General features: G+C 36.4%; 5 protein-coding genes across 6 annotated transcripts; all 5 read left to right on the top strand.

The window, feature by feature from the left end:
* Positions 1 to 33,630: 33,630 nt before the first annotated feature.
* LOC113336708 (histone H2AX-like) lies at positions 33,631 to 34,532 on the top strand. Its single transcript, XM_026582358.1, has 2 exons — positions 33,631 to 33,894; positions 34,068 to 34,532. Exons 1-2 carry the CDS (start codon positions 33,703 to 33,705, stop codon positions 34,287 to 34,289), a joined length of 414 nt encoding a protein of 137 aa, XP_026438143.1. The 5' UTR covers positions 33,631 to 33,702; the 3' UTR covers positions 34,290 to 34,532.
* Positions 34,533 to 34,710: 178 nt separating this feature from the next.
* On the top strand, positions 34,711 to 37,821 carry LOC113336918. 2 transcript variants are annotated; one of them, XM_026582623.1, is made up of 8 exons: positions 34,711 to 35,031; positions 35,505 to 35,723; positions 35,821 to 35,907; positions 36,020 to 36,166; positions 36,415 to 36,441; positions 36,541 to 36,636; positions 36,840 to 36,893; positions 37,631 to 37,821. In XM_026582623.1, the coding sequence occupies exons 1-8, from the start codon at positions 34,807 to 34,809 to the stop codon at positions 37,634 to 37,636; spliced, it is 861 nt and encodes a 286-aa protein (XP_026438408.1). In that variant the 5' UTR covers positions 34,711 to 34,806; the 3' UTR covers positions 37,637 to 37,821. The 2 variants fall into 2 exon arrangements, with proteins under 2 accessions (XP_026438408.1, XP_026438407.1); XM_026582622.1 differs by lacking the exon at positions 37,631 to 37,821 and having other exon boundaries at positions 36,840 to 37,276.
* A 3,609-nt stretch (positions 37,822 to 41,430) lies between these two features.
* LOC113336930 (amino acid permease 6-like) lies at positions 41,431 to 43,276 on the top strand. Its single transcript, XM_026582644.1, has one exon. The coding sequence runs from the start codon at positions 41,811 to 41,813 to the stop codon at positions 43,212 to 43,214; it is 1,404 nt and encodes a 467-aa protein (XP_026438429.1). The 5' UTR covers positions 41,431 to 41,810; the 3' UTR covers positions 43,215 to 43,276.
* Positions 43,277 to 45,171: 1,895 nt separating this feature from the next.
* On the top strand, positions 45,172 to 47,169 carry LOC113336890 (DUF724 domain-containing protein 3-like). Its single transcript, XM_026582585.1, has 2 exons — positions 45,172 to 46,163; positions 46,476 to 47,169. Exon 1 carries the CDS (start codon positions 45,267 to 45,269, stop codon positions 46,101 to 46,103), a length of 837 nt encoding a protein of 278 aa, XP_026438370.1. The 5' UTR covers positions 45,172 to 45,266; the 3' UTR covers positions 46,104 to 46,163; positions 46,476 to 47,169.
* A 1,581-nt stretch (positions 47,170 to 48,750) lies between these two features.
* On the top strand, positions 48,751 to 52,768 carry LOC113336704. Its single transcript, XM_026582351.1, has 4 exons — positions 48,751 to 48,901; positions 49,014 to 49,119; positions 49,811 to 50,925; positions 51,495 to 52,768. Exons 3-4 carry the CDS (start codon positions 50,505 to 50,507, stop codon positions 51,725 to 51,727), a joined length of 654 nt encoding a protein of 217 aa, XP_026438136.1. The 5' UTR covers positions 48,751 to 48,901; positions 49,014 to 49,119; positions 49,811 to 50,504; the 3' UTR covers positions 51,728 to 52,768.
* Positions 52,769 to 72,089: the final 19,321 nt, after the last annotated feature.

Here is a 72,089-nt window from a genome sequence, read left to right as displayed (position 1 = left end):
CATAAATTCAAGCAATAGTTAGAGGTTTGTCCGACAATACTGACCACCCTAAGTTTTGGGGTAGTGATGGTCAAGTATCCCGATTAAAAGTCCCTAACTTGGGACTCGATCCTAGTGTTCCTGAGGTATTACTTGATTCTCTTCCGACTCCAAAACCTGATCCTCCTGATATTGTCCAGGAAGAAATCCATCTATTAGAGACTTGTTGTTCGAATGAGTCTATTTATCAAGACACTCATACGAAGCCCAAGTGGGCACCGCAGATAAACCCAGTTGTCTTGCAAGAAGTGTTGGATCAAGTTTTGCTATATTTTTTTATTTATCTAATTCGGTGCAGTTGTCTCATAGTTGCGGCAGCTTTATTTAGTATTGTTGATCCACAATTATTTCGACTATTGATATATGATTTGAAAGGTAATTAGCCATTTTGTGGTATTTGACGTCTGACTGAAGACTTTAAATTTAGCACTTCTTGGGAGGTAACCCATGCTCATGCAACACGGTAATATCTTTCCTTAACTCTTTTCCTTCAAGTTGTAACAGTTTCTCCTTGTTCATGCTTTTAATTTCATCTTTAGAACATTGAGGACAATGTTAGATTTAAGTTTGGTGGTATGGGAGAAACTTTTTAGTTGCATTATTAAACTCCAAAGCCTAGAAATTTATGCCTCTTAAGGATGGTACTAACCAATCTAAGTGGATGGAAGCATCTTGGTTGTAGGAGTTGAGGAAACCAACAGCATAGTATATTCAAAGCACAGAGTTCAGGTGTTAGAAATAATATGGTGGTTGTCACCGTATCTCGGAGTCGTCACCATATCACTTTTTGTTTTATTTTTGCAAGCTTATATGCTTCTCTAAGTGATTTGGTGGTGCCCACACGTCGAATTGTTACCACCGCTGGGATGAAGTAGAGTGGTTGAGTTACTAAAAATAAAATAAAGAGACCATACCAATAAGACCAAATGGAATAATTCTCAAAAAAATAAATAAATTAACACTTGGATATAGCAACATGTGTGTGTTCTCCCTGTCTCCGTCACCTAAACAAGTGTGGAACGCAGGATCCACGGAATTACCATGTAATTTGCTGACAAAAAGCATGCACTTGGATCCGTAAGATCTAATCATGTTGTTAAAAAAACAATGTTTATTATTGATGTTCAGTGGATAAATCGAGTTCCCTTATATATGCCAGACGAGTTGATATAGAATTAGGATTGTCGACCACTGGTTCCCTTGTAATATGCCAGTTGTGTTGATATTAGTTCAGACCAATATCTCATTCCATCAGGATAGGTTCATCTTGGAAGTGGCCTTCAGACAGATATGGGAAACACCGCTGATCTTAGTCAACATCATTGCAACCATCTATTATCTTTATATCCATATTCTTAATCTTTTCACATGTCATTGTAGTTTGTTGACTCCAGATATTGATGTCCATAGTGCAACTACCCAAGTAGAGCTCTATCACTCGAATCAGGGTACTTCCTCCTGTAGCCAATGAGAGTATGCCAACCAAGGAGGTTCTTTAGTGCAATTCCAAGGTGCTGCCTAGATAGCTAGGATCTGAAGTAAAGGTTTTGTGGGTATATCTGTGGTAAACCCTCCCGAGACTATAACTCGGTCACTAGGGCCACTTAGGGGTTTAAAGGCTTGTTGCACACGCTAAGTGCAATCGCGACGCCTGCGACAGTGAGTTAGGATTTTATTTTGTGGATTTGATTTACTCGAGGACGAGCAAATAATAAGTTTGGGGATATTTGATAGACGCATTTATGTGTCTATTTTGGTCTCAATTATCTATTTTTTTAGTGCTCATTTTATATTTATTTTGGCTTTTTATGTTTTTGTAGGTGTTTTTGGAGAAATAAACTTTTGCGGAAAATTGGCTCGAAAAGTAGTATTTGGACTCTCTGAAGAAAATTATTGAAGTCACCCCTCAAATGGATAAGGGGTACACACTTGATAAGGGGTAACCCACCGTTATTTGCACCCCACATCTACTAATTGCACCCACGGCTATGGGCACCTCCCAAATTGCTACGGGGAACCCATCTTCACCGTTTGAACTTTAGATTTTGGCGGGAAGAATATTCCTCGCATGTGAGTTACTGCCAGATCGAATTTGGACTAAACTTTTGGTGAACTTTGTCTTGGATATGGATTGTACGGGCTTAGTACGTTACAACAGGCTCATATTGGGCTATGATTCGGAGAAGAACGGCTTTGTCACGGAGATTTCCTTAAACAGAGAATTGTATCTCGAATATTTGATTTCAAAATATGGAAGTTTCGTGGGGCTGAGAAGAGATATTGTAGGAAAACATGGGCTGAACTTTTCTCGGGTATATGGGAGAATGTTGGACGAGATTATAGCTGAAGTTTTCCACGGGAATGAGTTGGGTTCACCCTGTTGCAACAAGACAGGAAAGGTATATCTTTTAAAATCACAGAAAGGGAAAGATTTGCATTGATTCTCGGTAAACATGGAGGTAGAGAAAGTCCGGTATTTGGATTTATTTTTGGAAGTTCGTGGTGAAGTAAGGAGAGAATATCTTCTCACAGGATTTTTCTGTCAAATAGAAAAGAATTTCAGTTAAAAAGAAGAAATACGCGTGAAGAAAAGAGAAGAAAATTCTGTGACTTGGCCGAGAAGAAAGAAGAAGATATTTTTGGACATTACTTGCCTTAAAGGGTGCTGATGTGTATAAAAGGAGTAGTTCGGTTCCAAAACAGATCAGTCGAGAGTTTTGGGTCGATTGGGAGGCTGCAGGAGAGAAAATAAGAAGTGCAGGATAAGCTTCCTGCTGCTAAAGTGAAGAACAAGGTGAGGAGTCAGAGCCCGTCGCAGAAGCAGTCTTACATCAACAACAGAAAATACTTATTGTTTATCATCTTTACTTGCAAAAGACTTCCAGTGACTCCAGTGTCTGCCTGTCTACCTTTAGTAACTTTTTTCAGCGACTGTTTGTTGTTTTTCTCCCTTTCACCTTTGTAAACACCTTTTTGAGCGATGAAAATTCTTTTGAGCGTGTTTCTGCTATAGTGATCTAAACCCTGAGACAAAGGAGGAAGTTGGATTTCATCTATGTCGTAACTTGAATTAATCCTTATTTACTTTTTTTTTGTGTTTATTAATTGTTTTATGATTTTTATTGAATGATTGTTATTTCAATTGATGGGTCATGCTTAGCTTAAATGATTTGATGTCCTATGCTTTAGATTTACAGTCATTGCTTTCAAAAATCTATCTTGGAAAATATTAATAGTTAATAAATTTTATTATTTGAGCCATAATCATCCTAGGATTAATTTCTGAATTACATGAATATGAGAAACAGTGAAATCCTGAGTCTCAGTAACTCTTACTCTTGTTTCCTTCTTTTACATATTTTGCTAGTTTTAGTATTTTCTTTAATTATGTCTAAAATCAACAACTTCATAACTCCGAGAATCAAACCCTTTTCTTACCATCGTAAAAACTACATCAGTTTTTGGCGCTGTCGACGCGGACTTGCCTTTAAGTTAGGTTTTAGATTTTTTTTTTTATTTATTTTATATTATTTATTTTGTTAGATTTCACTTTGGGTATTTTTTTTTTTGGTGTGCAGGTTTGCTGGAAGCTAAAAGTGGAAAGTTGGACTTGCCTAAAAAAAGTACAGAAAATCCAAGATTTTTACTTATTTTTGTTAGTTTTTATTATTTTTGGACTTGTATACATTGTTTGTTTATTTTATTTTTTTAGTATTTTATTTATATATATAAAAAAACATGTTGCACACACCAATTGCATCGTCAGAATTACCGAATTTAGGGAACATGTGGAAAAGTACGCTGAACCCGTGCCTTGGGCCTTATGGGAGTTACCAGCCGAAATTCTACAAACCTCAGCCTCGTACCAGTAGGTATATTTTGCCGAGGTAGCCCAAGCTTACCTAATTTAGTAAACCCTGCATTTGCATGTGCACGATTTTCTTGCTGAACACTAGTAATCTTGCTTGTGTGTGCGCCGTTGGAAACGGGTAGGAGATACACTTGAGGATAACAACCTTTTAATTTGAGTCCAACTCGTTACAAGGATTTAGGTGGTACTTCTATTTTCATCGAAATGGTTAAAGAAATCGATGATGAGGTCCCAGTAAAAACCCTTAGGGATCGTTTGAACCCGTCTAAAGTAATGCGTGACCCAGGTGTAGTTCTACCAGCTTCTACTGTCCAATTTGATATTAGACCTGAGACTATTGGCATGATTCGTACCTTTACGGTTAGAGAATGAGAACCCGTATACCCACATAAGAGACTTTGAAATGATTTTTGATACAATGAACTATCCGAATGTCTCCAAAGATGTGCTTAGGTTACGTTTATTTCACTTCTCTCTTTATGGGAAAGCCAAATAGTGGTATCATTTTATTCCTTCTCAAACAATTACCACTTGGGATGGTCTTGTAGATATATTTGTAAAGAAATTCTACCCACACCATAAGACTGCTGCTGTTCAGCAATCTATCCAAACCTTTAAGCAGAAATTAGGTGAAAAACTTCATGATTATGATTCGGAGAAGAACGGCTTTGTCACGGAGATTTCCTTAAACAGAGAATTGTATCTCGAATATTTGATTTCAAAATATGGAAGTTACATGGGGTTGAGAAGAGATATTGTAGGAAAACAGGGGCTGAACTTTTCTCGGATTTATGGGAGAATGTTGGACGAGATTATAGCTGAAGTTTTCCACGGGAATGAGTTGGGTTCACCCTGTTGCAACAAGACAGGAAAGGTATATCTTTTAAAATCACATAAAGGGAAAGATTTGCATTGATTCTCGGTAAACATGGAGGTGGAGAAAGTCCGGTATTTGGATTTATTTTTGGAAGTTCGTGGTGAAGTAAGGAGAGAATATCTTCTCAAAATATTTTTCTATCAAATAGAGAAGCATTTCAGTTAAAAAGAAGAAATACGCGTGAAGAAAAGAGAAGAAAATTATGTGACTTGGCCGAGAAAAAAGAAGAAGATATTTTTGGACATTACTTGCCCTAAAGGGTGCTGCTGTATATAAAAGGAGTAGTTCGAGTTCAAAACAGATCAGTCGAGAGTTTGGGGTCGATTGGGAGGCTGCAGGAAAGAAAAGAAGAAGTGCAGGAAAAGCTTCCTGCTGCTGCTGTGAAGAACAAAATCCTGTCAGAGCCCGTCGCAGAAGCAATCTTAATTTAAAAGAAGAAAACACTTATTGTTTATCATTTCACTTGCAAAAGACTTCCAGTGACTCCAGTGTTTGCCTGTCTACCTTTAGTAACTTTTTTCAGCGACTGTTTGCTATTTTTCTCCATTTCACCTTTGTAAACACCTTTTTGAACAATGAAAAATTCTTTTGAGCGTGTTTCCGCCATGATGAGCTAAACCCTATCATTGGGACAAATGAGGAAGCTGATTTCATCTATGTGGTAACTTGAATTAGTTCTTACTTACTTTTTGCATTGTTTATTAATTAGTTTCTGAAATCAATGGAGCATTACTAGAGGTTGCTGTGAAGACATGGCATTCGAATAACATTTTTCCCTTAATCACTATCACTCGATCGCAATGGAGCCAAAATCAAGTTTCTGAAGCTTGGCGTAAATCCTTACATTCAAATTTACATATATAACTAGAGAAAATTGAAATAAAGCGTCATATATTCACAATCCATTTCATATTCTGACCAAGTTATAAAGGAAAATGTGAAGTACTAAATGAAATTGAATGGTTGTTATTTCAATTGATGAGTCATGCTTAGCTTAAATGATTTGATGTCCTATGCTTTAGATTTACAGTCATTGCTTTCAAAAATCTATCTTGGCAAATATTAAGAGTTAATAAATTTTATTATTTGATCCATAATCATCCTAGAATTAACTTCTGAACCACATGAATATGAAAAACAGTGAAATCCTGAGTCCCAGTAACTCTTACTCTTGTTACCTTCTTTTACATATTTTTCCTAGTTTTAGTACTTTCTTTAATTAAGTGTAAAATCAACAACTTCACAAGTCCGAGAATCAAACCCTTTTCTTACCACTGTAAAAACTACATCAGCGACTTTAGATGAATTTTGACACACTAAAATATGACAATCAAAGTAGACAATCCAAGAAGAAATCGAAGTGAAACATTTACCATTGCCGAAGATGAATACATCTGCCGGAATTATATTTTTTTACTCGAGATTCTATCGATAGTGCACAACAGCAAGACTTATAGGAAAGCATATATATTCCATAGTTTCCATGAAGAAACAATGAAGCTCATCAATCATGATCCAAATATGTTGACTGGTGGATTCGTTCAAATCAATCACCAAGTAAGTTTGTATGTTAAATGCAAGAGCTAAAGGAGTGTCGGAAAGGATATTGAGATGGTAAAAAATGATACAAATTCCAAATTTATTTGTAACCTTTAATGTTTTTGCTTTCATAAATCACATGAACAAATTAGGATTGGTTACGCAAAAACAGAAATTGTTTCTAATATGAAAGATTTTATGAAATTATAAAATTGTTCCCAGATTTTATAAGGTTTTTATTGTTGTTTTAACTAAATATTTTAATTGTTTAATTCTGAACTTCAGTCTAAATATAAGTCCTAATTTTTCTTAATGTAAGTCTAAATAGCGATGAATTAAAAATATAAGTATAATTTTCAATGATACATCTTGTTTTAGGTCAAAATTTCGAATTAAATAAATAATTGCACCCTTTTATGAGATCTACCCTTTGAATTAGTTAATAATACTACACTATTTTACAAGATATATAATCTTCTTGTGACTAGTATGGTTAGCTCTCAAAATTTCATTGTCTCTGCCTTGATTTTTCTTGTATTGAACTCTTCTTTGCCTTTTAGCTATAAGCTTTACTTGATTAATATCTGAAACTTGAAGACTTCTTCGCCTTTTACTATCATAAATCCTGTTAACAACAACTTCAAGTGTTACTTCAAACTTCTTTTTTACCCATTTTTATAGGCGATAGAGAAAGGTCAGTTGATGATAGAGCCGCTATCGAACGATTTACTCTATATCGTTAACGATATCGGCTATAATGTTGGATGTATACGCTCGATTAAAAGTCTGTTGCCACACACTTTCCCCATAGTGGCGTGGGAAGTTTGGCATTCTACTTTTGATAGTTCACATAAAAACCGACATAAGATAACCTTTTTGCGGATAATATACAATAAGGGCGTGAGAAGCTATAAGAAAAAAATCGACGTTGCGGTATTCAAAATTGCCTTATCGCTTTAGTAATAGATTTTGTACTCGTAACAGACAAAAATACGATTTTTTCTACTAGAGGAAAGAAAGTTCCTATGCGGGGAAAACTTTTTAAATTAATTGGTTTAATTTCTGATAAATATAGATTTATACATATTTATACCAAACTTAACTAATCCAGCTTCTAACCACATCTTTATATGATGGATCGAAATCCATAAATTATCAATATTCGTGCTTGTTACTGATTAATATATTTGATTGGGTTGTAGTAATGAAGGTTCAAACTCTCGGATTTGTGAAGGATAATTTTTTAGACTTAATAAAAAAGATAAATATATACAATAAAATATTAACAATGGTGAGAGGTACCGGGACTAATGATTCGGCCAATCTTCATAAAATAGGGCTCAATGAATTATTCTCGACAATAATCGCTCAAAACATAAGTTATATGGACTCTTATTTTGCCAAAGTAGATTCTCAAAAAATTGATTGTAAATGTTAAGCATGGAACATCAAATCACCTAAGCTAAGCATGACCCATCTAATCAAATAACACCCAATTTAATCAAATCATATTTCAATTAATTTTTAATGGAAAAGTCTTAAAAAGAATTAATTAAATTACCCATGTATGAAGCTCGGCCTCCTCCGTCGTCCCAGTGTTGGTTTTTAGCTCATCATGATGAAAACACGCTCAAAATATATTTTTATAGCTCAAATGGTGTTTACAATGGAGAGAAAAGGAGAAAATGGTGTAAAACTGTAATCTGCGACGCACAAAAAGCGTCACAGAATGAACGATAAAACAACAATGATGCTGATGTTTAGACCGCACTACGAACCACGGCTGTGCGTCTTAGGCACTGTTGATAAACCACTGTCCTTGCGAGTCTGTTCTTCGTGTTCTTGGTGTTCTTCATCAGCAGCAGCAGCAGAAACAGAGTTTCATCAACTCTTGATTTCTGCTTCTCTGGACCTTCTCTCGGCCCCAAACTCTCGACACCCTATCTAGTAGACCCAAAGAGCCTATTTATACCCAACAACAGCTCCAAATCTCGCCAATAACTCCAATATAATTCTTCATTATGCGGGCAGTGAATAACAATATTTTCCGAATATTTTCGTACCAAACTTGGAATTTCTTACGTAAAATTCCTCCCTCCACGCTCCAAATCGATTCTTCACGACCCAAAGTGATGCTCGAGCCATTCCACATCATCAGAACACGTCCATAACTCTCCATGACGCGTGATTATCATCCTCCAGTGCATGCTTGCCCTGTTTTGAACTCGAGAATAAAAACACGTATTCCAGCCAAATTTGATCGAAACCACCACCCAAACTTTGTTCCTTATGCCAAATCACATCTTTCTGCCAATTTTCAGCGATTGAATCGCACTCTAACCCATTCATTTTGACAATCAAAATTCTGCCAGTTGAAAACTTCATTTCCCGCCAAAAACACAAATTCAAATTGTTGAAGAAGGTGCCCCTTATCCAGAGTGCTGGGGTGCGAATATCAATTGGGGTGGAAATAGTAATTTTTCTGGGTTCCTCCGGGACATTTCTGGGACGCTTCCGGTGCATTTCTTGGGTGCCTACGGTACATTTCTCCGGGGTGTAAAACATTGCTTTTTGAGCCCATTTCGCCGCAAGGGCTTATTTCTCTAAAATTTCCTACAAGAACACAAAATAACACAATAAGTACTTAATCGAGTCTAACAATACAGAAAATTGAGAACAAAATAGACACATAAATGCGTCTATCAAATACCCCCAAACTTATTATTTGCTAGTCCTCGAGCAAATTTATTCTAGAAAGGAAAATCATTTGAACCCCTAGGTGGCCCTAGTGGCGGAGTGTTGTCTCCGGAGGGTTTACCAGATGTGTACACACAAAACCTTTACTCCAGACCCTAGCTATCTACGCAGAACCTTGGAAGGCACTAAAGAATATCCTTGGTTGGCTTACAATCACTGACTACAGGAGGAAGTACCCTGATGCGAAATTCCAATTGTTGTACACGAGTTTACACTCAAGCATACTAAAATTCATATAAAGTGACAGAGCTCTACTCAGATAGTTGCACTATGGACATCATATTCGGAGTCAAACTAATCATATGGATAGAAAAAGGAGATGGAAATAGAAAAATGTAGATGGTTTTGATGTTAACCAAATGATCGATGTTTCACATATCTGTCTGAAGGCCACTGCCAAAATGAACCTATCCTAATGGACTGAGATACCGGTCTGACTAATATCAACATAACTGGCATATACAAGGGAACCAGTGGTCAATAACTTAAATCTAGATCAACAAACTGGCAAATACAAGGGAACCAGCAGTTGACTACACAGAACAATAACCATTTTTTTTTTATTTTTTTATTTTTTTATTTTTTATTTTTTTTTAACTTAACGGCATGAATAGATCTTTTTGATCCAAGTGCATGCTTCTTGTCAGCAGATTACATGATAGTTCCCACGGGTCCTGCATTCCACGCTTGCTTAGGCGACGGAAACAGGGAGAACACACGCATATTGCTATCCAAGTGTTAATACTTATTTCGATTGGTCTAACTGGTCCGGTCTTTTTTTTTTTTTTTAGTAACTCAGTCACTCTAATTCACCCTAGCAGTGGTAACAACTTGAATCGTGTGCCCCACCTAATCACTTAGATAAACATAGTTTAAAATGAAAAAATAAAACAGAAATGAAAAGGACTCAACGAGATATGGTGCAACTATCATGTTATTTCTAACACCTGAGCTCTGTGCTTTTATGAATAGACTTTTTCGATGTTTCCATCTAATCAGATTGGTTCCTCAACTCCTATAACCAAGATGTTCCCATCCACTTAGATTGGTTAGTGAAAACCTTAATAGGCATAGATTTCTAGGCTCTGGAGTTTAATAATTGCAACTAAAAAGTTTCTCCCATACCCCCAAACTTAAATCTAACATTGTCCTCAATGTTCTAAAGATGAAACTAAAAGCATGAACAAGGAGAAACTGTTACCATTTGAAGCGAAAGAGTTAAGGAAAGATATTACCGTGTTGCATGAGCATGGGATACCTCCCAAGAAGTGCTAAGTTTAAAGTCTTCAGCCAGACTTAGAAAAGGATTGGTCAACTCGAACCATAAAGTAACAATCGAAATAACTGTGGGTCTTCAAAACCAAATAGAGCTGGCCATAGGAAACTGCAGTGAACCAAGAAAATGGACAAGAATACCATGCCCTTACCTAGTTTCCTGAAAACTATCGCTAATTGCGTTTCAGGTTCAGGTTATATGAAAGGGTCTAAATAGAATATTTTCATTGGCTGTGTTTCTTCATAGACGGGATCCGAATCACTAGGTCTTAGAGTCTGTAAAAACTCAAATACGAACTTAGAATCACGAAGTAATAACCTAAATAATTGTGGATCCTCTAAGTCAATCAGATATGACTTACATAGTTGACCACAGTGAGAGTAGTGGTCATTCTTAGGAAAATGTGTCGATTCTATTAACCTAAAGTACTTAGGATTAGTCTCAGAACTTAATATTCGACTCATTTGAAACGTTCCCACAGTTGGAAGAAAACTATTTGGTGGGAAAACAAAGTCGATCTGGGTATCATAGCCTGGGCAAACCACATCAACCAGAGGATGGGTTTCTAATAACTGAATTCCTTCATGGACATCATTAGGCTCGGGAAAACGAGTATGAAGGTAATCTTGTAAAATGGTCGAGGCACATATATCAAGTCCTAAGTGTGGGGACTTTCTGAGAGTTAAAGGTAAGGCATTAGGGAAGTGATAATCACCCCCAAACTTAGAGTTTCCAGTGTCTCTAGATAGACCTCTAATTATTTCTTGAATTTCCGTATCTTCAGAGTCCTTAAAATATTCAAGAGATTCTTCTAAATTATTATCAGGTAGTGCATCTTTACTCATCTCTAGGGGTCTATCTTCTTCTTCCAAGACTATTGTTTCTAAGTCGCTAGACTCTAAAACATTATTCTCAGAATAAACTCGTTCCTCTAAATCATTATCGGCTTTGTAAACAGGAAATACTACATCGTCTAAAACGAGGGTATCTCTAGTCAAATCCTCGTCCTTTTGAATAGGTGAATAATTATTAAAATTATTTGGATTTGAACTAGAAATAATATTATCATTGTAAAGCTCAATTGGAGTAACCATTTCCTGATCACTATGCCTACATATTTCATGTTCTTCATCGATACTATCCCCATCATAATCATCATTATAATAACATGAAAAATATCGAACCTCATCAAAACAAGTAGTGCTACCAATTCTAACCTTGTCATCTTGATTATGAAAATAACTATCCTCATTTTTAAGGGTATTATTGGAAACAATATATTGGAAAGTAAGATTATTTCGAGCAAGTCTTTCGTTCGTCTCAGCCATCAGCTTGAGGTATTCCTCTATAGAAAGTTCACTCATTATTGTAGTTCTTTCGTCTATAATTACACTATTCATCTCAGTTAACTTACGCGTCGACTCAGCTAACTCCCTGAGGGACTCTTCTAAAGGAGGAATAGGAACATATGGATCATAAAAAGTACTACTTTTCAATAGTTTGATTGTATCCTCTGGAGACGAAGAACTAGTACTATAATCTTCTTGCTCGTAAGACTGATGCATGTGTGGATAGTAATTGGGCTCACCAGGGTATGACCCATATCCTTCCAAATGATGGCGTTCCCAACCACTATTCCCAACATGGTCATAGAAAGGATGATGTCCATATTCAAATTCAGGTCGACAATCATTGTATTGGCTTCTATCATACCAGTTCGACATTCTTAATTGCAAGGGAATTCTACACAATCACAAACAAGGCTGACTCGACCAAATCAAACCTATAAAATCTAGCAAACAACAAGCATGATGGCTCCACTTAGATTGTTTCTAGACTTGCTTTTATCTCTCGAAGGGGAATTCGTTACAATTTAATCAAACCCCTCTGGAATCAATCCGAGTCAAAGTAAGTTGAATTGAGACGAGGGAAGCTCAGTGGAGCTTTGATACTCAAGGCCTCACCACTATCACAAGGCGGCGCAGTCACGCATTCAACTCACAGAAACCATTATGAACTTCAAGGTGTGCTTAAGAAAGTAACCAATATCCTTCGATTTTTTTTCCTAATAAGCGCGTTACCCTATCGGTCTCGTTCTAGTCAAGTTTTAAGCTTGGGTTCGCGTTAGGTTTCGTTTTCCTAAGGCGGGAAAGAAGGGAGCGGTGATGAAATCCGAACCCTTATCTTGTATTGGCCAGGCCTTGCCCTTTACTAGGAATTTAAAAATAGTCCAAATTCGTCCTCAATCAATGAATCACCTTAAGGAATACAGTAACTCGCTTACAAGAGATTCGTGAGTGTTTCGATGGAATTACCTCCCGTACCAGACGGGGGATGAACCGTTGAAGTCGACTCGGGCCACGACTCCTATGTCATGTACGAACCCTAGGGGCCGAGACAATATAGTAATCGTCGTCCTTCCCTGCAAACAGTTTGTATTTAAGGGTACCCTTCGGTAGGGTTTAAAAAATAAATAAAAATAATGTCCCGATTGTCCAGTCCAAAGAAAAGAAAAAAATAATAATAATAATAATAATTACAAAAAAAATGGAAAGTCTCTTAAAAAATAAATAAATAAATAATTCTCTCTTTTTTTATTTTTCTCTCTTTTTTCTTTTTCTTCTTTTTTTTATTTTTTGCTTTGTCTTTTTTCCTTCTCTTTTAGCTTTATACTTTGATTCCAAGGTCTTTAATATCCAACTTCAAACCTGTAATACAAATACATACCAAAGAGACGTAAAAAGAACAAATGCAATAATCAAAAAAATAAAAATAAAAACCTAAAAATTCTACCTAAACACAAATCCGCGTCGGCGGCGCCAAAATGATTAATATATTTGATTGGGTTGTAGTAATGAAGGTTCAAACTCTCGGATTTGTGAAGGATAATTTTTTAGACTTAATAAAAAAGATAAATATATACAATAAAATATTAACAATGGTGAGAGGTACTGGGACTAATGATTCGGCCAATCTTCATAAAATAGGGCTCAATGAATTATTCTCGACAATAATCGCTCAAAACATAAGTTATATGGACTCTTATTTTGCCAAAGTAGATTCTCAAAAAATTGATTGTAAATGTTAAGCATGGAACATCAAATCACCTAAGCTAAGCATGACCCATCTAATCAAATAACACCCAATTTAATCAAATCATATTTCAATTAATTTTTAATGCAAAAGTCTTAAAAAGAATTAATTAAATTACCCATGTATGAAGCTCGGCCTCCTCCGTCGTCCCAGTGTTGGTTTTTAGCTCCTCATGATGAAAACACGCTCAAAATATATTTTTATAGCTCAAATGGTGTTTACAATGGAGAGAAAAGGAGAAAATGGTGTAGAACTGTAATCTGCGACGCACAAAAAGCGTCACAGAATGAACGATAAAACAACAGTGTTGCTGATGTTTAGACTGCACTGCGACCCACGGCTGTGCGTCTTAGGCACTGTTGATAAACCACTGTCCTTGCGAGTCTGTTCTTCGTGTTCTTGGTGTTCTTCATCAGCAGCAGTAGCAGAAACAGGGTTTCATCAACTCTTGATTTATGCTTCTCTGGACCTTCTCTCGGCCCCAAACTCTCGACACCCTATCTAGTAGACCCAAAGAGTCTATTTATACCCAACAACAGCTCCAAATCTCGCCAATAACTCCAATATAATTCTTCATTATGCGGGCAGTGAATAACAAAATTCCTCCCTCCACGCTCCAAATCGATTCTTCACGACCCAAAGTGATGCTCGAGCCATTCCACATCATCAGAACACGTCCATAACTCTCCATGACGCGTGATTATCATCCTCCAGTGCATGCTTGCCCTGTTTTGAACTCGAGAATCAAAACACGTATTCCAGCCAAATTTGATCGAAACCACCACCCAAACTTTGTTCCTTATGCCAAATCACATCTTTCTGCCAATTTTCAGCGATTGAATCGCACTCTAACCCATTCATTTTGAAAATCAAAATTCTGCCAGTTGAAAACTTCATTTCCCGCCAAAAACACAAATTCAAATTGTTGAAGAAGGTGCCCCTTATCCAGAGTGTTGGGGTGCGAATATCAATTTTGGTGGAAATAGTAATTTTTCTGGGTTCCTCCGGGACATTTCTGGGACGCTTCCGGTGCATTTCTGGGGTGCCTACGGTACATTTCTCCGGGGTGTAAAACACTGCTTTTGAGCCCATTTCGTCGCAAGGGCTTATTTCTCTAAAATTTCCTACAAGAACACAAAATAACACAATAAGTACTTAATCGAGTCTAACAGTACAGAAAATTGAGAACAAAATAGACACATAAATGCGTCTATCAGTTACCAAAAATCTTTCACCCCGTAAGATTTAATTTTCCTCGTTATAACAAAAGTCCCGACCAATCTCCTATGCAAATATTATTGCTTTCTCCCTCATTTGACCTAGTCAACATGAAAAAGCCCTATATATTTGTTTTTTGGGTCTTGTAAGAGTGTATACCCGTATACATGTTAAGGTTTACCAAATCAACGCCCTATGTATTTGTGTTTTGGGTCTTGTTAACTTGTATACCTGTATACATGTTAAGGTGTATACATGTTAAGGTTTACCAAATCAATAATTTTTTGCATTGAAACAAGATTTGTTTGTCTTATTACATTGAAAATATTAATTCTTTGCACTGGGAACAAGAAATAAAATACAGTTTCCAATGAAATAAAATAATTCTCTATTAAGCTTTTTTCCTAAAAATCGAAAGGAAAACTTTATTGGCTTCTCAGTTGTTTGAGGAAGTCAACACAGGAACGCTTTATATTTTTATTTTGTTTCTTTTTTTCCGAAAAGTTCTAATTATAGATGATTAAGTTGATCTAGTATTGGAGTAGTGAGAAGAATAATCAGGAATCAAAATAAAATCCTCAAAAATAATACCACTCTACCTGACTAACGATTCAACCATTTTAAATGTACAAAAGCTTCGTATATTAGAAGGTTTTCCTTATTTCCTATCCCCACTTTTCCCAATTCTCATCCCTTTCACAATTTCTAAAATCAATTCACCTTTATATTTTGGTTTTCCCTAGGTACCACCTATGAAAGTCAAATGTGAAAAAACGGGGGTCTAAAAACCACACCCAATATTTCGTTCGGCAATCTGTATGTACTAACTCCAACATAATTCCGTGAGAATCAACTAGACAGTCAGACTCAATCAAGGAAATATATCGAAGAGGTTAATCTCTATTTCTCAATATAACCTGCAATCGAACAGATAGAAATTTGTGAGCCCGATTGATATGAGAAGTAACTTAACCGTATCAAAAACCAATACTCAAGTGTCAATCAATTTCTATCAACAACCAAAGATTGGATTCACCAATAAATTAAACTATGCACAACCTGTGATATTTCAATAGCGGGAAAAAAATAACAAAGACACCAGAAGTTTTGTTAACGAGAAAGCCACAAATGCAGAAAAACCCCGGGACCTAGTCCAGTTTCGAACACCAAACTGTATTAAGTCGTTACAGACACTAGCCTACTATAAATTAACTTCGGACTGGAATGTAGTTGAGCCCTAACCAATCTCCCACTGATCAAGGTACAATCACATTCCTTACGCCTCTGAACCCAGCAGGACTCTACGCACTTGATTCCCTTGGCTGATCTCATCCACAACTAAAAGTTGCTACGACCCAAAGTCGAAGACTTATAAACAAATCAGTCTCTCACAGAAATGTCTATTCTAATAGATAAATTTGTCTCCCACAGAAATACCTATGAATTCTTGTTCCGTCTTATGATAATTCAAGGTGCACAAGAACCAATTGATAATCCGGTCTTATATTCCCGAAGAACAGCCTAGAAATATCAATCACCTCATAATAACTTAACTATATGGTAGTAGAACAAGTTATTGTAGAATCACAAAGAATGATACGAAGAGCTTTGTGATTACTTTTTATATCTTACCTATCGGAGATAAATCTCAAGCAAATCTTAGACAAGGTCGTACTCAACAAGATAGAACAAGTAAGATCAGAATACACAACTACAAAGAAAATAGTTGGATCTGGCTTCAGAATCCCAATGAAGTCTTCAAGTCATTATAATGGTTTTAGGAAAAACCTAGGTTAAAGGAGAATCGGCTCTAGATGCAACTAGTATCACACATGAGGTGTGGGGATTAGGTTTCACAGTTGTTAGAGTTCTTCTTTATATAACCTTTCAAATCAGGGTTTTCTAAGTTAGCTTATAAACAAAGCATTTCATATTCACCGTTAGATGAAAATCTGATTTAAAATACAAGCTAAGTTTGCTTGAAACCAAAACAATATCTTTCCACCGTTAGATGGTCTTAGCTTTTCACACACAAATGAAATATACTTTCACTTAGATATGGGCAACCGTACCTAAAAGTATATATTGAGTTAGCTCAATAATAGTTAACCTATGTTAGTGTCACACCATGAAACACCCTAGATATTTTCTGCGAAAGTGTAAACCGGCGGCACAGTGGTTCTGTGAATAAGGCTTCACCCATCTGCACTTCAGACTTATAAGTTTGTACCTACGCAAACAACCAACTCTTCAGGTTAACAACGGAAGTCTTTGTAGCCTTCTTTCACTTCTCTAAACTTCTCAAATGCATCCCATAATACATTCAAACAGTTCCATACTTTGCTAACAACAATCAGCCAACCAAAAACATTTAGAACATGACACAATCACTTCATTTTATTGCATCAAAGGTACGAAATACAAAACTTTCCCACTTAGGGACTTACACAGACTTGTTCACCTTGAACCAAGTCTTAGCCTTACAAAATCTCTCCTATTTTGAGTTTCTCACTCACATATGCAAGACTCCCGAATTTTCCATGCCTTAGGACTATTTATACAACAGCTTTACTTGGACAAACCGTGCACAACCATTGCACACGGATGGGACAACCATCTGTCCCATGGAGCAGTTCTGTAACCGCCAGTAACTGTGTTAACTGGCCAGTTATCTTTCAACTCGCGCCAATCACCCAACACCTGTTCTCTTGTAGTTAGGAACCGTCTCCCACGCTTATAAACTCCTTTATAACAGTTCTTCCTTGTCTCGCGTGTTTGGCATGCTTGTGAAGCTCGTAACCAACTTGTAACCGTCAGTTGAGTTGTATTGTACTATTATTGTTCTTTACTGAATTTATCCTTGGTCCTTTGCTCAGTCGCCTTGGCCCTGCCAACTTCTTGCTCTAAGCTAATGCACTGACCATCCTTGTGATTTAATCATCAAGGCCAACTCCTTAAACTCACTCCAGTTACTCATGCGTCATATATGCTTCACTTCGCCAATTTTTCTTGACAATAGAAATGCAACTCTTGCATTACTAGCTTGTTTGCACCCTTCCTAGAACTAATGCATAGACTAATCCTTAGTCTATTTTACCTTCTTGCATCATCCTTGAGTTTGGGCCAACTCAATTCTACGGATATGCCTAAATGCCAACATCACATGTTTCATGTTGCATCTTGCCACTTTGGATTTGTCTTTCCTTTATCTCAATGAAGCTTCATTGTGTCGGCCAATAAGCTTCATTGCTTAGCAAAATGTCTTTACAATGTAGCGCCACCTTTGTGCTTCACTGGCCCTGCAGGGTACCACTATCTTAGTGCTTGACGGTCTACACAGTATACCGCTATTATAACTTCGTAATCTTTGCATTGTGCCGTTATGGCTGGATATTGACTTGGCCTGCAACTCTGTAATGCGCAATCATTGTACGACACTTGCAACCATGTCATAGACCTCCCCTACCTAATCCGTTCAACGCCCTAGTTGAACGCGACCCAGTATGAACACCATACTTGTCTTAACTTCGCTTCATGTGCTTTCAGATCCTTTTCTGAAATTCGGCAGTACTCTCCTTGGTTAAACCCTAAGCCAATTTTCCACTTCCGATTGCATCCGCATCACTTAGGTTTAATGCTTTGCCATTGATCTCATATACTTGAGCCACTTCTCGGCGTCGTGCATTACGCTTACGCTGCTACTCAAATCATGTATCAATAGCCAAATGCAAACCTGAAATTTTTCTTAGCCAACTCCCTTTGGGCCTGAATTTCGCATGAATCATTTTACGCCTAAGTGTACGCATTGAATGATTATTTTCCAACACCATGATCATTTCCATAGTCTTTCGCCTCCCGACTTTGCCTTTTGCATCTAACTCAACATGACAAGGACTTATAAACGACTTGGCTTCATTTTCAATCAGATTTTCTGGCACCTTCCTTGAACTGTAGTTCTCCATGCCCCTCATTAAGCATGTCACAAAGTGCATAGGGGTTTTCTTCGCATAAGACACCCGAATTCAACATTTCATACCTCGCAAAACTCTGATTATGCAAGCATCATTCAAGAACTCATTTCTCTGAATTTCGCCACCAAGTTTACTTTGTTTAACAAGCTAAAACCAAAACTATTGAATTATACATCCCATCTATGCAACTGTGGCTAACTATCTTTTGGACATAACATAGCTAACCCGTTAGCTATCCATGCGCCATGCCTTCAAAGCCAACATGTCTCCAAATACTCCTTTGAACTACATTGCTTGTTTCCTGGAAAGTGTGTCTTTCTCCAATGCCATGAGTTCTACCCAACTCATGTTTGCTGATGAAATGATCTCTAACTTGCTGTATTGCTTGCACTGTCGCCGCCCATCTGTTGTTGTGCCATTTTGCAATAATAACAACATTATTTTTGCATCAACTAGGACCCTTGTCATATGCTTTGCTTATTAGCTTTCAACTTGTCTTGCTACTGCATACATTAGGCTAAGTATGCTACTGCAACATCTCCCCATGAACTAGCTTTACATCGTAAATAAAGAGGCAAGACTTTATAAATGAAAACACCTTCATTCATTACTGCTCTTACATAACAAGACCATGTACCATTACATGATTGATCCACTGATCACTTTTGGAAAGATAAAACTTCATTAACAAAGCAACTTGCTTACACCAAAGCAAAGTATATATAAACTTGAAGACTCGAATAAAAGTTTGTACAACCAAACTCTACACACATAGTTTGCAATAACCAACAACTAAAGTTACATAAAACAAGCTCAGAAAACACCACATTTTCTGGTACCAAGTGTTGCCAATGGAGACATCAACACTACTTGCTTGTTCTAGCTTAGTTTCTTTTGTCGAAGTGAGCGACCACCTCGCTGCGAGGCCTCTTCCTCGAACTTTGACTTCGTCCTTCACGAGTCTTGCTAGAATGACTCTCATAGTCATCCCCAACTGATGCATTGAGTTATGCCTTGAATGGACTACTTCTTGATAAATGTAAGCCCTTGCAAATGAAACATCCCCTATACTTCCGGGTTGAAGGGAATAGTTCATCTTTCTTTGGCTCATGTTTGCGCTTAATGCCTACAGATTTTTCCTTGCCTTTGGACTTACCTTCACAGCTTTCACATCTTCAGTTGTTGCGCAACTGGTAATCCTCTTACCACTTGAATAACCATTTGGATACTCTGGATTTTGCATTTCTTGAGTTCAGCAATCACACTCGTACTCGTGCCAGCCATGAATTGGAACATCTGATCTTCTTCACTCATGCCACGTACTTCTTGCACAAAGGCAAGGAAGTTTTCATCATGTGGTGTATCCGTCATTTTAAGCCTACCGCAAACTCTCTCTTGCATACCAAGCACCATTACTTGGCCAAAACTGACATCTCAGTCCATCTTTCATGTCATTCCATGACATAGGATTGGCATAACCAGCAACTTCATCTTCTTGCAGCATAGTTCTCCACCAAACCTTTGCATCACCACCAAGGTAATTTCCTACGAGAGTTACCTTTTGTCCTTCCCCAGTTCCATTCGCCTCAAAGTATGCCTCAACATCGTACAAGAAATTCTCAATTTCTCTAGCATTTCTGGAACCTGCGTAAACTCTTGGCTCGGAGACTTGATTTGAGCTTTCTCCATGCACATTTTCCCCTAAAAACATGTCGTTACTGATTAACCCGCGAATGCCTGCCACTTCCTATGACATTTGCTTCGCATGGCTTGTTAGTATGGTATTTATTTCACTGAATTGCACCTTCAATTCAGTCACTTCAGCATTGGTTTCGCAATTCAAAAGGTTGCATCAGACACCATGTCTTCCACTGCACCTACCCTTTCATCGAATTCTTTGAACCAATTTGTCGTTCTTCCTTCAAGTAAATCTAGCCCGCCCTTATCTTCAGAAACAAGAGGATTTCCAAGGACATCACATCCCTTGTCTATGGTTAGATCGCCAAGATCACCGTACTCCTCAAGCTGATCAAACATACCCGGTAGTTCTTCGTCGATCATCATGCCATTAGAACTCATTTCTAATGCAAAAACTCTGAAAATAATGCGCCACTTACTTGCTCACATGAAAATAGCTTAAGAGAGAAAGAAACACCAGCATATTATCCAACAAATATACTCGAACTGTGTACCAAACGCAGCTCTGATACCCGAATTGTCACATCTTCAAACACCCCATATATTTTCTGCGAAGGTGTAACCCGGCAGCACAGTGGTTCTGTGAATAAAGCTTCACCCACCTGCACTTAAGCCTTATAAGTTTGCACCTATGCAAACAACCAACTCTTCATGTTAACAGCAGAAATATTTTTAGCCTTCTTTCACTTCTATAAACTTCTCAAATGCATCCCATAATACATTCAAACTGAAAAACGGGGGGTCTAACAACACCACTTAATATTTCGCTTAGCAATCTGTATGGACATTCTCGAATATACTTTTAAGAGAATCAACAAGACTCAATCAATTAAAAGTATATCAAGGAGTTTATATCTCTCTCTTGATTTGATTTACTCAAGCACGAACTGTGAATTCTAATCAAATGCAAGTAATAACTTGGATGGTATCAAAGACCAATATCCAAGGATCAATCAATATCAATCAACAATCAAAGGTCGGATTTCCAATTGATTGATTCAAACACATAACCTGTATTATTTCAATTATAAAGATAAAACAATATAATGCGAAAATTGAAATAACACAGACACCATAAATTTTGTTAACGAGGAAAACGCAAATGCAGAAAAACCCTGGGACCTAGTCCATATTAAACACACACTGTATTAAGCCGTAACAGACACTAGCCTACTCCAAGCTAACTTCCGACTGGACTGTAGTTGAACCCCAATCAATCTCCCACTGATCCAAGGTACAGTTATGCTTCTATGCCTCTGATCCCAGCAGGATACTGCGCACTTGATTCCCTTAGATGATCTCACCCACAACTAAGAGTTACTACGACCCAAAATCGCAGTTTTGACAATAAAAAAATCTGTCTCACACAGACAAGTCTATCAAAGGATCAATCTGTCTCCCACAGATAAACCCTAAAGGTTTTGTTCCGTCTTTTGATAATAATCAAGGAGAACATGAACCAATTAGTAATACGGTTTTATATTCCCGAAGAACAGCCTAGAGTTATCAATCACCTCACAACAATCTTAATCGTATGGTAGCGAAACAAGATGGGGGAATCACAAACAATGAGACGAAGATGTTTGTGATTACTTTTTATATCTTGCCTATCGGAGATATCAATCTCAAGACAATCAATCTGATTGTACTCGTACAATAGAAGACGAAAGACCAAATCACACAACTACGATAAAAGTAGTATCGGTCTGGCTTCACAAACCGAATGAAGTCTTTAAGTCGTTAACCTGGTTTTAGAAGAAGAAAACCAAAGGTTAAAGGAGAATCGACTATAGCACGCAAACTAGTATCACACGTAAGGTATTGGGATTAGTTTTCCACAATACGAGATGTCTCTTTTATATAGTCTTTCAAATCAGGGTTTGCAATCAATGTTAGCTTAGTAATAAAGCATTCAATATCCACCGTTAGATGAAACCCTGATTTAGATTCAAGATAATATTTATCAACCGTTAGATCTAAAACTTAGATTGTTACACACACTTGACAATGCATGGTTCTAGGTTTGTTAACCGTACCCAAATGTATGCACTTGTTGGTTCAACAATAGTTAACCAAATGGTTAGCCATATGAGCATTTCATATCAACCATGTTCTTCTTCACCATAACTAGTTCAAATGACTTCAAATGAACTAGTTAGAGAGTTGTTCAATTGCAAGGAAATCTTATGTACTACACAAGACACAATTGAAGCAAAGATGATTTGATTCACTTGAATCGGTTCATAAACTTTTATAGCCACGGTTTGCAAACTGCATTCCTTAGTCTTTTTAAGTTTAAGTTCAGAAATCATCTTCAGATATATAACCTTCTCAAGTTCGCAGACTTATGTTACCTGGCAGAGTTTACAAACTCCAGCAGAAATTATCGAGTATGAGAACTTCGCCGGTTCGCGGTCTGAGTTCGCGGACTTAGCTTCGCGCAAGTAGTTTGTCAACTCCAGCAGAAATTCTTGGGTTTGAGACCTTTGGCAGTTCGCGGACTTGGCTCATGCCATTCTTCCGGTTCTCTTGATCAACAAAGTTCACAAACTTTGGTTCGAGGAATAAGACTTATACATAAATGTGTTTCCACAACAATGCTTAAGTCCACCATTGGTTATGTAATTTAAACTCTCAATTCAATCATTGAAACATTCTTAGAGGACGTTACATAGTTGTTATACCATTTCTCGTCAAAGCAATATTTAAGATAATTGAAACATATCATGGCTTTCGTCACATGGTAAAGATCAACTTGATCGAAGCGAAAAGCTTACCAACACATATTTCGAGATATAGATAGGCGAGGTATACTCCGTTCGAAATACCAAATGTGCATAATCCAAGTCTATATATATATAGCATATGACTTCTTGTCTCAAAGAGTAGGAGATAGATTAGATATACTTTTGAGTGATAGATAAGTTCAAGTCTTCACATACCTTTTTGTCGAGAAGTTCCACCGGTTCCTTGAGTAGTTCTTCTACTTGTATGATGAATCACCATGAAGTCCTTGAGCTCAATTACACTTTCTATCTTAGTCTGAGACTTAGCTATAATAGACTAGAAATCAAGACTTATAGTTTTGATCACTAACATTGACAAACATGCTTGAGATAGCAACACATGCGAGTTCGACCGAGCAATGCTCTAACAATCTCCCCCTTTGTCAACTTTAGTGACAAAACTACCAATACATATGGAATACAAAAAAGATAAAGAAACTTTAGTAGCTCCTATTCCACATGTATAATCTTCAACATTCCTCGAAATCTTCGTCACTTACAAGTACTCCAATGATCCCAAAGGTTGTAAGTTTAGCATCACCGTTGTTGAAGATCCGTAGCTATAACAATGAGAAAACATAGTTCTCGATCATTGTTATACAGTGTCGTAGTATTATTACACAGCGTCAAAGTTCAATTATATCACAACTTCAACAATAATACTATGGTGATATGTATGACTCCCCCTTAGTCAATATTCCATCTCACATGAAAACCACTCCCCCTTACATAATGATCAGAAAATCATATGTATTTGTAGTATGAACTACATATTAATTCCCCCCCTTTTGTCAATAAAATTGGCAAAGGTACAAGAACGGGAACATAATGAAATTTCCGAGAGAGACATTTCATGACAAAGGGAAAAAATACATACCAACCAATTTAGATGCAATCATAAAGCCGAATCTAAATGCATTCATCAAGGAGTTTAAAGATACAAGATAACCCCTCTAAAATTCCACAGCCGCATTCCCCTCAAGATATGACCATTAAGCACAAGTTCAAAAGAACTCTCCCCCATTTAATGTCATTCTTGAAAGAACAATAAGAGCGACCTTAATTTCAAAAGAAAAGAAGGAATTTATTGGAAACCAAAAACCACGAGAATGATTTTCTATATCCAAAAAACTCAATCAAATTAATCAGAAGTAAACCCATGATTAATTTAATCGGAAGACACAATCAAATTAAATACAAGAGGTGATCAATTTAATTGTCACTTGTTTTGCTCGACATAAGAAAACTTATGGAGCAATAACTAAATAACCAAACACGATGATTAATTTAGTTCAATATGCTCGACATAACATATCTCACGGAACACTAACTGAGCTAATAAATCAACTTGGTTGTATAGTGCTCAACATAAGATGCATTACGGAGCCTCACAGTAATACATACAAATATGGATCAGGATGATCAATATTGCGGAATACACAAGGATTCATTTTATCTTCAATCACTATTTGCATAACGATATTAATAGACATAATCCTTGAAAAACAAAATATTTGAACCTATATTCCATCAAATGTTTGACAATACAGGCTTAACTTTTGTATTTGTCAAAAGTCTATTCATTCTTTTACCAGTACGTGAATACCGATCACGAATGACTTTACTTTTGACAAAGTATGGGACAAACATAGTTCACAGACGTAAACACCAATATCCCATAACAAATTGCAATATATCAAATCATAAAGATTAATACTGCAAAAACATCATCCTCCAAATATTTTTATAATTTAATACCAATAAACCTAAAAAAGAACAAGAAGATGAAACATAATAGCTATGTGTAGTCACAATAATTGTTATTCAACGCACTAGTTATTCTTCCAACTAAACCAAAAAGAAGACATACTAGGCAACAATAAATAAAGCAAGCTAAAAACAGACTCCAGTGCTATCCCGAACACTAACTAAGATCATATAGACGGTTCAGAATCCTCACGAGACAAAGGGTCTTTTAGCTTGTGATCAACAACATTCATTGCAACATCGGAGAGGTGATTCTCTTTGCGAAGATCATTGATGTAAGACTTTATGAGACCAAGGTCAGCAGTAACCTTTTCCAACTCAGTTTTTCAATGCATCAAGATTTTTCAGAGTAACAATGAGCTCTTTTTTTGCTTCCCCAAAGTACTTAAGAAAGTCATGAACAACTTCAGCAGAAATCATATCATCCTTTTCAGCATCCTCATGAATATAGGAAAAATAACATGAAGCATTAGGATGATCTTCATCTACAAGGGTTCTTTTCTTCTTGGACTCAACAACACCTTTGTCAAGGAATCCTCTTGCAAAATCACCATAACAAGATAAAGAAGAAGATATTCTTGACAACCCAGAAACCAACCTAGAGTATGCGTACGCGACTCTTGCAACTCAATAGGTAAGTATATAAAGGTTTCCCGAGGAAGGGATTTTAGGGTTTAAACAGTTGACTCGTGCCGGAACATGGATACCCGTTCGAGTGCAACATTACCCAAAAAAGAAAGGTCCACAAGCAAAACTTTTGCTACAAAAACAAGGTTTGAAAAACTCCATAGCACATAAAAGCACTTTTGAGCATAGTTGTAGCAAGAAACAAGATTCAAAAGAAGACTTCCTAAAGATAACGAGAAGACACCTTAGACACAAACAATACTTTACGCACAATAAGTCTGCAATCAAGAATCTTAGCTATGGACGATAAGAAGATAACTCAACTCAACAGATGCAGATGCCAAAAGTATACCTGATTATTAACACATCTTACTCAACAGGGTTTTTATGAGTAAGCTCTTCAAACCTTGTGATTAATTGGCACAAGTATGAGCTACATGCTCATCAAGAGTTTTGTGTTTATGGTCAAGTCTCTTTTTCCTCCTGAATCTAGAGAGGGACTCCTTTTTATGTAGGAAATTATCATAAAACTTACTGTCATCAAAATACGAGACATAGTTTGAGTTCTTACCCGAAGAATTTTGGTTTGAGGAGGAGGATAACCTGTTGACGAATTCTTTATACCCTTTAATTATCTTTTTCAGATTATCTCTCATTCATCAATTTTTCTTCTTTCTTCTTAAATTCCTTTCTCAACAGAAACAACGTTATTTCCAGAGACTGTGACACGATCTTCCTTTAGACGATGTTTATTAAGACGTCTGTTTTGTTCTTGAGTGTTCGAGGAACTCATTGAACTGACTTTCCTGGTAACATACATAGGGTAGGTACTAAAACCAATTGGTTTAGTCATGAGAATGTCAGTTACACCTTTAAGAATTAAATCTAAGGTGTGTTGAAGTTGAACCAAGGAATTTTTCTTCAACCAAGAGGTTCCCTTTCGTTTAACAGAACTCTTCGTCTCACAGACAAGACATACTTTCTGATCATCAGAATGATTAGATAGTACAGTCTTGATATCATCGTTTGAAGATTTGTTCCCTTCATTTGCTGTGCAACATCCTTGAGTGTTGGTGACTTCAGGGACATCCGTTTTACTAGAAGGGGCTTACGTTTTTACTTCTGAGCATGAACCATATTTAGTTGTGTCAGAATTACTTGGAATATTGGATTGCTTTGAGCATCCTTGAATAGAGAGCTTACTCAAGAGATGTTCAATTTCAGGGCATCTTTTTTGAGGCTAGACTCAAGAGTCGTGCACGAAGACTGATCTTCAACATTACCTTTGGATTTGCAATCACTTACTGCACCAAGAAGAGTATTGACATGATGATTCAACCGATTAAATCTATCAGCTTGAATTATAACAAGATTTAGAATCAATTCACTCTCTTCAGTTGAATCACGTTCATTGCCAGAGAAGCTCTCTTTTGAAGGGTAATTGGGATCACACATGTCGATGTTAGTCTGTCTCGTCAGAACACAAGGTTCGTCTATATTCGAGATTGAAGAAACTTTCTCTTTAAAAGAATTTGACGAGATAGAACTTTTATTTATGGCGACGCGTTTATCAGAGATAATACTCTTGTCCATAGAGTCAGATCGCTACAAACACAGACTTGTAAGGTCTTAAACGTGTTTGCCTGCTCTGATATCAATTGAAAAAGCGGGGGTCTAACAACACCACCCAATATTTCGCTTAGCAATCTGTATGGACAAACTCGAATATACTTTTAATAGAATCAACAAGACTCAATCAATTAAAAGTATATCAACGAGTTTATATCTCTCTCTTGATTTGATTTACTCAAGCACGAACCGCGAGTTCTAATGAAATGCAAGGAATAACTTGGATGGTACCAAATACAATTTTTATTTATTTTGTAATCCATATGTATTGATAGTTTTGTCACTAAAATTGACAAAGGAGGAGATTGTTAGAGCATTGCTCGGTGAACTCGCATGCGTTGCAATCTTAAGTATGTTTGTCAATGTTAGTGATCAAAACTATAAGTCTTGATTTCTAGCCTATTTATAGATGTCTCAGACTAGGATATAGATAGTGTAGTTGAGCTTAGATCTCTCGTCGTTCATCATTTGAAGACGAAGAACTACTAAGGGGAGCTTGTGGAACTTCATCAACAAAAGGTTTGTGGAGACTTAAACTCATCTATCACTTGGAAAGTCTATTTCTAATCTATCTCCTATATTGAGACATAAGTCGTGTTACGATATACTTTTATATTATACACATCTGAGATTTCGAGCTGAGTTTATGTCATTTATATATTTCTTGAAATATGTGTTGGCAAGCTTTCACTTTTGTCATGTTCATCTTACATTCGTGACGAAAGCCCGAATAAGATCATATGAAAATTGCCGAGTTACATCTAACATGGTTTGTGTGATACAATCATTTGGTGTTGTCATGGAATATTTCGTTATGATAATTTTAATAACTTGAGAATTGCTTTGACGAAAAATAGTTTGTGAACAACAACTATGTAACGTCCTCTAAGAAAGTTTCAATGATTGAAATTAAGAGTTTATGATATAACCATCTTTATATATAAGCATATATAGTGTGTTCGCATATTAGTGTATAAATCCATAAATCGGGAACCAAGTTTATGCATATGTGTGTATACAAAATTGGTGAAGGAGACAACATAAGTATGCGTACCCGTACGCATACTGGTAGAAGTATTCGAACCGAAAATATTTGTTGTGTTTAGAATTACAAACTCCTAAACTAGTCACCGTAAGTATGCATACCCGTACGCATACAAGAGGGAGTTTTCAAACCGAAAATATCTGCTGATTTTGAGAATTACAAACTCCTAAACTAGTCACCTTAAGTATGCGTACCCGTACGCATACTGGCGGAAGTTTCAAACCGAAAATTTCTGTTGAGTTTGGAAACTTGACAAACTCAAATCCGGTTGCTTAAGTACGCATACCCGTACGCATACTTAAGCTGGTTATTTTTTCAAATCGGTCTGTTTATGAACTTAAACATTTAAATCTTAAAGAATGCAATCTTTGCAAACCGTGGCTATAATGTTCATGATTGATTCAAGTGAATCAAACCTATTTGGTTTCAATTGTGTCTTCTATGCAATTGAACAACTCTTTAACTAGTTTCATTTGAGTCATTTGAACTAGTTATGAATAATATGAATAAGTTAATATGAGAGTAAACATATGGCTAACCTCGGTTAACTACTTGATGAGCCAACATGAGTGTACACGTTTGGGTACGGTTACATACACATAAATGATGGTACATTTCATTTGTGTGTAACAAGCTAAGTTCGATCTAACGGTTGAAAGATATTAGCTTGGTTGAATCAGGTTTTTCATCCAAGGGTGATTATTGAGTGCTTTGTAACTAAGGTAACTTGGATTGCAAACCCTGGTTTCAAAACTATATAAAGGAGAACTCTAACAACTGGGAAACCTAATCCCCATACCTCCTGTGTGATACTAGTTGTATTGCTAGAGTCGATTCTCCTTTAACCTTAGGTTTCTTCTCGAAACCCTGTAGGTTAACGACTTTAAGACTTCATTGGGATTGTGAAGCCAGACGGATACTACTTCTCTTGTAGTTGGGTGGTCTGATCTTGCTGTTTCTATCGTACGAGTACAATTGTAAAATTGGCTTGAGATTTATATCTCCGATAGGCAAGATAGAAAAGTAGTCACAAACATCTTCGTCTCATCGTTTGTGATTCCACAATGTCTTGTTTCGCTAGTCAATTAAGATTATTGTGAGGTGATTGACAATACCAGGCTGTTCTTCGGGAATATAAGTCTGATTTATCAATTGGTTTATGTTCACCTTGATTTATCAAAATACGGAACAAAAACTCTTGGGTATTTCTGTGGGAGACATATTTATTCAATCCTATAGACTTTTATATGTGAGACAAATTTGTTTATCAACTCTTTGACTTTGGGTTGTAGCAACTCTTTGTTGTGGGTGAGATCAGCTAAGGGAATCAAGTGCGTAGTATCCTGCTGGAATCAGAGACGTAAGGAGCACAACTGTACCTTGAATCATTGTGAGATTGATTAGGGTTCGACTACAGTCCAGTCCGAAGTTAATTGGTAGTAGGTTAATGTCTGTAGCAGCTTAATACAGTGTGGTGTTCAAACTGGACTAGGTCCCGGGGTTTTTCTGCATTTGCGGTTTCCTCGTTAACAAAATTCTGGTGTCTGTGTTATTTATTTTCCGCATTATATTTTGTTATATAATTGAAATATCACAGGTTGTGCGTTAAGATATCAATTAGAATATCCAACCTTTGGTTGTTGATTTACATTGATTGAGACTTGAACATCGGTCTTTGGTACCATTCAAGTAACTCCTCTTATATTCAATCGGGCTCGCAGATTTCTATTTGCTGATTGCAGATTGAATTAAGAGTTAGAGATATTACACTCTTTGATATACTTTATTCTAGATCGATTCTGACTGTCTAGTTGATTCTCTAAAAAGTACATTGGAGTAAGTCCTCTCAGATTGCCAAACGAATTGTTGGGTGTGGTTGTTAGACCTACGCATTTTCAGATGATAAGCCCAAACCGAATACAAACCGTCTTCAAGACACTAAATACAACAATAAAGCCCTGCAAATATAATGCTTTCGGAATCTCCTAGCGGATTACAAGGTTCTAATGTGTTGTGATGGTGAACTATACGGAATCCAAGAGTTTCGCTGGCTTTATAGTCAGAAATTCGCTTTGTGAGTGTGTGGGAGCATTAAGCACTGGCCTAGCGTTACCACTAACTTTGTGGCCGAAATGTCTGTTATTCTAGCTGAGCTTGAAAGCGCTAGCTACTCATCTGGGGAAAAACCTCCACGTCAGATGTGACTTTTTTAGTGTTGTGTTAACATGTGATTGTCTTGGAGTTATGATGTTGTCAACTACAAACATGCTTATCGGGAAATCAATTTCTCAGTTAATAGGTTAGCTAAGATGGATTGCAGTTTGTAAGATGATGGAAAAAACTTTTTGTTAGTGATTCTGTGAAGCCTGCAATTTCTTATTTTTGATTTAAATAGTTTTTGAGGTCGTCTTCATTTTTTTTTCCTCACGTAAATTCACGTAAATTCCTTGTAATAATGATTTTTTTATACAATTTTCGATTTATCAGAAAGAAAAGAAAGAAAAGCCTTTTTTTTTAAGCATAAAATATATTGAAGGGCTATTATTTGATAGCACTGCAATCTTGAACATGCGCATTGGGCTCTTGCTCGACTGTTGGTTCCTCTTCCGGTAAATCTGCACTTCTGCTTCCCGAAGATCAACGGCCCGAGTTGGTACAGAACACGCGTATGAACTGCATGTCACGTGTACAAAATGCACAGACCTAGTTCCACGCTGGCGATCCTCGTGCTTCTTATTCAACCAATCAGAACAAACTCACACACTTTATATAAACCCATTAAGTTTTCCTCTCTAGAGAAGAACAACAAACAAACACAAACTGTTAAGGATCGAGCAAGAGAGAGGAGAGCATAAACGCGGAAGCATTAAACATCTACATTGATAATAATTCGGTGTGTCAACTTTCATGGCTCAACAGCCTATTTATATTGTTCACAAACTTGACGACCACTCAAGGTACTTTCCTAACTAAGATCAAACTCTAAACATAGACACTTTCCTAATATAACTCTCACAACTTAATGTGCATATCTCCTAAATATAGACTCTCATATATTATTTCCTAATACCCTCCCTCAAGATGGAGCATGTAGATCACGAATGCCCATCTTGGACCAAAGAAATTTAACTTCGGTTTTTTTTTTTTTTTTTCTTCCAACGCTTTTGCGAGAAAAAAAAAATCTTCAGATCATAGTTTAAGGACATTTCGGTCCTCTTCGTAGTTTAAGGACATTTCGGTCCCCTTTGTAGTTTAAGGACATTGCGGTCCCATCTTCGTAGTTTAAGGACGTTTCGGTCCTCTTCGTAGTTTAAGGACGTTTCGGTCCTCTTCGTAGTTTAAGGACGTTTCGGTCCCCTTCGTAGTTTAAGGACATTACGGTCCCATCTTCGTAGTTTAAGGACATTTCGGTCCTCTTCGTAGTTTAAGGACATTTCGGTCCCAATGCAAGTTTATGGACATTGCGGTCCCATCTTCGTAGTTTTAGAACATTTCGGTTCCATCTTCGTAGTTTAAGGACGTTTCGGTCCTCTCTTCGTAGTTTAAGGACATTACGGTCCCATCTTCGTAGTTTTAGAACATTTCGGTTCCCTTTGTAGAATACTTCTTGTACTCTTGGTTTCTTGGTTTCTTCGATAGAATACTTTTTGTACTCTCTCGACAACTCATAGGATTTTAACCTACTATTGTTGTTCTTTTTCTCATCACCTCTTGGTGATTGTTTTCTTCTCTCTCTTTTTTTTTCTTTCTTCACAACATGAATGTTGTTTCTTCTTCTCTTGTTCCAGTCACGCTATTTTTGCGAAACCTTCACACTTCTTTGTTCTTCAAGATTCTCTCACAATCTTGTCATCTTTACAAAGTCTGCCACACTTTGTAGGATCTCTAAGTTTCTGCCACAAACTCTTCAACCACACTTCACTTCTTCCAACATGTTGAACAGCTTTCTGCAACACCTCTGGCAAAAACTATCACACGTTTTTGTTGTCATCTTATGTCATTCCAATTGTCACAAACTGTGACATTCTACTGTCACTCTTATGTCAATCTGTGACAACCTTTAGTTACGTGTCTATAACTGATCTTCTGTAACAACACTTCTGCAACAACTTTCCTTTAACAACTCTTCTATAACAACTCTTTCGTAACAACTGTTCTTTAACAACTTTTCTGTAACCTTTTTTTCTTATTTTTTAACACGAACCTTGTGACCAAACAACAGCAAAAAAATCAGTTTTCAACTGATTTTATCCTGTGTAAAAACAAGTCCTTCCAACCTTTGTTCATGGACTTAAACCAACAGCCCAAAAACTTTGTTCATGCCATCGAACATATACTCACATCAACGATCATGACTAAGCACCCATGATTTCTTTCCAACCTCCTCTAACACCGGAAGTCTTACCACCATCATTGATCTTCAACAGCACCTTGTCCATCAATAGTCGTCGACACCGGAATCTTTTCGAACACTTAGTGCTTGATTCTAATCGCAACCCTCAACAGCAACAATAACTCGTCTTCTCGCAGCTATATCTTGGTCACAAAACCTAACCCTATTTTTTTTTTTAATAAAACTTACTCTTGTCTCGATCCTTGATCACACAGACACAGCTTGCATCAGATTTTGAAGTAGCAACTACAATAGCAACAGCTCCATCTTCACCTTGCTCACTAGTCAACAACAACAGCTCAACTCCATACTTCCTGTCATGACAATGTAAACCAACCTTCTTCGAACCCATGACCAGAATCTAGGGCAAATCAGATTCTCCAGCAAACTAACGACAACAGCAACACAGCAACCAGCATCGCCTCTTCACAAACTTGTTGTGTCTGCTTTACCGTTAATCCTCATCTTCTAACAGCGACCAAACCTTGCCTCCAATCCAACAAGTCACGAATAGTAACCTTGCAACAATTTTCTTTCTCTTTAAAACAACAACGATTCTTTTGACAGGCCTTCGAACAATTCTTTTTTTTTTTTTTTTTTTTTTTAACTTCTCTCAAACCCTAACGCATCTTAACAAACTCCAAATTTTTTTTTTTAAACCATGAGAACTCACACAACTTCTCTTTTAACGAAAAACAATTCTCTAACTCTTTCTCTAACCAAACCCAGCTTCAAGAATTTCTCTCATTCTCCTCTCCCTTTCTCTCACCTTGCTCTGATACCATGTTAAGGATCGAGCAAGAGAGAGGAGAGCATAAACGCGGAAGCATTAAACATCTACATTGATAATAATTCGGTGTGTCAACTTTCATGGCTCAACAGCCTATTTATATTGTTCACAAACTTGACGACCACTCAAGGTACTTTCCTAACTAAGATCAAACTCTAAACATAGACACTTTCCTAATATAACTCTCACAACTTAATGTGCATATCTCCTAAATATAGACTCTCATATATTATTTCCTAATACAAACCTACCTCTTCACAAAATCTCTCTCTCTTTTTCTCTGCAAATTTTTTCTTAGGGTTTTTCATCAGAAAAAAAAGAAGAAGATGACTTCTCCAGCAAAGGGTGGTAGAGGAAAACCAAAATCATCAAAATCAGTATCAAGATCTCAAAAAGCTGGTCTTCAATTTCCTGTTGGTAGAATCGCTAGATTTCTTAAAGCTGGTAAATATGCTGAGCGTGTTGGTGCTGGTGCTCCCGTTTATCTATCTGCCGTTCTTGAATACCTAGCCGCCGAGGTATTGAATCTCCTCTCTTCGCCCCCCTTTTTTTTTCTTCTGATTTTTTGTTTTTATTTTTGCGTATAAGGTTTTTGATAGAATGATTGAGAGAAGGATTGTTTCTGTTTTTGATTTTGAGATGATTTTTGAATTGGGTTTTTGTTTTTTTGTTTTTGTTTTGGATGATTTAGGTTTTGGAATTAGCTGGAAATGCAGCGAGAGATAACAAGAAGAATAGGATTGTACCAAGACACATACAGCTTGCTGTTAGAAACGATGAAGAGTTGAGCAGGCTATTGGGTACTGTTACTATTGCTAATGGAGGTGTTTTACCTAATATTCAGCAGACTTTGTTGCCAAAGAAGGCTGGGAAAGGAAAGGAAGGACTGGGTTCTGCTTCACAAGAGTTTTAGGGTTTCTATTGGGTACTTCAAGTCTAAAGTATAGTTTTAGGGTTCGGGGCATCTGGGTTTTTGATCTGAAAGCGGTGGGTTACTTTTGTAGTTTCGTTTGGTTCATGCAAAAACTTAAAAAGACAGTTAAATTTTTTGGTTCTGTTTTGGTGTACAATGATGGGTCTTTTGATGTAATGGAATTTTAATTTTGCATTTCTATGGTATTCATCTTAATTCAATGACTTCATGGGTTATGTTTCATCAGTTTTTTCACTAATTTTTCTTTAATCTTGATAATCAGTTGCTAATGTCATGGTGTGATTATGGTTATTATGTATTTATCTTTATCTCTATTTTGTTTTTATTTGTGTGGTTGAGAAGTATATTGAAACAGACATCACCATATCACTAAACTTAAATTCTCATAACAACTTCAATTTTCAATATTGTAAACTCTAACTCCATTTTCTGTTCAATTTTAGATACTGGGTTTTCATTCTTCATTTCTTCTTGAGAATTTAGTTTTAGTTGTTACATGGGGATGGTCATATATTATGGTGGGTTCTTATCTAGTTTTCCAGGAAAGTTTCGGACAGTTAAAATGGTAAATTCTACTGAATCTACTACTGTTCTTCGGTGGAAAGTCTTGGAACAAGTTGATGAAGAGTTGATGAAAGGAGATGAAAGAGCAGCACTAAACCTTGTCAAAGATTTGCAGAGTAAGCCCGGTGGTCTTTGTTGTTTTGGCACTGCAAGGCAGGTAATTCTTACAGTTTCTTCTTGTTTATGGAGAAGTTGGTACATTCTTTGTGTTTTAGATGTATATTAGTCTCCATAGTAGCAGAAGTGCAGAACCTTTAAAGTTGAATGTTGGAGCACAATCGTCCATTTTAGTGTAAATGAGGGCATCAATATCAATCTTTTGTTGTGACATCGAGTAATCGTGACCATTTTCTTACCTGTTCTACTACCAATGGAAGTAATTATGGGTAATTGAAGTGAACTGTTGGGATTGTGTGTCCATTTTGTGGTTGCATCAAGTTGCGTGTTGTGATTTTAGCGGCTAGCCTAGCTTCAGTTTTTTTGGATATGTTCGGAAACTTTTTTGAACTGGGAGAAGTTATCAACACTTTTTATTTGCTCATGGTGGAATTGTATTTTGTGGATTAAGGTCTGTTTCCATTTCTATTGTTGGACGGTGGGAACTTAAGATGATAGAAAACTGTATTGCAGATACCCCCGAGGCTTTACACCTTGGATGAACTGAAGCTAAATGGTATTGACGCTTCAAAAGTTCTATCACCAGATGACAGGACACTAGGTTCAATAGAAAGATACCTTCAAGCTGCGGCTGTTTTAGGAGGCATTTCTGCATGGGCTGTTTTCGGTCTTACTCAGGAACAAACACTCTTCGCTGTTATTGGATTATTTTATTTTGCAACCCTAGACTCCGTAAGTTGTTCAGTTATTTTACTGCTAAATTGTCTTTTGGTACGGGATTGTTCATTTTTCTTGTATGACTGATCGATTCAGTTCAGTTGTTTCACAGATAGCTCTCAAGGGAGGATTTAGTAGTCTAATGCTTGATATGATTGGTCATGCTGTGAGTCAGAAGTACCGCAATAGAGTTCTACAAGTAAGATTCTAGTTTCTTCTCTCTGGTTCTAGAATAATCAAGTATATGACGACTTAGTTGATACACATTTCGAGGTAATGTAATTACTCTGGATCTTGAAATGCTTGTACAGCATGAAGCTGGTCACTTTTTGATTGCTTACGTGCTCGGAATTCTTCCGAAGGGATATACCCTGACAAGTTTAGAGGCTTTGAGGAAGGAAGGATCTCTAAATGTTCAAGCTGGAACAGCTTTTGTGGATACTGAATTTCGTGAAGAAGTGAGTCCACTCTTTGCTTTCTGTTCCTTTTGTTTCTCTCCTCACCTGTAGTGTTGGATCCTGGCACCATATAATTATCCGACTGGGCTTTCTTATTTTGGTGACAAAACGTTCTTTCATAGATTCACAATGAGGTGCCAGAAAGGTTAACTTGCATCCCTCTTTTTGCCTTATGAAAGAACTTTTTGATTTGTTTACCTATTTTGTCGCTCCAATTCTAATCTGTACATTTGTTGCCGTACTATCAGGTTGACTCAGGAAAGCTTACACCCAAGGTTAGATTTAATGATGGGTATCTTTTTATCAAATTGAAACGTTGCTAGTAAATGCAATTCTTTCCGTATCTCAAAGTGGGAAATGTTTTTCGTTAACAGATGTTGGACAGGTTCTCATGTATAGCACTGGCAGGTGTTGCCACAGAATACCTTTTATTTGGATACTCGGAAGGTGGCTTATCTGATATTTACCAGGTTGGCTGAAATTTTGTTTGGACTTGAATTTATCGTATGAGGGCTCGCCGCAATGACACAAATATTGACATCACGAAACATGTAACACGCTGTAGTTATTGGAAGATTCAAGTGAAATTAAGGGATTTATTTTTCTTTGCCCAGTTTGCATACAAGCAGTATGAGGGTGTTTGATTTCTATTTTCTTTCTGTTAATGTAACAGTTGGATAGCTTGCTTAAGAGCCTGGGGTTTACACAGAACAAAGCAGATTCACAGGTGAGGTGGGCTTTACTTAATACAATTCTAATTTTGCGTCGACATGAAAGAGTTAGATTGGAACTTGCAGAAGCTATGTCTTCTCGGAAGTCTGTGGGTTACTGCATCGACACAATAGAGAATGTTATAAATGTTGATGACATTTAGGGATTGAAATAGCGGTATCTACACCATATTCTTCTGTACTAGTCCATCTTAGACACAAATTTGTTTATATCAATTTTCCCCATTTCTGTTTCTTTCAAATAAATACTTCCTGATAATGTCTGTATAAATGCGTTAGTACATATTGTTTTACTTTGTAAGTGGTGCTGCTCAGACTAGTTGGTCTGATTTCATAGTATAGCCAGGAGAAGTAGAAGAATAGCCAACATTTATTTCTGAGCTCACGTGGTACTCCTAGTCATTGAATCTTCTTAGTTGTTGTCACATCCATTCTACTAACCCCTAGAGATACCTATAACTAGCATCTCTTCATCATGGAAAAAGTTCCAGTTCCAGGCTTTCTTCTTCTTCACTGGCATTGCATTTCCACCCTTTTTTAAACCCCTCCCAAAAGTGTTGCTTCTTCTTCATCATAGTCAGAAATGAAGAAGTTCGTTTTTAACTAGTTCATTTCGTTGCATTTCAATTTTCAATTTCAGTAAATGCAATATTAAATCCTATAGATTTTTTAGCATTACAAGCAATTAGAAAATCCTTAAATTGATTTGCAATTTATTGTGTTTCTTCGTCAGGTTTAACTGGTCATATAATCCATCTACCAGTGATTTATCATCTGTCTTCCCTGGCCACCTCCAACAGAATACTCTTTATTTTTTTAGATTTCTTGCTATCAGTAAAAAACTTCATTTCTGGTGAAGTTCATCACTCATTAGCCGATCTTATGAGAGTTTAAGAATTATTCTTAACCGATTCGAATAGGTTCATCCCAGTCACTGGATAATCATTTCTTCGGTTCGATTACATCAATTTTTATCTTACAGTCAATGTAGTCGATATCGGATTTCGCTGAATATCGGCCATCGTCAATATCGGCATCTTGGATAACACCGAAACCGATATTATCTCGCCATCTTGGCTAACTACATTGCTTACAGTATCCCTTTTTATCAGTCAATTCTTTGACTGGACCGGTTGACCGATTGTTAACTCGTTTGAACCGGTTGAATTATCTTGACTTGAGTGTAAATCAGTTTACCGGAAGGATTCCGGTTCCGGAGAATTTTACATTTATTTTTTTTCAAGCAAAGGGAAATGATACATTAGGTGAGAAGGATGTTGAATATTCCCAAGTTTCTTTTGTAAAAGAAAATTATATCTTTTGTAAAAGAAATTTATAAGCAGATTTCATCATGAAGACCTTAATTCATTTAAAAGCCGCTTAATATGTGCCTCTTCTAGACTACAGTATAATAACTCCATCCGAAAGTGGAGAAGACAGGACCAGCACCAAAATCAACTCATTGAAAGAAAATTGCATCTTGAAAATTTGTATAGCTTCAAAAGCCGAATTATGTCTCCTCCGCAACGTACGACTTGTCTCTTCTCTTGGCATTGTTGTTATGGTCTTGCCAGCCTCGATCACGTGAATACTTGCCCATCCGCCGGTGCTACCACTGTCACACATTAGCATACGCAAGAGCTCTTTCTACCAAACTGATAGCCTCATCAAGCTTCATGTCTTCATTCACGTTTCCATCGGATAAGATATCATACGCGTAGTCACGACCAGTTCCTGCACAGAAGAATGGTTCCTTGATTTCATAACTTGTGTGGTCATCAGCATAAGAGATGCATGGAACAAATTGACCATCCTTTGACCGATCAAATGCGCAAAATATAATTTCAGTGCTCCCTCTTAGGCGAGAAAACAATTTGTTGGTTGTAAATTTAGCAAAATTAATGACCGTTGGCCTTCCTTTGCCGTTGTCCTTCAGAAATTTTATACACCTAGACAGAGTGTTGCGCATTCTACTAAAATTATTCCAATCCCCAGTTAGTGCGACGCACATGTCCTCGAAATCCACAAGCTTTTCAGCCTTAAATCCCAGCGCACGATAAGAATTCCTTGACGTTAGTTTCCCATCAGCAGCCAGTATGATGAAGTTATTTGTTTTTACGGCAATTAATGTCCCGTGGCATAGAGCGTTCGGTCTTGGTATGCGCCCACGGGTTCTTTCTCTACAGACGGTGAGTAAGCTTTCCTGAAGAGCATTTGGATTCAGCGCCTTTTCATCAAGAAGATTATCAATCAACCGCAATTCTTCCTCCTTGGTAAAGACTTGAAGGCACACCCTGGTGTCAGATACATGCCTGTTGAAGTACTCATTCACAGCTTCATCCAACTCAGGTTCCCATTCAACAAGACATCTTTCTTTTCCACTCAGGAGATCCGCACAATTTCGGAGCTTGGATATTTCTGAACCGCACTGAGATAACTTGCAACAAGAAGATGCGTGTGTGGTTCGACCAGATCCAACAAACTGTTGTAGGGGATTTCACTCCTGTCAGAATGCGATGATTTCAAATATTCACGGAAGAACTCTTCAGCAGCAGTATAATCAGATACACGGGCAAGTAACCGAACCCCCTTCACATCCTGCCTAGCAACTTCAACTACTAGAAGTGTCGGACCTAACTTTGTCAGGATTTGACGAACAACATTGCTCTTAGCCTGCTGTTCCGCAACAGACATGTATACTAGAAGTGTTTCTGGTTCATCAATATTGTTGTCTTTCATATGCTTTGTTAGCAACTGACAACACGCCTGCAATTGAATGCTGAAAACAGACCAGAACAAAAACATTGGCCTTCCACTAACTTCATACATTCTGAGAGAGATCTTCACAAAAGATGATTGACGATGGTAACAGTAGAAAAGTCCCTTCATGTGGTCCAGATCGTTGGGGAATGCGGAACAAGCTATTTCGTAGAATCCGGTCGCTAAATCATCCTTTCCATGAAGATGGCAAACTGTCTGCAACGCGTGCAACACTTGTGAAGATCATCCTTTTTATCAGCGGAAAAGTAATTCTCATCACTGAATACTTTTTCGCAAATAGATAGTGCTCATAAGGACGGCCAGCCTTTGAATACGGGCATCCAATTCAAAACTAATTGGCTATAAATGGAAAGGCCCTAAGAAATTATAAATCGCAGGATCTTAGATGCCCAGATAATGTGGGACTAATAATCTCAACAGATCATATGCAGAGCTCTCACAAATTGATGAGATTCAATCGAATACTTAACTTGTTGAATATCTTTTCCTGGGACAAGACTCGCCATCGGGGGCGACAGTAGTGATGATCGGCTAGGGTGGGTGGTTATGGTCAGCTTTAGGAAGAAGAAGTACCTTTATACACGAGGCAGCCACCACCTCTTTTAAAATCCCCAATCTTCTGAAAATCCTTCCAAAGCCCTTAACAACCCGAGCTAGCGGGCACGGCCCAATCCAACGAGTCCAGTTAAGTTATAAAGATGAAAGTCTTTGCCCAGAATTGCCAAGGTCATAAGTGGAAGCTCACCCAAGATCACTAGATGAGCTGAAAAAGCTTCAAGACACCTTAGAGATGAGGTGATTCTTCTTGTAATAGCTGATGGGTGAGTAGAAGCAATTGAATGATGCCTGATTTACAAGACTTAAAGAATGCAAAATATCATCCATTTGCCTCTTCTCCGCATCAGTTATTATTGGGTCAATTTTATGATGCGCTTTGGTTCTTAAATCTGGTAAGTACCAAAACCCCAAACTGGCAACTGGTAGATATTCATTCTTTTTCTTTGTCAAATTTGACTCGTTAACTTTAAATTGCATTATCTGTAAGAATACAAGCTAGGGTTTTTTTTTTTTTTTTTTTTTTTTTTTTTTTTTTTTTTTTGTGTGCGGGCTAATCTTTTGCAATGCACTATCTTTAAATGGTATTGAGTTTCATCTTGAGTAAAGCTAGGTATTCAAGATCAAGGGAAGAACTAATTTAACCAAGTAGATCAAGTAATTAGCTTTGAAAACTACTTATCCACAAGCATACTGCTACTTGGATTAGGTTATAGTTTCTATCCCATTGCATGAGTTTCTAACCATAATGAGGCTAAGCTATACATTAGTGATTAAAGGAACTTAATCGCTTTCTTTCAAATAGTATTTCTTCCTTGTAGAATGCACAAGGGATCCGAGAAATAACCGTCGTCAGGACACAATGGAGTTTGATCACACCTAAGAACACTCATGTTTCTCCTTGAACAGTCTTCAATTTATAGATTATGAAGTGCCTATAGGGAGGAGTTATACGTGTTTCCATGAAAAGATGTGTCCCTACTCATTTGGGTTCCATTTGTAACTAACAAATCCAATAAGGTGTGTTAGCATCCCTTGGATATATAGTAAGATTTGTAACCACCTGATCATGTGAAGCAACATGAATGTCTTCAAGATCAGACATGTCTTTTGAATTCGAAATTCAAACTTGTCTCGTCCAACAGACAACAAACAAATATTTTGAAAATATTCTAACAGTGACTAGTCATAGGAAAGGTTGTTTATGGAATTGACATCTGACCTTATTTCGCATATCATTGAAAACCCTATATGGGATCATCAGAAGGAAGAGTAGTTGTTGTTTTGATTTATTTATTTTTGTTAGTCTTTTGAGTTGGAAAGATGGATTTCATGGGACCATGTGCATACATTTTATCCATTTCAAAACTCAAGAATTAGAACTCAAGAAACACGCTGCGTTTTCATGTTTTCTATGTTTCCTTGTTGTAACCTTACCAGTTACGACTAAGCATTGCAAAATTCACCAGTGCTATAACTTGTTCGACTGAAAAAAGAGAGGTAGCAGGAACAAAAATGGGTATTGAAATGCAGAAGAAGACCAGCGTCTCCAACGTGGTCGTGAACACGGACCTGAAATGTTTAATCACCCAGACTATAGCAAGAATTTTGATGATGATGGCCGTGAAGAAAGAACTGGAACACTGTTGACTGCAAGTGCTCACATCATAACAGCAGTGATTGGGTCTGGAGTTTTGTCACTAGCATGGGCTATAGCTCAATTGGGATGGATTGCTGATCCTGTTTGTCTCATTGCATTTTCTCTCATCACTTGGTTCACTTCTATTCTCCTTGCTGAATGCTATAGATCTCCTGATCCCATTACTGGCAAAAGAAATTATACTTATACGGACGCTGTGAGAGCTAACTTGGGAGGTGTGAAAATTCAGCTCTGTGGTATAGCACAATATGCTAATCTTGTTGGGGTTACTATCGGATACACCATCACTGTGTCGATCAGCATGGCGGCTGTACAAAGATCGAATTGTTTTCACAAATTTGGTCATGGGGATCATTGTTACGTATCGACCTACTATTATACAGTCATCTTTGCAGTCATTCAGATTTTTCTATGTCAGATACCCAATTTTCACAAACTTTCTTGGCTATCAATTGTTGCTGCTGTTATGTCTTTCGCGTACTCTTCCATTGGTATTGGTCTTTCCATTGCCAAAGTTGCAGAACCACATCACCATGCAAGAACAACTCTCACAGGGGTCACAGTTGGAGTAGATGTATCAGGGGCAGAAAAAGTTTGGAGGACTTTCCAAGCCCTTGGTAACATCGCCTTTGCTTATGCTTTCTCTAATGTACTTGTTGAGATACAGGATACTCTGAAATCAAGCCCACCTGAGAACAAAGTAATGAAAAAGGCGTCTACCGGTGGAGTCGCAACGACAACCTTGTTTTACGTGCTTTGCGGATTAGCCGGTTATGCAGCTTTTGGGAATGATGCACCCGGCAACTTCCTCACCGGCTTTGGTTTTTACGAACCATTTTGGCTAATTGACTTTGCCAATATCTGTGTTACTGTCCATCTTGTTGGTGCTTATCAGGTTTTCGTCCAACCGTTATTTGCATTTGTCGAGAAATGGTGCAGCAACAAATGGCCAGAACGTGGATACATAACGACTGACCACATGATTAACCTTCCATGCTGTGGAGAGCACCCCTTCAACTGGTTTCGGCTAGTATGGAGGACTTTATATGTAATGGCGACAGCTTTGCTGGCGATGATATTCCCATTCTTCAACGAATTTGTTGGCTTCATTGGTGCTCTATCGTTCTACCCGTTGACCGTTTACTTCCGGATCGAGATGTACATTACAAGAGCCAAAATACCTAAATATTCAGCTACATGGATATGGCTAAAGGTGTTAAGCTGGGGATGCCTTGTTGTCTCACTTGTTGCTATGGCTGGGTCTCTTCAGGGTTTAGCTCTATCGGTCAAGTCCTATAAACCCTTCAAAATCCAGCAATAGTTGGTTGGTAATACTGTTACATTCAGGATGTCGTAAGACTTGTTTTTCATTTTGAAAGATTGTTGGGCAAAGTCCCAAAAGCCATAGATATAAAGTTTTCAAAATGATTTTTTTTTTTTAAAGCAATGATTTTTAATTTTTTTTTGAAAATTAAAATGAAAAAAGATAAATAAAATCCGAACTTTACGAGTGTTCGCTTTTATACACTTCTTTCCTCACCGCCACTGCCTGTTTGCACACAAAATAGTTTGATGTAGTCATTTTTTCCAGAGCAACGGCTGATTATACCTTGCCACCTCCATTGGCCGGTTTGAATAATCACGACTGCATTTGGTGCTCTGAATTTTCTCTTAATTGAGACCGATGACTAGAATAGTCACAGTCATCCAAGCACGTACGCTGTTATGTCGGTTTCCAGAAACTGACGTTTAACGGTGGCATTACTTTTTTGATACTACAAAAATGTCTTTGAAAAAGATACCGTTTTTGACTTTTGTCAATGTGATTGCTGTTATCAAAAAAGGCAAATCTGCTGTCAGTTTCTTTCCCCAATGAGCAGGTCCATCTAATAACAGCTGCCCCACTGAACCAACCAACGACACCTACCCGTCGTATAGGATGGGTTACGAGAGTTCTACTAACATTTTCATCCATAATTGCTGATAGATTAAATATACTAAATATTAGACCAAAAACTAAAAGAATTTGGTCTTTCTATATGGTCGGGCGCATATATAAATGTCATCTGATGTTGTGTGCTGCCTGGTACAGGCAGAAGTAAAAAAAGCGCCCAACTACTAACGCGTTCGGATATAAATTTGTTTCTGATTTATGCTTCACCAGAAATAGAAATCGTTATAAAAAATTATTGTCAAACTGATTTATAATTTTTTGAAAAGCAAATTCTGTAAATCCAAAAACCCTCCTACACATTAGTTTGGAAAAAAAATGCTTAAATTAAAACTTTCTCCGGGATTGTTTGGTAATCATTATTTTAATGAATTATCAGCTTATAATCCATTATGCAGATTATAATGGATTCTATATGTGTTTGGTAATCATTATAATAATTGTTTATTTTAATTATAATTGAAAAAATCCATTATTTCCATAAACAGAAAAAAATTATTTTAAAAAATTATTATAATTAATTATTTTTTTCTAAGGAACTCATAATTGAATTTTTTCTTCTTATTTTCTCTAAACTATCAAGAGAGACAAAAAAACAACATAGGGCTAAAAAAATATCCTAGATCATTATTATTTCCTCTCCCTTTTTAGATCATCATTCTAAGATAATCAATTATCTGAAAAAAAAAAGTGTTTGGAAAAATTTATTTTTAAAATGAGTATATCAAAATCATTTATCAATTTATGATTATCTATAATCATAAATAGATAATCATAAATTTTGGCAAACAAGGTCTCCAATTAAGGGTTTTCGGGTGAATGCTTTAAATTAGTTTGATCATGCGCTTAAATAGTTTGGATTCACATAGTACTAGTACCTAAACTTGGACGCACATAATTCTTGCCTTTGGTGGGGCGGTTATCATCATATGGTGTATACACCGTTTAGGGGACGAAATTGGATATCCTTTAAAATTCATGATTTCTCCTAACATCCATCGGTTCTTGTCATTTCTCTAAATTCATGAAATCCCCTAAAGAAACATACCATCTCCATTTCAAAATTATAGGAAGGTTTTTGACACGGAGGAAGTAACATTTTGAAAGAATCTTTGAGCACGAAGTAGTGGTTAAGGGGTAACTTCAATCCCTAATAACACCCACTTGACTTTGGTCAATGGCCCCTGGTTAGCAAAACTAGGTGTCTTAATAGCAGGCAATCCACCATATTCTTTGCTTCTTGTTGCTTCTTGTGTTGGTGAAATGGACAAGCTGTCTATGACTGGCTGTTTAATGCCTAAATCTATTAGTTGATGCAGCATTAGTAGCAGAGAGTACACTCACACGCAATATCTTAATTAATTAATTCCAACTCACACAACAAAATATGGAGAGTGTAAATAATAATAATTTGTCAGATCTATGAATCCCATCTCATCTCTTCTCTCCCAACATAAAAACTTGACCAGAAAAAAACTCACAAAACTAATCAAGATCTCCCTTTCATCATCTCCATCTCCATCCCTGCTAATGGCTTCATCGAATTACCAGAGATCAAACTCCAATAGCAGCAGAGCACTGGCTAGGATCTCTGTATCTTCTCCTAACCATTCACCAACACAATCAACATCCACATCAACATCAGCACCTTCTCCTGATGTCTCAAAGCAGCAGCAGGAGCCACAACCAGCTGTAGCAGTAAATCACAGAGCTTCATCTCTTTCACCTGATTTGAGAAGTCTTTACCAGCAAGTCTTCACATCATTCCCACAGAACCCTCATTTCAATCCACTCTCAAACTTTACTGAAGAAACCAAAGAAGGTCTGAAACTAGGGTTAGATGTGTCTTTTGTCAATTTTGTCAAGAAATTTCACATCCCTGTTGAGGAACCATCTGTGTTTCTAGCTGAAGTGGAAACCTACACAAAACAATTAGCTGAATTTGAGAATATGGGATATGATGTTACCAAGTTAAAGGAGAGATTGAATCTGTTGAGGAGAAGAGCTGAACAACACAAGGCTTTAAAATTTGCAATTGATGAATTACAGGAAGAAGAGAAAGAGAAAGAAGCGAAAGTTGAAGCTCAGGAGTTTCGATTGAAGGAGATCGAAGAAGAGAACAAGAGAATTACAAAGGCATTACAGTTGCAGAAAATAGAGATCGAGAATGTTAATATGAAGAAGAGGAAGATTATGGAAGATTCGTCTAGGAATATCAATGAGTTTAAGAGATTTGCAAGTAATTCGCCCTGGTCATAAAAATTACAGTATAAGATCAGGATGATGGTAATGATGTTCAAGATGAGAAGAAGATAAAAGGTGATTCCTGATTTTTTAAGGTTTTTTAGTTGTCTAATTAAACTGATCTCTTTATATTTAGTAGTGATGATTGTTAAGAAAATTAGGTTAATTGTTTTTAATTCTAGATCTGTTTGTTTAGTTGGGTTTTGATTCATTTTTAATAAATCGAGTTAACTAGTGGAGGTGAGTAGAGAAGGTCTTTCTCATCAACTATTAGTTAACTCATTTTTGACTGAATTCTTTCCCTTGCTGTAGCAAATCTTGTTTATGTATGTACATTCATTCATTCTACTGCTTATCATTAATGCTGCTACTATGTTAATGCTGCAGCCAGAAGCAGCATCATTTAGTCCATTTGCCATCTATTGAAGCAGCTTGCTTCTTGTCCCATCGGCTTTGATTTGATTTTCATAAGATTTGCATAAAAGTATGTTGGCTGAGATTTGCGTAAAAGAAGCCAGATACCAAGTAGATTGCACAGCTACTGTAATTTTCATAAAGAAAGCCAGCTGCTAGCTTCTGGTTCCAACTACAGGTGATGTCCCAAACTTATGCAGCCTGCTTCTTCAGCTTTGCAAGGCCATGGAGAATGGCTCCATCTCTTGAAGTCTACCTAGATACTAGTATCGAAAATATCTTTTACGATATGTCATGTATCACAACCAGACAGCATCTTTAGAGTTTAGTTGATTCCGGTCGGGATCTTGTCCTTTTGGGTGTTTATTGCTGTGCACATGGTAGACTTACTTGTCCAGTCCTGTAGTATTTTATTGGAAGCACAACTTGTCCATTAATTAGATCTTTTTGAATATTGCACACAGAAGAAGTCTACATACATAGAATCTCTGTCAATTAAATTTTCAAATCTACAGTATTATATGAATCTTGTTGAACCAAGCAATGTTGTTCAGAGTGCAGTTGTTGGTTTCCCAGGGACCAATTGATTGATTGAATGTACTGAAACTCTTCATGTGGAAATTCTGTTATTGCTAGTGTTGTAGCAAGTCCATTTTGTTCATGCTCATCTGGCTGGCAACTGACAATTAGGTGAGATTTTTTTTTTGTTCATTTCTTTGCGTTGAGCACTTTCTACAGGACAAAAATCAGTTAGGTCATGACATTATTAAAGAGTATGATGGAACCTAGGACTGTTGATGTAAATTCTATTGCTGTATAAAAAATTGGAACCTTGATATCTCTGAAAGGATTAAACATTTTTTCTTCTGGAAATGTTTAAATGATGCACTGCGACAAGGCAAAAATTAGCTTCTACTTTTAGGGGGAGGGGGTTTGATTCTTCCTGTCCTTTTTGTGAAAATGATGTGGAGTCCTCGACTCATTTATTCTTTGGATGCTCTTATGCTAAATCGAGTTGGGCTCTTCCTCCTGTTCGAAATGTTTCTAATGTTTATAATAGTGATTCTTTCTTAGTTCATTACAATGGATGGACTAGGGATGATCCTGATGATTTGTCTCTAAAAACAGCAGCAAGAAAAGTGTGGGTTGTTTGGAAAGAGAGATGCGATAAGGTGTTTTCCAACAAAACTAGTACTAGTATTAGTTTATCCATACAGATTCAGAGGCACAGTGACCCATCCAGTTCTGGACCCCTTTTAGGACTGTTGTAAACGACAGCGAAACTATGATTATTCAAAGTAATTTGTTGCTTTTACCGAATAGACAGTGGACTAGAACCGAAGGTGATATAACAAAGATAAATATGGATGCGGCCTGGATATCAAGACATACAAAAGCAGGTTATGGGATGGTTATTTGTAATGCTGCAGGTTATCAAGGAGCAAGAGGTGGAAATGGTTGGGCTTCTTCTCCTGAAGAGGCAGAATCATTAACCAATTTCAATCTCTTAGGAAGTTCGAAGAATTCTAGATGAGGTTAAAAAGATGATGGCAGAGTTTACAAGCCTTTTGGGTTTTCAGTTCATACACAGGTCGGGAAATACTTCTGTTGACTTGCTTGCAAAAGAGACTAGAGTGTCTAGCGCTTCCCAACAAACGTGGATGCTCATTCTGAAAGTCATCAGGCCTTCTTTTAACAGAACGGTCAAATGATGTTTCAATTTCTAATGCTCCTGTGACTTTAGAACTGATTCCTGAAAACTCTTGTAACCTTAACATTTTGGTTTAAGCTTTTTGAACAAAAGTCTGTTTCTCAAAAAAAAAAGAAAAAAAAGTCACTCGGTGTTTTTTTTTAAGTGTACAATCGGAAAATGAATAAAATGCGTGAGTGACTCCACCAATTATTATTATTTAGCGAGAAAGGATTATGTAGCTACAGCATTCAGTTTGGGGCAGACGCAAAACATCCGTCGAACACCAATTGTGTGATATGTGGTAATTGAATATATATCCCTATTTTTGATGGGTGTTACAAATATTCTTATCACACAAATATATCCTTCTCCTTGTACAAGCCCATCAGGGGCCCAATAACAAATTAGGGACTTTCAAATATACCCCTATTATATATTCAATTAGAAAATCAAATTTCAGTTATAAACGGGAATAAAAACTGAAAGAGAAAGAGAGAGAATTTCAGAGGATACGAGAGCTGAAAATCGTGAAAAACATTTGAAATTCTTTGATGTGAATCGACGAGAGCTGCAAACAGATCTTGAAATTCTTCTTCTTCTCCTTCTTCTTCTTCATCTTAATCAACAAAATCAGAGATTTTGTCTCCGTTTTTCAATTATTATTAATTAACAGAAACCGCTAGATCTGTTTTCAGGAAATAAATTGGTAATGTTAATGTTTATTTGAAGATTCACAAAGTTGTTTTTGATGATTGCATATTCGTCTCATAGATTTATATGTCCTTAGTTTTGATTTTAGTGTTTTGTTGATGTTGCAGAGATCGTGATTTATGTGGGAAGATTGATTTAGTGATTATTCTGTTAGATTGATTGGTTGATATTGATATAGTTTGATCTCGAGATCCTTATTCATCTCTTAAGCAGGTACGTTTTAATTTTGATTTGTTATTTATATTTTTTTTCTTAGATCTGCTCATCAACTTTAGTTTTATGTTTATGCTGAAATGTTGAAGAATCTTGTTTGTGATGAAATTTAGACACTGCTGATTATGTTTTTGATGAAATGTAGATATTATTTTGGATCAACCTTGATTGTTGATACAAAAACTGAGATGATTTTTAGTTTATTTGTGTCAACTGCTGTTGTTGATCCAAATTTCTGAACACAAAATGTTTTTATTTTGTGTTTTTATTTCTTTGGTGGATTGCAGGTAATCATTATGCATTCATTTTGTTGATAATGTAGCTTTTATTTTAGGTTTCTCACATTCTACATTGAATTTAACTTTCACGAAGGGGCGTAGCCCCCGAGTGAGATGCGACGTAATATTATATGTAGCTTAAGGTAGTTTAGACTGCTTTCTTTTTGGTTTGCATTGAAATTCATGCTTTAACTACCTCTTATTGGATCAAATGTGATATTTTACACAGATTTATTGGATCAACTGTGGTTGCTTACACATATTTATTGGATCAACTGTGATTGTTGATCCAAAACTATGATTGCTTTCACAGATTTATTGGATCAACTGTGATTGTTTACACATATTTATTGGATCAACTATGATTGTTGATCCAAATTTCTGAACACCACTATATGTTATGGTTGTTGCAGGCCAAAGATGGTAGTTGCAAAGTTCAAATTTTGCAATCAGACCGTCTCGCATTCTGTTTCAGGATCAACTACTTTCAGGGAGATGATAAGTGTGGTGAAACAAAAGTGGCCTTATGTTCCTGAAGACCTCATACTTTTTGGTTACACTGTAGATGGGATTTCAAATGTCATCAATCACGATTTGGATTTGAGGTTTTTCATTCACTACTGCAGCTCACAAGGGATTGACTTGTTGAAGTTTGTAATCCAGTTAAGGACTTGTGTTGATTCTATTTCTTCATCATCTTCTTCTGATCCTGCTCCTGCTTCTTCGTCATCATCAAGTTGTATTTCAAACGATGAAGTAGTTATTTTGGAAGACGTCACTGATGATGCGTGTTTGATCAAAAAGGTCCCAAAGAAGTCTGATGCTTGGGTCAACATCTTAACTTGAGTAGGGAAGTTGTTTGAAGGTGGTATTGCTGAAGTTAAGGACTCTGTTACAAAGTATGAAATATGTAGTGGTTGCAAATACATAATAGTTAAGAGTTACCTTGAACGATACACTATGGAGCGCAAGTTCAAAGAGAAGGAAAATTGTCGCTGGAGGTTTCACGCCTCTCTCCTCGTCAAATAAAATGGTGTATTTCATTGCAAGAGATATATTGCAGAGCATTCATGTAGTTTAGCTTATTCAGATTCATCAAAAGTTAGGATGAGAAAATCGTTTATGAAGAATAAATTGTCAGATGATTTACGAGCATCGAAGAAGAAGAAGAAGATTGCTTCTGACGTTATAGATTTACTCCGAATGGAATATGGATTGGACCTCACGTATAGTCAGGCATACCACGGTTTACAATTCACCAAGAAATTTCTTTGGGGTGATGACGTCAAGTCCTGTTCAGACTTTGTTTGGTATAAAGATGCCATTGAACAGTACAATCCCGGAAGTGTTGTCAATTTTGAGTATGATAGTGTGACGCGTCGGTTCAAAAGGTTTTTCGTTGCTTTTGAAGCTTCCATAACTGGTTTCAACAATTACTACCATCCAATGCTATTTATCGATTGTACCTTTCTCACTGGGAAGTTCAAAGGTGGTCTTATGGTTGCTTGCGGAAAAACTGGTAACCAAGGTATGACTTTTAACCTTTTACTCTTTTTTCATTTTGTATCCATGTATGTTTGAAATTTTTACTCTTGATCCAACATTATGCATTCATTTTGTTGATAAATGTAGCTTTTATTTTAGGTTTCTCATATTCTACATTAAATTTAACTTTCACGAGGGGGCGTAGCGCCCGAGTGAGGTGCGACGTAACATTATATAAATCTTAGGGTACTTTAGACTGCTTTCTTTTTGGTTTGCATTGAAATTCATGCTTTAACTACCTCTTATTGGATCAAATGTGATATTTTACACAAATTTATTGGGTCAACTGTGATTTTTTATACATATTTATTGGATCAACTATGACTGTTGATCCAAAACCATGATTGCTTGCACAGATTTATTGGATCAACTGTGATTGTTGATCCAAAAACTATATTTTTTTTTGAATCAACTTGTAATGTTGATCCATCAGCATGGATCAACTTCCATTGTTGATTCAACTAAGATGGATCAACTTTGTTTGTTGACACTAGTTACTGGTCACTTATTTTTGTTTTTGGTCACTTATTTTTGTTTTTTTGGTTTTTGTAGAGATCTATCCAGTTGCATTTGGAATTGCTCCTTGTGAAAATTGTGAGAGTTGGCAATGGTTCTTAACCAATTTGAAGGGTATTATTCGTGAAAATCGTCCACTGACCATCATATCATATCGTGGAATCGTCCTTTTGAAGCATGTGCCTGAAATCTTCCCAAATGCTTTCCATTCTTTCTGTTTGTACCATATGAAAGGAAATATTCCGGTTCCAAAGTGCAGGAGTAGATAAACTGCACTGAAGTTATTCGAAGAGTGCTACACTGTATTAACAAAGGAAATTTTTTATACTGCTGCGAAGAGTATGAGTATCTAAAGTTGGATTCAGTGATTTCTTGGATGATGAAGATTCCATTCGAGAATTGGGATGCTCATGCATTTCTAGGAGAAAGGTGGGGTGAGAACACATCTAATATTGTTGAGAGTTTTAACAACGTTATTAAGCATGATAATCCGCTTCCAATACTTGAGCTTGTCGATGTTATTCGTGCTAAGGTAATGGTGCAGAATTACAAGAGGTTATTGGAGTCTAACAAGTGGACTATAAGGCTTACTCCTCGTATGCAAGCTAGGTTTAACAAGAGGATAACCGACTGCCGTTCATACAAGTTCGGAGATCAAGTGATAAAGTATTTGAGATCATTTATCCAACAAGAAAGCATACTGTCGACTTGGATTCTAGAACTTGCAGCTGCAAATGGTGGCAAAAACATAGTTTTCCTTGCACTCATGCAATAAAAGCAATGTTGCAGATTGGAAATGATGAACCGTACAACTACATTAGCCCTTACTATAATTTTTACTACTATCGAATGTTGTACTTTCGACCCATATATCCTATTTTGGACTCTGAGAAGCCACCTGGAATTAATGAAAAGGGGTATGTTTTGCCTCCCAGTGGTGGTTGAGAACAAGGTGGAAGGCCTAAATGTGTTAGGTATAGGGGTTCTCGTGAAAAGGCGCGCAAGAAGAGGAAGTGTGGCCAATTTTGGATGCTCACCTTTCACAACCGTTGAACATGTCGCAGAGCTCCTTTGGCTCCTCGTGCACCAACGTTTCGCAAGGAGTCTCATTCCAGGATTATCAACTTCTTGAAGAGGATGTTGTTCTGAAGTTTTTGTGGTGTTTTCATATTCTGACCAACTTGTTTTAGGTTTCTTACTAGTTGGGTGTTTCTTTTTGTTTTTTTATGTTTTTTTTGGTTTGCACTTGTTTTTTTTTAATGACATACATTGTTATATGTTGCTATGAATTTTATTCTTTTGTTTCTTAAGTATATGTAAGATGGAAGGTTCCAGGTTTATTGATTTTACAGGAAACATACTTATATAAATGGTATCAACTGCATTTGTTGATATTTTTTTTGTGGATCAACTTCCATTGTTGATCCATCTTAAATGGATCAACTTTGGTTGTTGACACTATAGTCTGGAAACATTGTTCCTGGGTTCCAACTTATTTGGATCAACAATGGTTGTTTATCCAACTTATTTGGATCAACAATGGTTGTTGACACAAAAAGAAACAAAATTTTTGCATGGTTTTATCTGTATTTGCTAGTAAAACTCCTCAAGCTATACATACCTACAACATTCATTCATAATTAGACCAACTTAATTGGATCAACAATAGTTGTTTATCCAAATAAGTTGGATCAACAATAGTTGTTGACACACAAAACAAACAAAAAATTTGCGTGGTTCTATCTGTATTTGCTAGTAAACTCCTGAAGCTATGCACACCTGTAACATTGATCCATAATCAAACCACAAATACATCCATAATAATTCATTCATAATGGTTCATAATAATTCATTCATAATCAGACCTACAATAAGATTTACTTAGGGCCAATACCTGGATGGGGGACACTTATATTGCGATTGACAAAATAAGGGGTGAAAATATTAAAATTCCGAACAAAGAGACTTCGGTCGGTACGCTCCCGCAGAAAATTTTAAAACCGCGGGTGTCCTAAATTTCCTTTGTTTTTCACTGTTGAACTAGTTGTCCTGAATTTTGATGGACAACGAGACATTACAGTGTATGGCAATCTTTAAAATAGGCGCTGACCTGGACAATACACTTTAGGACAATGTTTACAATACTTACTAGTCCAGGACAACATGGTTTACACCAAGTATAGGACGGATACACAACGAGGATAACGTTATCACAACCAATTATACAACTATTTAGTCTATATTCTGGAATTGTAAGTTACGGTAGGCACGACCCGTGCTTATTTTCTTAGGTCCACGTGCTCTATCTTACACTAACACAACAAAGTATACAACAGTCTGTACACCAAACATATATTATTATTTTAATAGTCATATAACAGAGACAACTCGTATTGTGATTCACTTTACACCACTAACCGTAAGTATAAGCAAATAAAAGATGACATCATACCAACTTGGTCCTCCACGCTCATATTAAGGGATTCATCCGAGCAAAGGGCTACACCAGCTTGAGCAACTTCACCAAATGAATTAAGCACACCAGTGCCACCACCAACAGAAAAAAATTTACCACCACCACCCAGAGCACCTTCATCGGATGGAGCATCCTTTCCATCACAACCAACACGGACATCTTTACCACCACCTGGAGCAACTCCATCGGATGAAGCACCATTTTTAGCGACGTCACTCTTCTGGGGAACAACAATCTCTCCCTCAGAGTTAACAGACTCGTACTGGGAGATGGATTAATCCATATCATTATCCATATTATCATCATCATCATCATCACCAGAAATACAAGTAAGATCAACACCAATAACATGCATAGTAACACGAGCAGGAGCATTAGAAGGGCCTGATCCAGCTGCAACCTTCCCACGCTGCAAAATTTGAAATCATATGCTATTCTATAAAACATGGGCAATCACAAGGAAGTATTATCTACCTGAGCATCCTCAGCATCCCGAACATCCTGCGCCCGAGTGACCCGACACTTACGAACCTACAATAAGATTTTCTTTACGGACCATGAACAGACTATGACATCAAGCTCACTCTAATGGTTCAACTACTGGTTCAACTGAGTCTTGCAATTGTTTCTTCAATAGAATCAGTAGCTGAATCAAGAATTGTTCCGGTTTCTTCTATGAACCCAATTCTGCCAAGATTCTTGTTGCTATTTTCACTCTCTTCTTCTTCAACTTCTCATCTAAGTTGGTAATTTCAGATAGGTGTTCACAGTTTCCACACTTTACCAAATTATTCAAGTACATACAAGTATGCAATGCACAATCGCATTCATCTTGTGCTGGTACAGTGTAGTGTGAAAAGCTTGTCTCGATATCACCACCTGTCTCTGGATCTTTGTGGCCCATTTCGTTCAGCAATTTAGTCAGTGGTACTATCATCACAAGATACTGACAATTGTAAGCCAGATTGCGCCTTGCAGATTTGTACACTATCCATTTTCCTTTTACCAGCGCGAGCACCACCCAATGATATCCAACATCGTCCTTATCAGTCAAGCACATTGGTATAATGAGGTATGTGTCCTCAACATTCCCTGTGTAACTCTTCTTCAGCTTTTCCGGAATCCCACATCTCTCTACCTTTGCCATATTTTTCGAGGCTATTGCGATTCCCAGTAACGGTTGTATCAATATATTTTCAAATATATTAGTTTTCCATTTAACTAAAGAACAACATATCGTAACAAGTAAATTTCATTTGCCTATTATTCTCTAGACCTACATAAATTTCAACTACCATTGTACATACATAAAATCTCCAAGATTATTATGACAATTCTATAGACAATCAATTGGACGATGCATTTGAAAAAACCAAGATTTTCTGTTACTTACATAATCATTTGTTGAGAGAATAATGTGGTTCTTGTATTCTGGTTTATTCGACGATTCCATCTTTGATTTCAGCATGTTGATGTAGTAACCAATAATCTCACCGTGAATGTTTTGGTTATCCATTAGACACTGTATATGCTTTCTATTGATGACTACTTCCAAATCAAGATTGCAGTAATAAAAACTATAATCTTTGTAGCTGCATTTTCAACAAAAAAAATGAATTTTTTATTAAAAAGAACTAGCATAACCCAAAAAAACTATTTGATCTGAGGTGAATTACATACCATTCAGTTGCATTCTCAAAGAATTGCTGGATGAGTCCTTTTTCTTCATCACTGCATGATTTCCACAATTTTAGTCTTTGTGGATTTTTCAGTTTTTTGGGTTCGGGTGGTGTGAGGTCAATGTGAATGTCGAGGTCAATTATTTCACTTTGCTCCTCCTCCTCCTGCTTCTTCTTCTTTTCTTTGTTCCCTTTTACGCTTAGGAGGTGTTTGACTTCGAAGTTTATACGTCTTTCTCTTTGGCCTTTCTCCTTTCTTCACCCGTTTGACAAGAGAACTGACCTGTTGTTGTTGTCTTTCTGATGCTTTTGTATCATAGGATTGTTCCTCTGATTCGGTTTCCTCTTCAGTTTGCTCTTCAATTGCATCCACATTATACATTTCCTTCAACCCTTGCCGTATTGCAGCTCCTGATGTAGCGTCGGAACAATCCTCTTGTGTTTCTGGTGTTGCCTTACGAAATACCTCTTCCATTATTGCACAGAAACTCGGTGGTGTGGTACCTGTATGCACATACTCAGATTCATCTGGTTTTATTGTTGTAATTGGAGGAGTGTCAAACACAACCATTTCCTCATTGTTCTTCTCATCATTTTGTTCAACAGACGAACTATTCTCTCTTTGTATGTCATCCTTATTTTCTTCTATTGCAACAGATATTGCAATGTTTTCGACTACATAATTGAGCTCTAGATCATATGCTTCCCTTATTTTTCTTCCGCGTCAAAGCCGTCCCTCCAACCCCCCAAAGATTTGATACTATTCGGTTCTTTTTGAAACTTCATTCCACTTTCAAAACCCTTCCGCCAACTCCTTTCTTGAGTTCCCAAAGTAGCTTGAGTTACCAAAGCACTTGGAGTTCCATCTGACAACGACTTGTTCATTTATTGAGTGTCTTCATCGTCCACAGCCACTGAATCTTCGACTTCCATGTTTACTCTCGTTTCATTCCCATCTGTTGGTTGATCGTTAGCTGCAGAGTTCATTTCATGTTCATTTCCTTTCCCAGATGACTCTCCGTGTTGTGTCTGTGTGAACACATTTTCCAAATCATCAAATTCCTTCCCTGTATACTTTGGTTTATTTCTTCCCATTGATTCCTGAAAAATCCTTTCCTCTTCCTGCCATTCCTTTATGTTTTTGTCTATCTCAGCAAGTCGCTCCGGTTCTCCAACTTGCAACTCTACTTTGTCTTTGTTCCTCTTATACAGATTTCTCAAGAATATAGTGCTGCTGACAAACAGTTTACTTTGAGCCTTTCCCATGTAATGAATTTCATGCTTGTCGCATTCAAGATACAAGTTTTCTTCCTTTAGTTCCTTTATCTTATACCTTTCTTCTTCCAGTTCTCTTGCAGGTGCCAATAAGTCTATTAAATAGTTCTCATCAGCAGACACTGGATCAACAAAGTCTTGATGAAACTGCGAAGCATGATCAACACAAATCAAAATAGTGTAAACACTAAAACTGGATCAACATTGGTTGTTGACCCCATTCACTTGGATCAACTTCCATTGTTGATCCACAAAAAAATGGGACATTTGTAATAGTAAAGATAAATATAGTAAAAAAAATTACCTGATGCGGGAACCAAGTCATATCAATTTCCTTCTTTTTGATTTTTTTGCCGAAATCAGTTACAAGCTTCTTGCACAATTTGTGATGGTTCCATCGTAGGAATCTTGGAGTTGCATCTTCAAAATTCTCCCTTTTCTTGATGTACTTATCGGAATGTTCGCAGAACCAACACTGCATAATATCAACAACAAGGTTAGTTTTATCCAACGGTATGCATTTCACTCTATACGACAATATTGTACTTTAACAAAACGAACGTTTTTTCTTACCAGTATGAGTGTTGTGCAACCAGCGATAGTAAGTTGTTCCGTTTTCTTTTTTTTTTCATGTTCGAAATCAAATATAGTACAACATGATCCGGCCATGACACTTTTTCCATGAGTAAAATATGAGTCAACCATTTCTTTGAAAAGGTTGTAGTTCCAGCATTTGCGAAAAAGAAAACCGTACATAACCACATAGAAAAAAGTATGATAAAATGTTGTGGATCAGACTCATCTTCTGCTGCCTTTTTTAGTTTGGTTACAACTTTGTTCTTTGTTATTCCGGCTGGACAATCTGCTGGTTTTTCTGGTCTGAACTTTTTATTCAGAATTCGTTGTAGTCAAGTCCTTTATTTGGTTTCAGTTGCTGCTGCAAATCTTCACTCGCTATAAGTCTTCTCATCTTGAATATCAAAGCGAAATCTCTTGCTTCTAGAGAGCACTCTTCGGGTTTTCCAAGTTTGAACCTTTTGATTTGTTTATTAAATGCACCCATCAGCAGCTGCATTTCAAGATTAATCATCTTCAACCAATTATCACTCATAATTTGACTTATGTCTGTTACGTAGAATGGGCTGATTAAGTCCCAGAAAGGAGATTCCTTCAGTGCTTGTGCAAGTATCAGTTTCTTCTTATTATTTGCATATTCTACTTCAAAAAGTTTGCATAGAAAATTCCCCATTTCAACTAATGATTGGAGATCCACTTTGAACTTCTTTTCTTTTGATCTTGACTTGCTCGCATACATGAAACTCAAATCATTTTCATTTTCGATTTTTAAACAACATATTTTATATACGACACAAGTATTCAAATCAATGTTTTTACCTATGATCTCTGTTTTTCCCTCTTTTGCTACTTCTTTTATCTCAGATTTATTGCCCTCTTCTTCTGACCCTTGATCCTCTTCATCTGATTCTTCTTGCTTTTCTTCATCGGATTCTGATTCTTCATATTCTTCCTCAACTACCTTATTGTTTTTCACCTTTCTTTGTTGTTCTACTTTGAATTTGTTTTCTTTCACCTTTGACCCGCCTACATACATGAAACTCAATCATTTTCATTTTGTTTTCAATTTTTTAAACAACATAGTTACATATACCAACACAAATATTACAATCTATGTTTTTACCTTTGACGACTTTCTTTGGTTTTCACTTTTCTGCTTCCTTTTTAGATTTATTGTCCTCTTCTTCTGACCCTTGATCCTCTTCATCTGAATGTTCCTGCTCTTCTTCATCGGATTCTGATTCTGATTGTTCTAGTTCTTCCTCAACTATCTTCTTGTGTTTCACCTTTCGTTGTTGTTCTTCATTTGTATTCCTGTTCTTCCTCTTTCTTGTTGCCTCTTCTTCAATTTTCTTCTTGTTCTTCACATTTCGTGTTGGTTCTTTAGCTTGCTTAATCTCTTGCGTGACATTTTCATCTTGATTCTGCTTTTTTATCCTTGGTGATCTCCTATGCATTATGTATTCTCAACCTGAGTTCAACAATTATTATAGTTAGCATTCATATTTTCGTATTAGAAAACAACATAACTAGCAAACATTTCAGTTTTATGGATCAAAAACTGTTGTTTATCCCCTAAATTGGATCAAATTCTACTGTTGACCCTTTTTTTTTATTTGGATCAACTACTGTTGTTGATACAAAAATATCTAAAAATCCTTCAGAAACACATTACCAGTAGAACAAATTTGAATACAATGGATCAACTTCTATTGTTTATCCTATTTTTATTTGGATAAACTGTTGTTGTTTATCCCCTAAATTGGATCAACTTCTATTGTTGATCCCTTTCATTTGGATCAACTACTGCTGTTGATACAAAAATATCTAAAAATCCTTCAGAAACATATTTTCACCCACTAACAATATAACAAATTTGCACACAATGGATCAAATTGTATTGTTCATCCTATTTTTATTTGGATCAACTGCTATTGTTTATCCCCTAAATTGGATGAACTTCTACTGTTGATCCAATTTTTATTTGGACCAACTACTGTTGTTGATCCCCTAAATTGAAAAAAATATCTATGCCAATCAAACCTCCAGAATCACATTTTTCAACCATTTACCAGTTGAACAAATTTGCAAAATCAACATAACTAGCATATTCAACCTAGAAAAATCAACATAATTAGCATATTCAACCTAGAAAAATCCAAAACAACAATTTGAAGCAAAGATTTGAATCAAAACATTCAAAATCACCAAATCATGCCTGTTTTAATCACACACAAAGTATCAGATTTGACGAAATCTAACTAAAAACTCAAGAACTCTAACCAAAAATCAAAACTAACAAAACAAGACCAAAATCAAAAGCGTTTTTACCTGTTCAAATTGAAATCTTCAGTGAAACGAAATGAAACTTGATTAGCTTCATGTTCACTGCTTTCTGTTAATGATGAAATATATACGGTTCCGTTCAATTTGTTAACTTTCAGTTTCCGTTCTTTATCAGAGACTAGTGAATTTATTCAGCTGGTTGTTTTTTGAGTAACGACTATTGTATTAATGGTTGATTATGAGCAACGGCTAGTGAATTTATTCATCAATTTCAGTTTTTTTTGTTCTGGTTTTCAGTTTTCAGATCTTTGAAAGTGGGAGCGATGGAAACGAGGAAGAGAGAAGCGATAGTAGGTGAGAGAAACCGTAACTGAAATGAGAAGTTAGTGTGTCTTATCTTGTGTAATGTGAAATATATAGGGGGCATTTTAGTAATCTAATAATTCCAGATTTTAATTCCTAAAATTAGTAGGGATATATTTATTTTGGGAAAGGATATATTTGTTGGGTTACAAAAGTAGGGACATATACATAATGTACCCTCTAAACTTGGTATATTCTTTTAACTAACAATAAATATTGTGTGCCTTTTAGATATCTTAGTATTCTTTGAACTAACATAGATGAACATTAGTTGGTGCGTGTATATACTGGATTGACTCCAAAGCATATATCCGGTCTTGTTATAACAAATATTATAACATACCAACTATAATTCTATATTCGGATGCATTCTGTAACAAGGTACCATTATTTATAGAAGTTCTAGGACCATTAGCTACCGAAGTTCTACATGGATAACATTTAAGCATATTAGATTTATATAATAATTCCAAAGTGTATTTCTTTTGTATCAAAAAATATAATTATCTGTTATGAGTGCAATTATTTGTTATGAGTGCTTATATGCCTAAGAAATAATGTAAATCTCCTAATGCTTTCATTGCAAAAGAAGCACTCAAATACTTAACAAGAGCATCAAGTAAATCATTTAAAGACCCAATTAGAATAATATCATCAACATATAACAATAAAACCATCATTTCTGAACCAGAAGTGTAAACAAACATTAAAAAGTATGAAACTGTTCTGACAAATCAATAAGAAGTCAAATAAGTACTAAAATTTTGATCTAAGCCCTCGGTGCTTGTTTCGATTCGTATAAACTCTCTTTCAAATGACAAACTTTAATTGGAAATTCAGAACTAACAGATCCTGGTGGCTATTTCATTTACACATTTTCAGTGAGATCTCCATGCAAAAAAGCATTGGAAACATCTAATTGCTTGATTTCCCATCCTAGTACTTGACAAGAGCAACAAGTAAATCATTTGAAGCCCGATTAGAATAATATCATTAACATATAACAGTATAACCATCATTTTTGAACCATCATTGTAAAAAAACATTATAAAGTATGAAACAGTTCTGACAAATCCATAAGAAGTCAAATAAGTACTAAATTTTTGAACCAAGCCCTTAGAGCTTGTTTCAATCCCTATAAATTTTCCTTCAAATGACAAACTCTAATTGAAAATTCAGAACTAACAAATCCTAGTGGTTGTTTCATTTACACATTTTCAGCAAAAAAGCATTGGAAACATCCAATTGCTTAATTTCCCATCCTCTAGTAACAACTATAGTCAATACTACTCTCACTGTTGTTGAATTCATAACATGATTAAATGTCTCACCATAATCAATACCATCCTGTTAAGTATAACCTTGAATTGAATATATCAACTTAGTTGTCTGCATTTAGTTTGACTCTATATTCCCATTTACAACCTAACACATTCATACGAGGTTTAGGATCAACTAATTCCCATGTGCCAGTTCTCTTTAGTGCATGATCTTCATCTCTAATTGAAGCCTTCCACTTAGGATCTTGCATTGCTAACTTAAAACTTTTTTACTTAGAAGGAGTATTAAAAGGATGCTTTACAGAACGATTCAAAACATGACCAGGAAAAGACTTAGGTTTTGAAATTCCTTTTTGAGATTTTGTAACAATTGTAATTAAAGGAATAGGATCAGATAAAGCTGGAAAGTAAACTTTTTTTTCTTCAGAAAACACAACATGTCTTAAAATATAAGTCCTTTTGAAACTAGATTATATAATTTATAACATTTATGTAAAGATTATATCCAATAAACACACATTTTACAGACTTTGTTGACAACTTATCAAGTCTTAGATGTGAAAATAAGAGGGTACTGTTAAAACATTGCTCGGTCGAACTCGCAAGTGTTGTTATCTCAAGCTTGTTGTCAATGTGAGATGCACAAAACTATATCTTGATTTCTAGTCTATTAAAGTCAAGTCTCAGACTGGGTTATTAGAGTATAGTAGTTGAGTATGAGACATCACTGAATAACCCTCGAATATTGAAGACTAAAGATCAAACAAAGACATTTGAAGAACTTCATCGTCAAAGAGGTATGTGAAGACTGAACCATCCTATTTACCCACGATATTTACCATTCAATTTTTATGATACTATGTCGTATGATTTTAGTAGATTTCATGTTGCAAAGAAGAAATTTCGAGTCAAGCTTGTCTTGATAAATCTCTCGAAATTTGATTCAATCAATGGATTTTCATAGATCCTTAACAATCTTGGTTAAGAACAATTTATTGTTCATAAACTATGTTTGTTTATAGATAAAGCATTTGAAAATTGTGCAAGCAATGATATTTATTATCTATGACGGCTGGGAATGTTTCAAATTGCTTAAAGAGGGTTTTCAAAACTTACTGAAATTCTAGAGATAGGGTAAGTACGCATCCCCAGTACACGTACCCTAATGGTCTTTGTTCCGGAATGGGTAAGGGTACACATACCTAGTACGCGTACCTGAGGTTTTGAGTTCGTGAATGAGAGGGAGTACGCATACCCAGTACGTGTCATCTAAGGGCATGAGTTCATGAATGACTAAGGATATACCTAGTAAGCATACCCTAACAACTTGATCTCTCGAACTGGTCTATAGGTATGCGTACCCTTAGACATACCTACCAAGTATCGAACTAAGCAGATGCTCATAAACTACTTTCACAAATATGTTTGAAATTGCTACAACTCTCATAAACATTTCTAAGACAACTTTGTTCGCTAAATCACTCTTTGTTTGTGATTCATGTTTTAAGTCTTGAGTATTGTTGAGCACGATTATGCTTGTAACTTCATAAGGTATATTTGCCAAGAACTATCATTGTACACAGGTCCAGTATCCTGGACTACAACGTATATTTTTTTGTGTAATTTAAAGGAGAACTTCTCACATAATTACATGAATTCCTGAAAACGTGGGGGTACCAAAATACACCACCAACTTTTTCTTAGGAAACTTGTACGAACTAAACTCAATTACAATTCTGAGAGTTACAACTTAATGAATCTTAATCAGGAACTATAAGAAGAGCTTATATATCTTTCTCTCACAATCAGAATGTAAATAGAGACATGTCTGTGAACATGATTATTCCGTGAGAGTACTTGGACGATTCCAAAGATTAGTATCCAAGATTAATCAAGTTGTATCCAACAAACAAGAAAGAATATAACTACCTTGATTGATTTACGTGCAACCTGTGATAATTTAATTATAAAGATAAATATATAATGCAGAAAAAGAAATAACACAGACACCGGAAATTTTGTCAACGAGGAAACCACAAATGCAGAAAAACCCCGGGACCTAGTCCATATTTGAACACCAAACTGTATTAAGCCGCTACAGACACTAGCCTACTATCAAAACTTCAGACTGGAATGTAGTTGGGACCGAATTTACCATCATAGCGATTCAGTTATAATTACACTCCTTACGCCTCTTGAACGCAAGACTCCGCGCAATTGATTCCCTTAGCTGACGTCCTTTGCAGCCTAGGATTTTTTTCAACTCAAATGAAGACTTTAAACCAATCTGCCTCCCACAGATAAGCCTATATGTGATTTCTGTCCTGATCAAAGATTAAGGTGAGGTAGAAAATCGATTATAATAGACAAAGTCTAGCAAACCTAAAAATCCGGTCTTATGACTCCCGAAGAGCAGCCTAGATTACTATTCACCAGACAAGTAGATACTTGTGGAATCACAAAGTCTGAGACGAAGAAACTTTGTGATTTCTATTTATCTTGCATGTTGGAGCTAAAGGATCAACAACCAAACCAAGATCAGGATACACAAACTATCAAGATAAAGATAGTTGGACATGGATTCACGAATCCCTAGGTGAAGTCTTTTTAGTCGCTAAACCTAAAAAGGTTTAAAGGAGAGGACGACTCTAGTTTATAACTAGGACACACAATAATAGTGTCATAGACTCAAAGATCCCCAATTGTTTAAGGTTCTCCTTGTTAGAGCACTGCTCGGTCGAACTCGCATACGTTGCTATCTCAAGCATGTTTTTCAATGTTAGTGATCAAAACTATAAGTCTTGATTTCTAGTCTACTATAGCTAAGTCTCGGACTAGGATAGAAAGTGTATTTGAGCTCAAGAACTCCATGGCAATCATCATACAAGATGAAGAACTACTCAAGGAACTGGTGGAACTTCATCGACTAAAAGTTATGTGAAGACTTGAACTTATCTATCACTCAAAAGTCTATCTAATCTATCTCCTATCTTGAGACAAAAGTCTTTTTGCTATATAGACTTTGGTTATACGCATTTTCTATTTAGAGTCGAGTTTATATCGCTTATCTATTTCTCAAAATATGTGTTGTAAGCTATCGCTTTGGCCAAGTTCATCTTTACCTAGTGACGAGACTCATGTTATGTTTCAATCACTTTGAGAATAGTTTTGACGAAAAATGGTTTGTGAATAACAACTATATAATGTCCTCTAAGTATGTTTGAATGATTGAAATGAGAGTTTAGACTATATAACCATTGTTGGATATAAGCATTGTATGGCAACACATATATGTATAAGTCCTTATTCCTTGAACCAAAGTATGCGTACCTTGTTGATCAGGAAAACTGGAACAAGAGTTGTGAACTCAGTCCGCGAACTGGCGGAGGTTCTCATCCCGAGAATATCAGCTGGAGTTTGTGAACTCCTTCCGGGAACTTAAGTCCGCATACTTGAGTTGGTTATATCTAAATACGATTATTTGTGAACTTATACTTATAATTAACTAAGGAATGAAAATTGCAAACCGTGGCTATAAAGTTCATGAATCGATTCGAGTGAATCAAATCGTTTTTGATTCGATTGTGTCTTGTATAGTTATATAAGATTTATACAATTGAACAACTCTCTAACTAGTTCATTTGAGTCATTTGAACTAGTTATGGTGAAGAAGAATATGGTTGATATGAAAGTGCTCATGTGGCTAACCACTTGGTTAACTACTTTTGAACCAACAAATGTACATGTTTGGGTACGGTTACACAAACCTAAAATCATGCATTTCATTTGTGTGTAACAAGCTAAGTTTTCGATCCAACGGTTGAAAGATATTATCTTGAATCTAGTCAGGTTTTCATCTAACGGTGAATATTGAATGCTTTTTTACTAAGCTAACATTGATTGCAAGCCCTGATTTGAAAGACTATATAAGGGAGAACTCTAGCAACTGGGAAACCTAATACCCATACCTCCTGTGTGATACTAGTTGTATTAGCTAGAGTCGATTCTCCTTTAACCTTAGGTTTCTTCTTGTAAACCAGGTTAATGACTTGAAGACTTCATTGGGATTGTGAAGCCAGACCGGTACTACTTTCTCGTAGTTGTGTGATCTGATCTTGCTGATTCTATCGTGTTGAGTACAATCGTAACGATTGTCTTGAGATTAATATCTTCGATAGGCAAGATATAAAAGTAGTCACAAACATCTTCGTCTCATCGTTTTTGATTCCACAATATCTTCTTTTGACGCGTCGATTAAGATTACTGTGAGGTGATTGATAATTCTAGGCTGTTCTTCGGGAATATAAGTTCGGGTTATCAATTGGTTCATGTTCACCTTGATTTATCAAAAGACGGAACAAAAACTTCTGGGTATTTCTGTGGGAGACAGATTTATCTATTATCATATACTTTTTTATGTGATACTGATTTGTTTATTCAAGTCTTCGACTTTGGGTCGTAGCAACTCTTAGTTGTGGGTAAGATCAGCTAAGGGAATCAAGTGCGTAGTATCCTGCTGGGATCAGAGACGTAAGGAACGCAATTGTACCTTGGATCAGTGTGAGATTGATTGGGTTTCAATTACAGTCAAGACCGAAGTTTGTTTGTAGTAGGCTAGTGTCTGTAGCGGCTTAATACAGTGTGTGTTCAATCTGGACTAGGTCCCGAGGTTTTTCTGCATTTGCGATTTCCTCGTTAACAAAATTCTGGTGTCTGTGTTATTTCTTTTCCGCATTATATTTTGTTATATAATTGAAATATCACAGGTTGTGCGTTTGAATCAATCAATTGGAAATCCAACCTTTGGTTGTTGATTGAAATTAATTGATACTTCAACATTGGTTTTAGGTACCGTTCAAGTCATTTCTCTTGTATCCAATTAGACTCACAGATTTCTATTTGCTTGAGTAAGAATTGAATCAAGAAAGAGATATATAACTCTTTAATATACTTTATTAAGATTGAGTCTAGTTGATTCTCTTGAAAGAATATTTGGAGTTAGTCCATACAAATTGCTAATCGAAATATTTGGTGTGGTTGTTGTACACCCACTTTTTCAATTGGTATCAGAGCAGGCAAACACGGTTAAAGACCTTACAAGTCTGTGTTTGTGGCAATCTGAGTATGAGGACATAATCTCTTCTCTGGCATATACACATACCAAGATGTCTTTTAAAGATTTTAACTATGCCAAATGTCTTGGGAATGTCTCAAAGGATTACTCCTTAGCTGGTTCTTCTGAATTGGTTCTTCAAATATTGATATCTATCCCTCCAATGAGACATTCGATACTATGGAAAAAGTTGAAATGGATCTCACCAGAATATCAAAAAATTCTATTGAGGCTATTGATTTCCAGGATCATGCTCAGCTTATTGATGAATTTGAAAAGTATCTTGATCGAGAATGTGAACTCTATAACATCATTGAGTCCTTCTCTAACAATATTGAAAAACTTCTCCAATAAACTACTCTACAACGAGAAAAAATTAGTGTTCTTGAGGATATTTGAAAAAGAAGGGGTCTAACCACACCACCCAATATTTCACTTAGCAATCTGTATGGACAAACTCGAATATACTTTTAAGAGAATCAACTAGACTCAATCAATTAAAAGTATATCAACGAGTTTATATCTCTCTTCTTGATTTGATTTACTCAAGCAAGAACTGCGAGTTCTAATCAAATACAAGGAATAACTTGGATGGTACCAAAGACCAATATCCAAGGATCATCAATATCAATCAACAACGAAAGGTCGGATTTCCAACTGATTGATTTAAATGCACAACCTGTATTATTTCAATTATAAAGATAAAACAATATAATGCGGAAATATAAATAACATAGACACCAGAAATTTTGTTAACTAGGAAACCACAAATGCAGAAAAACCCCGGGACCTAGTTCAGATTGAATACACACTGTATTAAGCCGCTACACACACTAGCCTACTCCAATCTAACTTCATACTAGACTATAGTTGAACCCAAATCAGTCTCCCACTGATCCAAGGTACAGTTGTACTCCCTACGCCTGTGATCCCAGCAGGATACTGCACACTTGATTCTCTTAGATGATATCACCCACAACTAAGAGTTTCTATGACCAAAAATCGTAGGCTTTTATAATAAACAAATATGTATCCAACAGACAAGTCTATTAAAGGATCAATCTGTCTCCCACAGATAAACCCTAAAGGTTTTGTTCCGTCTTTTGATAATAATCAACGTGAACAGGAACCAATTGATAATCCGGTCTTATATTCACGAACAACATCCTAGAGTTATCAATCACCTCACAACAATCTTAATCGTATGGCAGCGAAACAAGATGTTGCGGAATCACAAACAATGAGACGAAGATGTTTGTGATTACTTTTTATATCTTGCCTATCGGAGATATCAATCTCAATCCAATCAATATGATTGTACTCGTACGACAAAAGATGCAAGATCGTATCACACGACTACGATAAGAGTAGTATCGGTCTGGCTTCACAATCCCAATGAAGTTTTTAAGTCGTTAACCTGGTTTTAGAAGAAGAAAACCAAAGGTTAAAGGAGAACCGACTCTAGTATGAAAACTAGTACCACACTTGAGGTGTGGGGATTAGTTTTTCACAATAGTAGATATCTCCTTTATATAGTCTTAAAAATCAGGGTTTGCAATCAATGTTAGCTTAGTAACAAAGCATTCAATATTCATCGCCAGATGAAAACCTGATTTAGATTCAAATATTTCTCAACAGTTAGATCGAAAACTTAGCTTGTTATACACACTTGACAATGCACGCTTCTAGATTCGTTAACCGTACCCTAACGTATGCACTTGTTGGTTCAACAATAGTTAACCAAGAGGTAACCATATGAGCATTTCATATCAACCACGTTCTTCTTCACCATAACTAGTTCAAATGACTTCAAATGAACTAGTTAGAGAGTTGTTCAATTGCAAGGAAATCTCATGTACTACACAAGACACAATTGAAGCAAAGATGATTTGATTCACTTGAATCGGTTCATGAAATTTTATAGCCACGGTTTGCAAACTGCATTCCTTAGTCTTTTTAAGTTTAAGATCAGAATTCATCTTCAGATATATAACCTTTCTCAAGTTCGCAGACTAGGTTCGCGGACTTAAGTTACCGGTCAGAGTTTACAAACTACAGCAGAAATTCTCGGGTTTGAGAACTTCGGGAGTTCGCGGACTGAGTTCGCGGATTTGGCTCATGTCATTCTTCCGGTTCTCTTGATCAAAAAAGTTCGCAAAATTTGGTTCAAGGAATAGGACTTATACATAAATGTGTTTCCACAACAATGCTTATGTCCACCATTGGTTATGTAATCTAAACTATCATTTCAATCATTGAAACATTCTTAGAGGACGTTATATAGTTGTTACACCATTTCTCGTCAAATCAATTTTCAATATGATTGAAACATCTCATGCCTTTCGTCACATGGTAAAGATAAAATTGATCGAAGCGAAAAGCTTACCAACACATATTTCTAGATATAGATAGGCGAGGTATACTCGGTTCGAAATACCAAATGTGTATAATCCAAGTCTATATATATAGCATACGACTTCTTGTCTCAAAGAGTAGGAGATAGAGTAAATAGACTTTTGAGTGATAGATAAGTTCAAGTCTTCACATACCTTTTTTTCGAGAAGTTCCACCGGTTCCTTGAGTAGTTCTTCTACTTGTATGATGAATCGCCATGAAGTCCTTGAGCTCAACTACACTTTCTATCCTAGTCCTAGACTTAGCTATAATAGACTAGAAATCAAGACTTATAGTTTTGATCACTAACATTGACAAACATGCTTGAGATAGCAACGCATGCGAGTTCGACCGAGCAATGCTCTAACAATCTCCCCTTTTGTTAATTTTAGTGACAAAACTATCAATACATATGTAATATAAAAAATATAAAGAAACTTTAGTAACTCCTATTCCACATGTCTAATATTCAAAATTCCTCGAAATCTTTGTCACTTCCAATTACTCCAATGATCCCAAAGGTTGTAAGTTTAGCATCACCGCTGTTGAAGATCCGTAGCTATAACAATGAGAAAGCATCGATCTCGATCGTTGTTATCCAGTGTTATAGTATTATTACACAGTGTCAAAGTCCAATTGTATCACAACTTCAACAATAATACTATGGTGATATGTATCACTCCCCCATAGTCAATACTCCATCTCACATGGAAACCACTCCCCCTTACACAATGATCTGAAAACCACATGTATTTGTAGTGTGAACTACATATTAATTCTCCCCTTCTTGTCAATAAAATTGGCAAAGGTACAAGAACGGGATCATAATGAAATTTCTGAAAGAGACATTTTATGACTAAAAGAAAAAAAATACATACCAACTAATTTAGATGCAATCATAAAGCCGAAGCCAAATGCATTCATCAAGGAGTTTAAAGATACAAGATAACCCCTCTAAAATTCCACAGCCGAACACCCCTCAAGATATGACCATTAAGCACAATTTTAAAAGAACTCTCCCCTATTTGATGTCATTCTCGAAAGAACAACAAAAGCGACCTTAATTTCAAAAGAATAGAAGGATTTTTATTGGACACCAAAAACTATGAGAATGATTTTCTATATCCAAAAACTCAATCAAATTAATCACAAGTAAAGCCATGACTAATTTAATCGGAATACGCAACCAAATTAAACACAAAAAGTGATCAATTCAATTGATTATGCTCAACATAAGAGAACTTACGGAGCTACGACTAAGTTAACCATAAGATAATGATTAGCTTAACCGTTCATATACTCAACACAAGAAAACCTTATGGAGTCACGAAAATACTCAACTAGATTAATTACAAGAGAACCCATAATTAATCTAATTGGAATACACAACCAAACTAATTACAAAAGTAATCAATTTAATTGTCATTTGTTTTGATCGACATGAGAATACTTATGGAGCAATAACTAAATAACCAAACAAGATGATTAATTTAGTTCAATATGCTCGACATAACATATCTCACAGAACAACAACTAAGCTAAGTAAATCAACTTGGTTGTATAATGCTCAACATAAGATACATTACGGAGCCTAACAGTAATACATAAAATATGGATCAGGGATGATCAATAAGGATTCGTTTTATCTTCAATCACTATTTGCATAATGAAATAATAGACATAGTCCTTGAAAACAAAAGATTTTAACCTATCTTCCATCAAATAATTGACAATATAGGCTTAACTTTTGTATTTTTCAAAATTCTATTCATTCTTTTACCAGTACGTGAATACCGAACACGAACGACTTTACTTTTGACAAAGTATGGGAGAAACATGGTTCACGGACGTAAACACCAATATCCATAAAAAATTGCAATATAAAAAATCATAAAGATTAAATACTGCAAAACATCATCCTCCAAATATTTTTGGAATTTAAACCAATAAACCTAAAAAAGAAGATGAAAAATAATAGCTACGTGTAGTCACAATCATTGTTATTCAAAAAACTAGTTATTCTTCCAACTAAGACAAAAAAGAAGACATACTAGGCAACAATAAATAAACACAAGCTAAAGAAAAACAGACTCCAGTTCTATCCCGAACACGAACTAAGATCATATGGACAATTCAGAATCCTCACGAGACAAAGGGTCTTTGAGCTTGTGATCAACATCATTCATTGCAACATCGGAGAGGTGATTCTCTTTGCGAAGATCATTGATGTAAGACTTTATGAGACCAAGGTCAATAGTAACCTTTTCCAACTCAATTTTCAATGCATCAAGATTTTTCAGAGTCACAATGAGCTCTTGTTTTGCTTCCCCAAAGTACTTAAGAAAGTCATGAACAACTTCAGCAGAAATCATATCATCCTTTTCAGCATCCTCATGAACATAGGCAAAATAACATGAAGCATTAGGATGATCTTCATCTACAAGGGTTCTTTTCTTCTTGGACTCAACAACACAAACTTTATCAAGGAATCCTCTTGCAAAACTACCAAAGCAAGATGAAGAAGAAGACATTCTTGACAACCCAAAAGTCAACCTAGAGTATGAGTTCGTAACTCAATAGATTGATATTTAAGGGTCTGCTAGGGAAGGGATTCCGGGGTTTTCTTAAACAGTTGACTCGTCCCAGAACACGGATATCCGTTCGAGTACAACATGACCCCCCCCCCCCCCTCCCCCCCCCCCCCCCCCCCCCCCCCAAAAAAAAAAGCCTAAAAAGGACTTTTACAACAAAAGACTCGAAAAATTCCACAACCTAGGAAGACAATTTTTGAGCATAGTTGTAGAAGAGAAACAAGATTCATAAGAATACTTCGTAAAGAAAATGACACTTTAGACACAAACAATGCTTTAAGTACAATGATTTTGCAATCAAAAAGCTTAGCTATGGACGATAAGAAGATAACTCAACCTAACAGACGCAAATGCCAAAAGTATACCTGAATATTAACACATCTTACTCAACAGGGTTTTTATAAGTAAGCTCTTCAGCCCTTGTGACTAATTAGCACAAGTATGAGCCACAAGCTCATCAAGAGATTTGTGTTTATGGTCAAGTCTCTTTTTCTTCCTGAATCTAGAGAGGAACTCCCTTTTATGTGAGAAATTATCATAAAACTTACTGTCATCGAAATACGAGACATAGTTTGAGTTCTTACCAGAAGAATTTTGG

Source organism: Papaver somniferum, unplaced genomic scaffold (assembly GCF_003573695.1).
Source record: "Papaver somniferum cultivar HN1 unplaced genomic scaffold, ASM357369v1 unplaced-scaffold_154, whole genome shotgun sequence".
Lineage (NCBI taxonomy): Eukaryota > Viridiplantae > Streptophyta > Magnoliopsida > Ranunculales > Papaveraceae > Papaver > Papaver somniferum.
The sequence above is the reverse complement of the archived record's forward strand: the minus strand, read 5'-3'. Positions and strand labels throughout refer to the sequence as shown.

Bases quoted from the DNA above. Each gene is read 5' to 3' on its own strand.
- LOC113336708 (XM_026582358.1), top strand. From the start codon at position 33,703: ATGACTTCTCCAGCAAAGGGTGGTAGAGGAAAACCAAAATCATCAAAA. The intron at 33,895-34,067 runs GTATTGAATCTC...TGGATGATTTAG, and splicing joins TTGAATACCTAGCCGCCGAG to GTTTTGGAATTAGCTGGAAA.
- LOC113336890 (XM_026582585.1), top strand. From the start codon at position 45,267: ATGAATCCCATCTCATCTCTTCTCTCCCAACATAAAAACTTGACCAGA.
- LOC113336930 (XM_026582644.1), top strand. From the start codon at position 41,811: ATGTTTAATCACCCAGACTATAGCAAGAATTTTGATGATGATGGCCGT.
- LOC113336918 (XM_026582622.1), top strand. From the start codon at position 34,807: ATGGGGATGGTCATATATTATGGTGGGTTCTTATCTAGTTTTCCAGGA. The intron at 35,724-35,820 runs GTAAGTTGTTCA...GTTGTTTCACAG, and splicing joins ATTTTGCAACCCTAGACTCC to ATAGCTCTCAAGGGAGGATT. The intron at 36,167-36,414 runs GTGAGTCCACTC...CCGTACTATCAG, and splicing joins ATACTGAATTTCGTGAAGAA to GTTGACTCAGGAAAGCTTAC.
- LOC113336704 (XM_026582351.1), top strand. From the start codon at position 50,505: ATGAGAAAATCGTTTATGAAGAATAAATTGTCAGATGATTTACGAGCA. The intron at 50,926-51,494 runs GTATGACTTTTA...TGGTTTTTGTAG, and splicing joins CGGAAAAACTGGTAACCAAG to AGATCTATCCAGTTGCATTT.